Consider the following 72,089-nt stretch of genomic DNA (forward strand, 5'->3'; position numbering starts at 1 on the left):
TCATAGGACCTCCTAGGGCCACGTGTCGACCAAGCTGCAAGTTTAAGTCAAGGGCAAACTCTTTGAAACTCGCAGCTTAAGTCGCCGCAGTGGGACAGCCCCTTAAACTTGATAATTTCATTCAACGGGTCAACACAAAGGTGTTGGGGACACAGGTAGATCACTGGAGAATAATGACACCAAAGCAATCTTGGACATGATCACAGCAGTAACCTGGCCCCCAGCTTGTTTCTATTTGTAGAGCGAATAAATATATAATAAAGGGTAAACATTTGAAATTCTGAGCAGAGAACACAGATGCAGGTTGTTTACGTTCGTACTGAGAGACCTCGAGGCTGTTCTTCTAATCCTCTGAGTTTCACCAAAGCATGCCAATTGGAGATCATTATGGTCTTTGTCTGCAGATGCAAAATGCCTGGCAGTGAATTGAACACCTGATTTATAATACACCCTATTTTACATTGATACATAGATACACAGAAAATAGGTCATTCAGCCCTTCAGGCCAGCACCGCCATTCAATGTGATCTTGGCTGATTATTTACAATCAGTACCCCGTTCCTGCCTTCTCCCCATATCCCTTGATTCTGCTAGTCCTAAGAGCTCTATCTAACTCTCTTTTTAATGCATCAGTGAGTCGGCCTCCACTGCCTTCTGAGGCAGAGCATTCCACAAATTCACAACTCTCTGGGTGAAAAGGTTTTTTCTCATCTCAGTTCTAAATGGCCTACACGTTATTCTTCAACTGTGGCCCCTGGTTTTGGACTTCACCAACATCAGAAACATGTAGCATGTCCAATCCCTTAATAATTTTATATTTTTCTATGATCCACTCTCATCCTTCTAAATTCTAGTGCATACAAGCCCAGTCGTTCCATTCTTTCATCATATGACAGTCCCGCCATCCCGGAAATTAACCTTGTACCTACGCTGCACTCCCTCAATAGTAAGAACGTCCTTCCTCAAATTAATGAGATCAAAACTGCACACAATACTCCAGTGGTGGTCTCACCAAGGCCCTGTACAACTGCAGAAGGATCACCTAGCTTTGTGTCATCTGCAAATGTGCTAAAGTTACTTTTAATCCTTTCATCTAAATCATGAATATATTAGCAATGTTACAAAATTTTGAGATTTTAAAATTCAAGTCTTCAATTTATCCCATCAGATAAAGCATAAACGTGGTTTATTTTGACACCTAATTCACTTTCATATCAAGTATCAAATATCCTTTATTGTCATTCAGACTTTTCAGTCTGAACAAAACGATGTTGCCTTGCAGTCATAACATAGAATAAAATAACAAAACACACAATAAACACAGATTTAACATCCACCACAGAGAGTCCACCAGGCACCTCCTCACTGTGATGGAAGGCAAAAAGTCTTAAAGTCCTTGTCTCTTCCCTCCTTGTTCTCCCTCTGCGCTGAGGCGATCCAGGCTTCCGATGTTGTGACCCCGCCGGCTGATGGTAAGCAAGTCCCGCGGCAAATTCCGAGCTCCGCGAACGGGCCGGTTCAAACTCCGCGGCCTGGGGTGGTGGAAGCTGCTGAAGCTGCCGCCCTCCAGTCCAGCGGATGAAGCTGTTGTTGCGGGAGCTCTGGAAAAACAGGTCACCAACCTGTGACCTGCGAGCTCCCGACGATGTTGTCCACTGGGCCCGCGGCCGAGCCTCAGATGCTCCGAAGTCGGGTCACCGCCGCCGCCACAGCCCCGAAGTCGGGTCAGTATTAAAAAAGTTATGGCCATTTTCATACTCGGAAATTTCCATCTTGTTCCCTATTGCTTTTCCATTGACTTAACACAAAAGTTGTGACCGAGGACAATCAAAAGTCCATAACTTTCTTAAAAATTAAGAGAATTGAATGACATTTTCAGTTATTATACATTGAAGCATTCTGAAACAAATATAAAATATCTTACTTGGATGACCAGAAATTAAAGCATATAATTAATTAATTACCTAATTGTAGCTAATTACAAAATTGACCGTTGTGATGGAAATAGTAATAAACACCCAGACTGCTTTGAAAATTCAAAAATGTAATATTCTCACGATCAGAACATTAATATTATTGTATTATATGCTGTAAGTCTGTAACAATTAGGTAAATAAATTACAATTTCTAGCAATAGACCAAATCTTTATGGAGAAGATCAGTTGCTAGCTGGTACATTGGCATATCATAATCAGTAGCATCATCATGCTCCTCAGATTGTAACGAATAAGCAACTCGTACACCTTGTTTTTCCTCAACTTTTCAATTTTGGCATTGTAAACTGCAAGTTTTTGCTCTTCAAACCACACATGACATGCCTTTCTGCCCACTACTTTCCCATTAAGAATGTCCTGTAGATTCCATTTCTTAAGAAAAGGATAATTATTAAAAATAGCATAAGTATCCAAATAACAAACTTATCCCATTCACACAAGAATTCACAATATAACATGATTTTTAAATCTCACTGTCATGAACATATGCCAAATGGAAGGAATTTAATGTTTAATTCCCATAAATTAATCTAGAAACATCCACTCAATATAATAAAAATTACTATTTATTTGCACAATACATGGGACTAAGATATTTAGTATAAAAATATTCACTATGGATAGACAATAACACAAAATATAGACGATTTAGATGCTCTTATGACATGATGGTCCAAAAAAAAAGAGCATTTTAATCATCTTGCTTCTGGAACGCGATCGATTGGACGTTGCATTTGCGGTGAATTTGAAACCCATATCGGCAGGAAAGACACTGCCTTATCGTATGGGGCCCAAATAACATGTTCGCAACGTAAAATTAGATTAAAGCCATCCCAAGAAGCAAGATTATATGTAAAATATACGACTTGACCCTTTGTTTTTCCCGTTCTTGCGATCCGTCACATTGTAGGAGTTGAGGGCGTTAGAAGTCGCTTTTTATTTTAATTCAATTATTAAATTGTCTAGCGATTTAAAAAAAAAAAAAATCGGGAACGGAAGTCTGATCGATTTTTCTTCAGCAGCTAGCAGCCCAAGGAAATCCTCTTCCGACAGGCAGTACAAAACTGGATTTTAATCCCGCCCCCCCACACCCTCCTCAAAGGCGCCAAAGTGGCAGAACTGCAGCGCCGCTGAAGGTAAGTTTTGTATCATGGCTAAATATATATTATGAATAGCTGTGGTCCCAGCGCAGAGCACTGTGGCACCCTGCTCGTCACTACCTGCCAATTTGAAAGGGAACAGTTAATTCCTACTCTTTGTTTCCTGTCTGTCAACCAATTTTCTATTCATGTCAATACCCAACCCTCAATACCATGTGATCTAATTTTGGCCACTAATCTCCCTTGTGGGATCTCATCAAAGGCTTTCTGAAAGTCCAGATACACTACATCCACTGGCTCTCCCTTATCCATTTTCTATTCCATTAATTCCTTTTGGCCGAACTGTTCCTGTGGCAGATTGCTTTTCTGGTAATGAAAGTTATCATGAAATAAATCATGATCACCATGACCATATTGAATGGCGGTGCAGGCACGAAGGGCCGAATGGCCTACTCCTGCACCTATTTTCTATGTCTATGTTTCTATGTTAAAATTCCTCCCAATAATTTACTATGGTCTCACTTTTTGAATGAGTGCATGAATGAATGAATAAGTTTATTGGCCAAGTATGCACACATACATGGAATTTGCCTTGGTGCTCCACTTGCAAGTAACAACATAATATACAGTAAACAATTAAGAATAAAACATAAAACATTAAAACATTTGCATGGAGAATAGCAGTCTCAAATATACACTAGGAAACTTCAAACTTCAAATATAGTTGCTTTCAGCTTTCTTGACCATTCGCTTGCGTCCTTGTGTCTATGCTCAAAGTTTAAATCAAAATGATAAATGTTTCCTCAAATCTGACACCAAAACACACTGGCATTTGCAGGGATTCCCTATTAAAACACACCAGGTCCTGGAACACATTCTTCAAGTTTTTAAGTTGATGGGAAAATTACAGGAATCTATTGTACATCTCAGAAACATACTGTAGTTACTTCTCAAGGAATATCATCATAGTTCCAGAGTGACTTGCAAACCAAGAGATTTCTGCATTATCAGAGCTTTAAAAGACAATATTAAAAGTCAAATTTAACTGGATGAAATCTTCATTAGGTATCTTGGAAAGTAGTGCTCATGCATTATCCACACAATGTTTCCAACTATGCCCAGTCACCTCTTGAAACCCGTGCTGTCGTCGCCGATGAACTGGAATCTGACAACTTGCATTCATTTTCCAGACACACTTTATTTACTTGTACACAAGGAGAGCAGCACAGACCCAGTTACCGTATTATATAATTCTACTTGGAAGGGTCAACTTTTGGCGCTTGACAGATTTTGATCCTTGAAATCGTGGGCATGCTCTAATTTCTTATCACCAATCGCAATACATTCTTAAAACCACTTATATCTCATAAATGCTATTCAATCCTTTATTTATATTTAATTTTATTAAGAATACCTAAGCACCTTGTGCTATACATCAAAGGTTGCCTATCAGGAACCTTATGCTGTACAGCTACCTTAACCTTTGTCATACTGGTGTTTCCACATTCCCCTACTCCAATGAACTGTAAGCAGATTTCCCACAGGTTGTGGTCTCTTTAGAGAGTGGCAATGAACCTGCTTCTTTATGTGTCTCTTCTGCCTCTACTGTCCCGGACACGTGCATGTGGGTAGGGGGTGGGAGATTGCAACCTTCACGTGGTCCATCCTGCTTCGACGAATGCAATCAACCTGGTGTGCACAATCAAATAAGATCAAATAGAACAAGTTGTCCTACAACTTTAGGCTGTGCACGCCATACGCAAGAAGAAGAAGAAGCATGTGGCTAGTTCAGGCATGGTCTCAGCACCCCTCAGCACCAGTCAGAATATAATCCCTTTTACTGTAAAGAGAGTCAGGATTCTAAGGCCCAAGGTCAAATTTACCAAGATATAATAATTCTGTTTTAAAGAAGGGTGAAACTGAGCATGTGTAAATTACACCTTCTGCAGTCTACTTCAGTAGGATCCTGTTCTCTGTTGTAAAAAGGGCAAATGGGGTGACATTTGGCTGTGCTTACTGTTCTGTGTTTTCCAGAGGTGAATGGTCTGTGAGTGTTGTAAAACCATTTGGGAAGAAGGAAACTCCTTTGGTGATTGCTATGGTAAAAGGAGTATCAAAAGGAAAGTCTGTATATAAGTGGATGGATCTTTGTTCGTTGAACAATCTGCTAGATTGTTCCAAGTATTTGGTGCTCTTGAATAAAGTCTTGATTGTCTCACCCGATCTTTGTGTTGTGTTTTAAAGTTTTCTTTAACAAAACGGGCAGAGTGTCATGAACAAACAGGTAAGTGCGTTGTTGCTATTTTTGGCATTTGCACAAATACAAAGTAGAATTGATAAACATAGAAACATAGAAAATAGGTGCAGCAGTAGACCATTCGGCCCTTCGAGCCTGCACCGCCATTCAATATGATCATGGCTGATCATCCAACTCAGTATCCTGTACCTGCTTTCTCTCCATACCCCCTGATCCCTTTAGCCACAAGGGCCACATCTAACTCCCTCTTAAATATAGCCAATGAACTGGCCCCAACTACATTCTATGGCAGAGAATTCCAGAGATTCACCACTCTCTGTGTAAAAAATGTTTTTCTCATCTCAGTCCTAAAAGATTTCCCCTTTATCCTTAAACTGTGACCCCTTGTTCTGGACTTCCCCAACATCGGGAACAATCTTCCTGCATCTAGCCTGTCCAACCCCTTAAGAATTTTGTAAGTTTCTATAAGATCCCCCCTCAATCTTCTAAATTCTAGCGAGTCCTCGGTTTTTGTTTATGTGGTTGATAAACAAAATGAAATGCATAACCCATTCAAGGTCTTAAGGTGCACAAAATATACGATATCTATAATAGACTGTATTATCTGTAATCTGTAATATCTGTAATTGGCAAGAAGCATTTCACTACACCTATGAACCTTTGAACCTTTGACACCACTTTCAAGAGATTTGTAGCATATTTGCGATCAAATGCAACAGGGACCCCATGGCTGAAGTAAAATAAATAATTACATATCAAAATATAATTGCTAGTTGTATTGAAAAGACAGGGCTGATCTAATCCAAGTCATAAAATGATTCAATAGGATATAATACTCTTCTCAGTCCTTGGTCAAGTGAAAACATGTTTTATACCTTTGGCATTCCGTGCAGCATCAGATCCTAGAATGAAAATATCCTTTATTGTCATTCAGATCCCACGGTCTGAACGAAACCTCTTGCCTGCAGTCATACATACAACAATAAACAACAATAAACACAAACCAACATCCACCACATGAGTCCTCCAAGCACCTCCTCACTGTGGTGGAGGCAAAAATCTTAGGGCTGCAGTCTCCTCCCTCCTCTTCTCCCTCTGCGCCGAGGCGACACCCCACCGGGCGATGGCACAAACAGTCCCGCGGCTCACCGAACCCCGCAAATGTCATGTAAATGAAAGTAGTCATGTTCAGTATCCTTTGTATGCAATGACTGCTTGAAGTCTTCGATTCATGGACATCACCAATTGCTGGGTGTCTTCTCTGGTGATGCTCTGCCAGGCCTGTGTTAAGGGCCTGTCCCACGGTGATTTTTTTCGGCGACTGCTGGCATCATTGACTGACGTATCAGGTCACCGAAAAATACGTGGCGTGATCCGGCGTGACACGGCATGATGACGTATGACGCGGCGGTGATGCGGCATGATGATGTATGACGTGGCGGTGACGCAGCATGATGATGTATGACGTGGCGGTGACGCAGCATGATGATGTATGACGTGGCGGTGATGCGTGTGATGATGTATGACGCGGCGGTGATGCGTGTGATGATGTATGACGCGCGGTGTTTTTTCAAGTGTCGCAACATTTTTTTTGTTGACGCTGGATTTTGGAATGTTCAAAATCTTTTGGCGACACTGATATGACGCCGGTAAAATCACCAAATGGGACAGGTCCTTCACAGCCATCTTTAGCTTATGCTTGTTTTAAGGGGCTAGTCTCCTTCAGTTTTTTCTGCAGCATATAAAACGCATGCTCCATTGGGATCAGATGGTGTGATTGACTTGGCTACTCAAGAATTGGCCATTTTTTAGCTTTGATAAACTCCTTTGTTGCTTTAGTAGTTTGTTTGGGATCATTGTCTTGCTGTAGAATCAACCGCCGGCCAATGTGTTTTGAGACACTTGTTTGAACTTGAGAAGATAGGATGTGTCTATACACTTCAGAATTCATTATGCTACCACCATCAGCAGTTGTATCATCAATAAAGATAAGAAAGCCAGTACCTTCAGCAGCCATAACACCCCCACCATCGTGTTTCACAGATGAGGTGGTATGCTTTGGATATGGGGCAGTCCCTTCTCTCCTCTGTACTTTGCTCTTGCCATCACTCTGATATAAGTTAATCTTGGTCTCATCAGACCGCAAGACATTTTTCCAGAACTGTGGTTGCTCTTTTAAGTACTTCTTGGCAAACTGTAACCTGGCCATCCTATTTTTGCGGGTAACCAGTGGATTGCATCTTGCATTGTAGCCTCTGTATTTCTGTTCATGAAGTCTTCTATGGACTGTGGTCATTGACAAATCCACATCTGACTCCTGAAGAGTGTTTCCGATCTGTCAGATGATGTTTGGGGATTTTTCTTTATTATTGAGAGACTTCTTCTGTCATCAGCTGTGGAGGCCTTACTTGGCCTGCCATCCCTTTGAGAGTAGTGAGCTCACCAGTGCTCTCTTTCTTCTTAATGATGTTGCAAACAGTTGATTTTGGCAAGCCTAATGTTTAGCTAATGTCACTAAAGGGATTTTTAGGCTATTTTTCAGTGGACTGCCGGCGACTGTCAAGTTCGTGGCACTCGCCTGGAAAACCGGGATCTGGAACGGCGACTATCAGTGGAACACACACACATCGCAAAGGCGGGTTCCAGGGCAAGCGTGGGGAGCGCTGTCTGAAATTCACATGGAGCTAAGCCAAGTTGATACGGACACACACCGCGATGAACAGGAGGATTAAGACGGCTAGCACAGTGTATAGTAAGTCCTTTAAAAGAGGGGGGAGGAGAAGGGGGGAGAAGGGGGGAGAAGAGGGGAAAAGAGGGAGAAGGGGGGGAGAAGGAGTGGGGATACTTTTAAGAAGCCAAAAAACTTTTAATAAGCTGGAGATACACCAGTGAAGTTCGTCGAGCATTTAACATTACCAGTCGGTTCTATTTGGTTCTGAAAACTTAGCAAAGGCGATTAAATAAAACTACCTACGACTAGCTCGACTACCTACAATGACATGGCGACCCCACTACAACTGCACCTACGACTACAAAAGTAGCGATTTTCTCCATGGTGCCCAATTTCTGGTTGCAGAAATGTTTTCAACATGTTGAAAAATTTGCGGCGACCATACTGAGGTCGCGACTAGTTCCCAGAATGCTTGAGCTCCTCGCGACCATGAAGGAGACTCACCAGAGACCACCAGCAAACATGTGGCGAGCTCAGAGTCTCCTGCACTCGCCTAAAAAGTCGCCTAAGTGGGACAGGCCCTTAACAGTTTTATTCTTGTTTCTCAGTCTCATAATGACTTATTTGTCTTTTATTGGCACAACTTTGGTCCTCATGTTGATAAACAGCAAAAAAAGTTTCCGAGGGTGTTGGAAGGACTGGAGGAAAGAATAGGTGCTGATTCCTCTTATACCTGCAATAAGCATGCAATTAAACACAGCTGAGCCATTACCAACACCCGTGAAGCATGTGTCCTAAACATTATTGTGCCCTGAAATGAGGGGACTATGTATAAACACAGCTGTAAATTCTACATGGTAAAACTTAAATGTAAAAAAATGGCCTTTAATAAAATCTGCCAATGTGCACTTTAACCACATGTGATTTTTTCTATTACAAATCTCAAATTGTGGAGTACAGATACAAATAAATAAATGACAGATCTTTGTCCCAAACATTATGGAGGCCACTGTGCTTAACGCTTCAATTCCCAATGCAGCAGAGTACGCAGAGATACCGAGAGATGTTAGAACACAGCAAACAAATTTATTCAATCCACACTACCTACATTAAACATTCATTTATATTTACACGTAGTCACATACCACATACACATACTCTATATGCTTGGATATGTGCCTGAATGGATTGAAAAGGTTCAGAGGGATATGGGCCAAATGTTGGCTCAGGCAGGTAACTTGTTCGTCATGGATGAATTGAGCCAAAGGGCCTGTTTCCATGCTCCATGTGTGGTATGGACAATAATAAACCTAAACCAAACCGATATATTATAAAGAATCATCATCCCTCACTTCCTCTTGTACTTCATCCTTCCTTTTATAAAGCCCCAAATCCCAAGTGTTTGTTAATCATTCCTCTCTCTGCCCTGCCATTTTGAATACACCGTGCACATATAACTCCATATTTTGTGTACTTGCACAGCTTTTAAAATGTTGCCTTTCTGTTTGTGTTGCATTATCTCAGCCCTCCTGTTATAATATAACACCTCATTTTCCAGCAATAAATGTCACCTGCCACTGATTTACCTTTCTACCAGTTTGTCTACATCCCATTGACGACACTTGAAGTGGAGATTTGGATATTGTGCCCTGAATACTCACGTCAAAGTCAAAAAAACATATACACACTAATGGCGATAATTTCAACTAAAATATCAGGGGAACTTTATGGGTGGTGCGGCAGGAGAGTTGCTGCCTTATGGCGATTTTTCAGGTGACTGCCGCAGTTGCCCAATGAGCCAATGAAAATGCCCGGTCAGCAAAGGCGATTAACTAAAACTGCCTACGACTACCTCGACTACCTAGAACTACATGGCGACCCCACTACAAATGCACCTACGACTACAGGATTATCAACATGTTGAAAAATCTGCGGCGACACTACTGAGGCTGCGACTAGTTCCCAGAATGCGGGAACTCCTCGCGACCATGAAGGAGTCTCACCAGAGATCACCAGCGAACATATGGTGACCATGAGGCGAGCGCAGAGTCTCCTGCACTTGCCTAAAAAGTCGCCTAAGTGGGACAGGCCCATTACTGCGCCAGAGATCCAGACTACTGGTCTTCTGTGTATGGAATTTATACGTTCCCCCCGTAACCATGTGGGTTTTCCCCTGGTGCTCTAGTTTCCTCTCACATTCCAAAGACGTTTGTCGATTAATTGGCTTCGGTAAATTGTAAATTGTCCCTTATATATATGAAAGTGCTGTCGTATGGAGATCGCTGGTCGGTGCGGACTTGATTGGCCGAAGGACCTGTTCCGCGCTGTATCACTAAACTGAACAAGACTAAACTCCCTCTTCCAGTCCGTGTCCATACTTAGACTCTCATCATCACTAAATCTTTGCTGTGAATCCTCACACTGACATTTTCCCAGTAATATAATTGCACCAACTCAAAAGAGTGGGCGTTGTCCTTCATCAGTAAGATGATCGAGAAGCAGGAGGTGGAATTGGGAGTTCCTTTGGTATTTTTGCCAAAGTTCCACCCTAACTGCAATGATTACCTGCTCTTTCACTTAAATATATTTTCTGTTTGCCAACTATAGAGTAAATCTTTACATGGGACTCTGATTGAGCCAGCTAATTAATTGTTAAAATAATGCATTCTGTGGCACTTATTGTGTTCATCCATGCAATTTTTGTGAAGGGTAAATGGGTCGAATCTTGCTGGCTGCGGCCAGAAGATCCTTAGTGAGTCCAAGACTTGTTGGCAGCTTCAGAAGGCTGAATCACTCACCTTATTCTGTAACCCCCTAGGAATCCAACGATGGTTGGTCATGCAGAAAACTGTCACATCAGCTAATGCAATAAAATATCAAAGAATACCTCACATGTTGCTGCTGTAGGATGAACAGTTTGGACCTTACAAGACTCAACCTGTGTAAATTGCTCGTTGGAAGCTTCCCTCACATCTAGTTTCAGTCAGGGGCGGGGGTTGGCCATGTCGGGAGAGGGGGGACCATGTTGGGGTGGGGGGGGGGGGGGCGGTGGCCATGTTGGGGGTGAAGTCCTTTGTGGAGGGTAGAGGGTAAGGTTTAGGCTCCAGAGCATAAGGCAATGAAGGGGACAGCTGAATAATGCATGCTCTGTGTATTCATTCCTTTGTAGTGCAGTTGAGATGGCGGCTAGGACAGTGGTATGCTCCTCGTACAGGATGTAGAAGGTCAGGGACACTTTCTACAGGATGGAGGAAGTGTCCAGCTGCAGCTCCTTACAGGTTGCATTAAGGAATTGGAGCAGTAGCTAAATTATCGCAGGGCCATCTGGGAGACTGAGTTACAGTGAGGTGGCCACCAAAGTAGATAGGTGACCTATGGAAACGTAAGTTTTTTTCCATTTCCTCCTGTGGCAGATAATTCTACAGATTCACAACTCTCTGGTGAAGAAATTTGTCTTCATCTCAGTCCTAAATGGCCTACGTCTTATTCTTAAACTGTGACCCCTGGTTGTGGACTCCCCCAACATCGGAAACATTTTTCCTGCCTGTCCAATCCCTTAAGAATGTTGTATGTTTCTATAAGATCCCCTCTTATCCTTATAAATCTTAGTGAATATAAGCTCAGTCGTTCCATTCTTTATGAAGGCCCCACAAAGGAGAGGGCAAAGCTTGACCTGCTTTTTGGAAATTGGGAAGGGCAAGTGACTGAAGTGTCTGTGAGTGAGCCTTTTGAGACCGGTGCCCACAGTTCTATTAGCTTTAAAATAATTATGGATGAAGGCAGGGCGTGCCCACGTTAAATTTCTGAACTGGGGCAGCGCCAACTTTGATTGTATTTGCCAAGAGCTTGCAAATGTTGTCAAAACAAAGAACTGCAGATGTTGTTTAATACACAAAAGGACACAAAATGGTGGACAATGCAGCAGGTCAGGCAGAATATTTGGAGAACATGGATAGGTGATGTTTTGGGTCGAGACCCTTCTTCAGACAGCAAAAGATGATTGGAGTAGGTTATTTGCAAGGAAAGAGATGTCCAGAAAGTGGAATGCATTTAAGAGTGTGATGTTGAGAGTTCTATGCATGGATGTTCCTGTTAGAGTGAAGGGCAAGGCAGGTGGGAGGAAGGAAGCCTGGGTGATGTGTGAAATTGGTCAGGTAGAGGCAGCTAGAATCAAGAGTATCTCCGAAGGAGTTTGGGGGACTGAGAACCAAACTGACGAAGGAAATCAAGAAGGGTAAAAGGGGTCTATCAATGTAACTCCCATTGGCCTCTGTTTGGCCCATATCCCTCTATCACTTCCTATCCATGTACCTGTCTAAATATATTTTAAAAATGTTGTGACTATACCTACCTCTACCACCTTCTCTCAGCTCGTTTCATGAACAAGCTCTTTGACCCACCGAGTCTATGCCGACAATCGACTCATGGAGAGTGACCGGAACCTCCGGGAACCTCATGGAAACCTTGTGATTCCAGAGGTTTCCTTTCAGGTTTCCTAAGTGGGACAGGGGCACTAATGATGAGAGGGTAGCTTCTACCTCATCTATGTGAGTGCTCTGGGCTGCTATTACAAGGTCGTTAGCGTAAATCTTCCAGCGGCAGATTGTTTTTCTGGTAATGGAAGTTAAAATTACTCCCAATAATTTAATATGGTCTTACTTTTTTGCAGGGAGAATATGCAGTCTCAAATATAGACAAGGCAACTTCAAATATAGTTACTTTTGACTTTCTTGACCATTCGCTTGCGTCCTTGTGTCTGTGCCAAAGGTTTAAATCAAAACGATAAACGTTTCCTCAAATCTGACACCCAAACACACTGGCATTTGCAGGGATTCCCTATTAACACACACCAGGTCTTGAAATATGTTCTTCCAGTTTTTAAGTTGGGAAATTTACGGGAATCTATTGCATATTCTCCCTACATTTCAGAAACATACTGTAGTTACTTCTCCTGAATGTCATAATTGTTCCAGAGTGACTTGCAAACTAAGAGAATTCTGCATTATCAGAGCTTTATGAGGCAATATTAAAAGCCAAATTTAACTAGATGAAATTTTCAATAGATATCTTAGAAAGTAGTGCTCATGCATTATCCACACAATGTTTCCAACTATGCCCAGTCGTCGAGGATGAACTGGAATCTGACAACTTGCATTCATTTTCCAGACACACTTTATTTACTTGTGCACAAGGAGAGCAGCACAGACCAAGTTACCGTACTACTATAAAATTCTGCTTGGAAGGGTCAACTTTTGACTTGACATATTTTAACCCTTGAAAATGTGCACGTGCTCTAATTTCTTATCACCAATCACAATGCATTCTTAAAACCACTTATTTCTCAAATAAATGCCATTCAATTCTTTATTTATATTTAATTTTAGTAAGGATACCTAAGCACCTTGTGCTGTATGTCAAAGGATGCCTATCAGGAACCTTATGCTGTACAGCTATCTTAACTTTTGTCATACTGGTGTTTCCACATTCCCCTACTCCAATGAACTAAGCAGATTTCCCACAGGTTGTGGTCTCTTTAGAGAGTGGCAATGAACCTGCTTCTTTATGTGTCTCTTCTGCCTCTCCTGCCTCCGACATGTGCATGTGGCCAATTCAGACATGGTCGCAGCATCCCTCAGCGCCAGCCAGAAGATAATCCCTTCTTTTACTGTGGAGAGTCAGGATTCTAAGGCCCAAGGACAAATTTACCAAGATATTTGGCTGCATAATTTAATCTTGTTTGGACCATCCCAGAAAATAAGACCAGGAACCTAAACAAGCATGTAAACTGATAAAGACAAATTGTAAAGCTTCAAGAAGACAGGTAAAAAGGGGATGGGTAGAGTGCCTAGAAATACATAAAGTCCTCGATGTTTTATAATAATTCTGTTATAAAGAAGAGTAAAGGGCCTGTCCACTTGGATGACCTAATCCACGAGTTTAGAAGGCAATAGACGAGTTGAAAAAAATGTCAAGGTCGTGTTGACTCGCCGAAGTAAAAGTCCTCCTATGACCTCCTATAGCTTTGTCTACGACCTCCGACGACTATGTCTACGACCTCCTACGATCCCCCTCGACCTCAGTCTTCCACACCTAAGACCAACTACCACTAGCTACGAGTGGAAAATGATCACATGATAAAATTATGTCATGTTTGCATTTTTTTCTCAGGCCAGTTACCGACCTACGACTACCTACGACTATCTGCGACTACCATCACGACCTACTACGACCTACCTATGAGTAAAAAGTTTCAATTTTTTCCATGCCGACCTTTTTTTTTACTCGTGGACATTTTTTATCAGGCTTGTAAAAACGCCGCAACCTACTTGAGGCCATGAGTGCGCGGAGACCACTCACGAGCATGAGGAAGAGTTACGAAAACTTCCTATGACCTCGTGGCGACCATGCTGCGAGTATGAGTCAAGGGCAAACTCGGCAGAGGTCGCCAATTAGGTCATGGAAGTGGGACGGGCTTAAAACTGAGCACGTGTAAATTACACCTTCTGCTGTCTACTTCAGTCAGATCCTGTTCTCTGTTGTAAAACAGGCAAATGGGAGGTGAGATTTGTAAAACCATTTGGGAAGAAGGAAAGGGGTGGGAGATTGCAACCTTCATATGGTCCGCCCTGTTTCGACGAATGCAATCAACCTGCCGTGCACAATCAAGTAAGATCAAATAGAACAAGTTGTCCTACAACTTTAGGCTGTGTACGCCATACACAAGAAGAAGAAGGAAGAAGGAAAATGCTAAGGTGATTTCTATGGTAAACGGAACATCAAAAGGAAAGTCTGTATTTTAGGAGTAGATCTTTGTCGGTTGAACAATCAGTTAGATTGTTCCAAGTGATCACTGTATTTAGCGATCTTGAATAAAGTCTTGATTGTCTCGCCCGATCTTTGTGTTGTGTTTTAAAGTATTTAAAAAACAGGCAGAGTGACATGAACAAACAGATAAGTGCATTGTTTCCATTTTTGGTATCTGCGCAAATGCAAAGTAGAATTGATAAGTCCTTGGTTTTTGTTTATGTGGTTGATAAACAAAATGAAATGTGTAACCCATTCAAGGTCTTAAGGTGCACAAAATATACAGTATCTGTAATAGACACTTCACTTTCAAGAGATTTGTAGCATATTTGTGATAAAAATGCAACAGGTACTGTATGGCTGAAGGAAAATAAATAATTACATGTCAAAATATGATTGCTAGTTGTATTGAAAAAACAGGGCTGATTTTATCCATCATAAAGTGATTCAATATGATATAATACTATTCCTCGGTCAAGTAAAATATTTCATACCTTTGGCATTCTGTACAACATCAGATCCTGACACTCAATCTGAGCTGTGGAGTTTAGTGAGCACTTTCAAGCCATTTCATGTGTTGGCAACTCCAACTGATCCTGAAATTTACTCTAACACCATTAAGCTGGAAAAACTGTGCCTTTACAAAGTTTTATATAAAACTTTGATCAGGATAATGAAATAATAACTGAAGAAACAATTGTTTGAAGACACACCTTGGTGATTCTGGTGTGTGATAAATAGTATGATAAATGGTGCGACATGTTGGCAAGCTCATAGAAGGTGGGCGGCGCGAATTTCGTCAGCAGCGGCCTCTGCAGTCCATCTGCGTTTTTATTATTTTATGTCTATGTATTTATGTAGTTTTTGTTATTTTTTGTTGGGGTATGTGTGTGGGGGGGGTGGGGGTGGTGTGGGGGGGAGGGGGTAACTTTTAAATCTCTCCCTGCACGGGAGACCCGACCTTTTCTTTGTCGGGTCTCCGTTGTCGTTGGAGCTGGAACGAGGAGCGGCCTCCAACAGGAAGACCGGGGGCTGTGGTGCCGACTACTCACCTCACCGTCGCGGAGCTGGCCGAGTCCAGAGCGGGTGGAGCGGTGGTGGACGCTGCTGCGGCCCGACCTCCGGAGCTTCGGTGGCTGCAACTGCGGGTCTGGCGGACAGTGACACTGGGAGCCCGCGGGTCCCTGGAGGGAGACCGCTTTTCAGGGCTTCCGCAACGGCGACTTCTCCCGCCCGAGTTGCGGGGTTGAAGAGCTCCTGGAGCGGGGCCTTACAGCACCGCCCCGCGCGGCTTGGAATGGCCGCGGGACTGCGAGCGCACGCCGGGGGCTCTAACATCAAGAACCCGGTGTGCGACCTTGCATCACCCGGCGTGGCTTTAATGGCCGCGGGACAATCGCCATCGCCCGCTGGGGGCTTTGACTTTGACTCTGACATCGGGGGGGGGGGGGGGGGGGGGGGAGTGCAGGGGAGAGATAAGTTTTTTTGGCCTTCCATCACAGCAATGTGATGGATGTTTATGTAAATTATGTTGTGTCTTGGGTCTATTTGTTTGTAATGTATGGCTGCAGAAACGGCATTTCTTTTGGACCTCAAGGGGTCCAAATGACAATAAATTGAATTGTATTGTATTGTATTGTATTGTAAAAGCTGTGGTTGCCAATATGCTTCGCACGCTCATAATTAATGCTTTAATTCCCAATGCAGCAGAGTAAGCAGCAAAACACATAGAGGGATTGGGCCAAATGTTGGTTCAGGCAGGTAACTTGGTCGGCATGGATGAATTGACACAAAGAGCCTGTTTCCATTCTCCATGTGTGTTATATCTGATCTGTTTGCAGAGCATGCAAATAAAGCTTCTTATTGTACTTTGGAACATGCACAATAATAAACCTAAACCAAACCGATATTTTATAAAGATTCATCATCCCTGACTTCCTCTTGTACTTCATCCTTTCTTTTATAAAGCCCCAAATCCCAAGTGCTTGGTTATTCATGCCTCTCTCTGCCCTGCCATTTTGAATCCACCATGCACATATAACTCCATATTTTGTGTGCTTGCACAGCTTTTGAAATGTTGCCCTTCTGTTTGTGTTGCATAATCTCAGCCCTCCTGTTAAAATATAACACCTCATATTTTCCAGCAATAAATGTCACCTGCCACTGAACTATCTTTCTACCAGTTTGTCCACATCCCATTGACGTCTAATATTTGGTGGAAATTTGGATATTGTGCCCTGAATACTCACATCAAAGTAAAAAAAACATATACACACTAATGGCGATCATTTCAACTAAAACATCAGGGGGACTTTATGGGTGGTGCGGCGGGAGTGATGCTGCCTTACCGCGCCTGAGACTGGTCTTGTGTGTATGGAGTTTATACGTTCCCCCGTAACCACGTGGGATTTTTCTGGTGCTCTGCTTTCCTCTCACATTCCAAAGATGTTTGTGGGTTAATTGGCTTCGTTAAATTTCTAAATTGTCCCTTATGCACATGATAGTGCTGGTGTACGGAGATTGCTGGTTGGTGCGGATTTGTTGGGCTGAAGGGCGTGTTTCCGCGCTGTATCTCTAAACTGAACAAGACTAAACTCACTGTTCCAGTCCATGTCTATACTTAGATAATGGAAGACTTTCATTATCATGAAACCTTTGCTGTTGACCATTCATGCTGTGATCCCTCTCACTGACATTATCCCTGTAATATAATTGCACCAACTCGAAAGAGTGGGCGTTGTCCTTCATCAGTAAGATGATCGAGAATCAGGAGGTGGAATTGGGAGTTCCTTTGGTATTTTTGCCAAAGTTCCACCCTCAACTGCATGGATTACCTGCTCTTTCATGTCAATATATTTTCTGTTTGCCAACTATAGAGTAAATCTTTACATGGGACTCTGATTGAGCCAGCTAATTAATTGTTAAAATAATGCATTCTGTGGCACTTATTGTGTTCATCCATGCATTTTTTTGTGAAGGGTAAATGGGTCGAATCTTGCTGGCTGCGGCCAGAAGATCCTTTGTGAGTCCAAGACTTGTTGGCAGCTTCAGAAGGCTGAATCACTCACCTTATTCGTATCTCCCAGGGAATCCAATGATGACTCCGGTCATGCAGAAAACTGTCACATCAGCTAATGCAATACAATATCAAAGAATACCTCACATGTTGCTACTGTAGAATGAACAGTTTGGACCTTACAAGACTCAACCTGTGTAAATTGCTCGTTCTAAGCTTTCCCCCCCCATCTAGTTTCAGTCAAAAACCACACAATCATAGCCTATAAGCTGCAAATCCTGTTTGTCAAGTTTCTGAATCACACACCCTTAATTTGCAAGAATTCTACTTGACCATATCACTTTTGTGTATCTTGCTTTTGCGCTCCATTTATCTTAGTATAATTCAATGGACCACAATTTACAATTTGGTAACACTGCATGTGAGAAAAACCATTGGTAATTCTATTTTGTACACTTCTGGTTTACCTTTGATTTACCTAAGACAAGCAGCCAACGTATCCATAATCAAAAATGTCCCACCGCCAGTCATTCCTTCTTCTCTATGCTCCTAACTTGCAGAAGGTAAAGAGGCTTACAGGTTGCATTAAGGAACTGGAGCAGTAGCTAAATTATCGCAGGGCCATCTGGGAGACTGAGTTACAGTGAGGTGGCCACCAAAGTAGATAGGTGACCTATGGAAACGTAAGTTTTTTTCCATTTCCTCCTGTGGCAGATAATTCTACAGATTCACAACTCTCTGGTGAAGAAATTTGTCTTCATCTCAGTCCTAAATGGCCTACGTCTTATTCTTAAACTGTGACCCCTGGTTGTGGACTCCCCCAACATCGGAAACATTTTTCCTGCCTGTCCAATCCCTTAAGAATGTTGTATGTTTCTATAAGATCCACTCTTATCCTTATAAATCTTAGTGAATATAAGCTCAGTCGTTCCATTCTTTATGAAGGCCCCACAAAGGAGAGGGCAAAGCTTGACCTACTTTTTGAAAATTGGGAAGGGCAAGTGACTGAAGTGTCTGTGAGTGAGCCTTTTGAGACCGGTGCCCACAGTTCTATTAGCTTTAAAATAATTATGGATGAAGGCAGGGCGTGCCCACGTTAAATTTCTGAACTGGGGCAGCGCCAACTTTGATTGTATTTGCCAAGAGCTTGCAAAAGTTGTCAAAACAAAGAACTGCAGATGTTGTTTAATACACAAAAGGACACAAAATGGTGGACAATGCAGCAGGTCAGGCAGAATATTTGGAGAACATGGATAGGTGATGTTTTGGGTCGAGACCCTTCTTCAGACAGCAAAAGATGATTGGAGTAGGTTATTTGCAAGGAAAGAGATGTCCAGAAAGTGGAATGCATTTAAGAGTGTGATGTTGAGAGTTCTATGCATGGATGTTCCTGTTAGAGTGAAGGGCAAGGCAGGTGGGAGGAAGGAAGCCTGGGTGATGTGTGAAATTGGTCAGGTAGAGGCAGCTAGAATCAAGAGTATCTCCGAAGGAGTTTGGGGGACTGAGAACCAAACTGACGAAGAAGTTTTGTACACTTCTGGTTTACCTTTGATTTACCTCAGACAAGCAGCCAACGTATCCATAATCAAAAATGTCCCACCCCCAGTCATTTCTTCTTCTCTATGCTCCTAACTTGCAGAAGGTAAAGAGGCTTGAAAACGTGCACTACAGACAGCTTCTTCCCTTCTATTATCAGGCTTCTAAACAATCTTTCCATAAGCTGGAATACTGTTATCTATCCCATTGAGAACATTGGACTTTGTCTATGAAACTGATGAATTACAATGGGAACTTGTGCACTCTTCACCTTTGCTCTACCCATTGTCCTTGAGGTTGGCTTGATTGTAGCAATGTATGGTGTATCTGATCTGTTTGCAGAGTATGCAAAACAAAGTTTTTCACTGTACCTCCATACATCTGAGAATAATAAATCTAAAGTTACCTGAAGTTACCTAAATATTAGTATCATCTGGATTGTTTGCAATAATTCCATGAAATAACACGAAGACAATGTTATTGTGTTTAATATGGAACCATTATCATCAAAGACATGCAACCTCATTGGCCTTTCGAACAACAAGTATCAACACATTTCAACATTGAGTTGAGGATTTCATTTCTCAACGCTTTTGTGGATGAATCCAGATTCGTTGGAGACAAAGTTATATCTATTCTGGAAGGGACCCTGCGAGATAAGAGCTACCTGCATTTGTGAAGGCAATGTCTAATTAGGAGTAGTGTGCATGCAAAATTTGCCTTTTATACATTGGAAAAGCATTTAGTGATATCACATTTGGACTATTGTATGCAGTTCTGGTCCAATAGTTATAAGAAAGATGCCATTAGCTGCAAAGGATGCAGAAACGATTCATAATGATGTTACTGGGACTGAAGAGCATGAATTATAAGGAGAGACTGGATAGGCTGGGGCTTTTTCCCTGAAGTGTGTGAGGCTTTACTGTCCTTCCAATTAATTTTACTGATTGTACGCCTCCTTGTCACCTTCCCCTCAGCTAACAATGAACCATTCTGTTTCCTTATCATCGGCTGCCTTGATCTGTCGTTTTCACACCTTACCATTCCATATCTCTAGACTCCCTCTCCCTTGACATTCAGTCTAAAGAAAGGTCTTGACCTGAAACCCGGTGGTGGGGAGATGCTGCCTGTCCCACTGAGTTACTCCAGCATTTTGCGTCTATCTTCGATGTAAACCAGCATCTGCAGTTCCTTCCTACACACATCATTTAACAATTTGAGTCTTATAATTTATGTTTTGTGGTTCTCTAGCAACGTAAATATTTATTGCCAATCCTACTTGCACTGAGAAAGTCAGTGGTCAGCTTCTTATTTGAACTTACTGAGAGGATTCTGGTGAAAGCCTCATGGTTTAGATTAGATGTAAGGAAGTTCCATGATTTTGACCAATTTAAAAAAGAAAGTATAAAATTCTAATCTGCAATGATCATGACTTGGATATTGCTTGCATGCACCAGTTACCCTTGATCTTCCAGGTTGCATAGACCACAGCCTTGGTGCAAGTGCCTGAATTCTCTCCAAGTGAGGAGAAGTAATTCTCTCTCTCAATGATTAATGAATCTTTATAATTCTCTACATAGACTTGCATGAATCACTTATGTATGTTCAAGGATGAGATATAAAGCAATCAGGGGTTGATGGGGATTTAACAGTACATGTTGAGGCCAAGGATCAGCTCAGTCAGCATTTTGTTGAACGGTGGAACCGGTTTGAGGAGTTGGGAAACTTACTCCTGCTCATATTTCTCTGGAGTTGCAACACTACATTCTGCACTCTGTTCATTTGCTCTTTTGCAACTCCAGATGTAATCGTATATAGTTGGATTGGAGTCATATATGGTGTGATCTGCAAAACAAAGGCTTTCACTGTGGCTCGGTACACATGGCAATAATAAACCAATAACAATACCAATACCATGACTTGCTACATAAAGGCATAAGCGGTTTCACTACACCAGGAGCTCTGAATGCAACTGAACACTGTGCAAGCATCTTCATTTCTGATCAGGTATTGAAATTGAATTACCCTTTTTGGGTGGTTGCGTAGCCATCCATTTACTCATTGAGTTCAGTCAAACAATTCAAATGAAATGACAGTGTGAGTGACAACATTCTATTTCGTAAAGCCACAGTCTGAGGAAGTAATCGGGTGGAGCCATGAGCTTGCTTGGAATATTGTGCAAAGAATTTGGAAACTGATTTGAAACCATTTACATAACGGTCTGGCACATGAAGAAAGCATTTATATTTCTTGTACACGGACATCCCCTTTTCAGTACCTCCCTCTGGGCGTGGTAATATTTAAGTGATGTTTAGGTATATATAGGGAGAAGCAGTCACTGCTTTCTTATCTGGAGAAGGTTTTCTCAGAGTGAGAGTGAAAGAAAGAAAGATCATTTTGCAGCAACAACATGGCAACTGGTGAGTCCAAATTTTTAATGCTGAAGGATTGCTCTATTTGAGTTCTCTTTGGAAAATTCAGTCACAACAAATGATTTATTTGTTCTGCTTTGTGTTTATACATGTAAGCAATGAGGAAGTCATAAGGTTGAGGAATGGTTGGCTCAGTGACTGAGGATCGTGCAAGTCTCATGGCTGTGTTGTCAGGAATACAAAGGCAATGTTAGCATTCATTTCCAGGGGACTAGAATATAAAAGTAAAGAAGTAATGTTGAGGCTTTATAAGGCACTGGTCAGGCCACATTCAGAATATTTTGGGAGCAGTTTGGGTCACATATCTGAGAAAGGATGTGCTGACGTTAGAGAGGGTCCAGAGGAGGTTTTAGATAACGATCCCGGGGATAACTGAGTTGAGGTATGCTGTGTGTCTGATGGCTCCAGACCTGTATTTGTGGAAGTTTAGAAGGAAAAGGAGGGGGTATCATTGAAACCTACTCATGGGCCGCGGAACTGGGGGGCTACAGCCCCCCCCATCCCTTTTTTGGCTAGACATTTTTCAATGTCTCCGGCTTTGGATGAGGCGCTGCTGTGCTCTGAGCAACCTGGTTGTGGGTGTTGGAGAGCCAGGGCGCAGGGAGGGATGGAAACAGAAGGAGCGGCGGGGGCAGATGCGGATGGGGAGTCGGGGTGGCGAGTCGCTCGCTGCAGCTCCAGCCTCAGTGCAAGAGTCCTGGGCCGCCGGAGGCATCGGAAGCTTTGTGCCGCTGCTGTGAGAATCTCCGCTCTGAATTCACCCTGGTGACCGGCATGGACCAGGCTGCGGCTCGGTGCATCCTGGAGGACAACCAGTGGCTGCTGGAAGTAGGTACCAAGCACTAGGTAGAAACGGTGGAAGATAGTGGCCTTCAAATGGGGGTGGTTGGAGAAAGCATCCTGCTTGCCTGCTAGATTTTCACTTACTGTAACTGCAGGAAAAAAAATTCCCGATGTTGGGGGAGTCCAGAACCAGGGGTCATAGTTTAAGAATAAGGGATAGGCCATTTAGGACTGAGATGAGGACAAACTTTCTTCACCCAGAGAGTTGTGAATCTGTGGAATTCTCTGCCAAAGAAGGCAGTGGAGGCCAATTCACTGGATGTTTTCAAGAGAGAATTACATTTAGCTCTTGGGGCTAGCGAAATCAAGGCATATGGGGGAAAAACAGAAAAGGGGTACCGATTTTAGATGAACAGCAATGATCACATTGAATGACAGTGCTGGTTAGAAGGGCCGAATGGCCTAGTCCTGCACCTATTTTCTATGTTTCTATGCTTGAGAATATGGCAATAAAATTCGACCACTTGATTTTGAAGCATTCATGCATGGTGGAGGTATAATGTAGTCATAGAATGATACAGTGTGAAAACAGGCCCTTCGGCCCAACTTGCCCCCACCCGCCCACCCTTTGTGTGGAAAAAGTTGCCCCTCAGATTCCTATGAAATCTTTTCCCCTTCACCTTAAATCTGGTCCTCGGTTCACCTACTCTGGGCAAGGAGAGAATTGGCTACATGAAATGTATATTTCTAATGCATTTTAGATTTCTCAAAAGTCTTACTTTAAAAAAAGTAATGACTACACAAACATATACCAAGTTCAAGTGAGTTTATTGTCATGTGTGCCTGTATAGGACAATGAAATTCTTGCTTTGCTTAATGTCATGGTTTGATGATTCTAACTTTAAATCAAAATGAAATATATGTCCAAAGGAGAACGCATACTTTCAAAATACTCAGATTTTTCCCCCCGAGCAAAACATAACTTGTATGACTTTGCAAAATCAGGAAATGTTATGATTATTTCTTGTCCCTTTTTCCAACTACAAAAAAAAATAGCACTTGGAATTCTAACACATTTAAACGTATTTTTGTCACATTTTCTGTACCGTGGAAGGCACTGGCGTTGATCCAGGGGGTTGGGGGATATTTCCCCCCACTTTTTGAGGTGGGTGAGGGCCTGTATTATTATCCCCCAGTTTTTGGAGGTTGAGCAATAACAAAAATAATAATCACCTGCTCCTATCTCTCATGTAGGCCCTGCATTATCTTAAAAATAATTCACAACAAAAAACATTGAAATCATACCTCTACAATGCACTAAAACATGATTTTAATACATCAAATTTCAAAATGTCTCGCCTCCCACACTCCCCCCCCCCCTCAACTCGGTTGCTCCACTCCCTTGCAGAGTACCCCTAAGTCCAGTGATCAGTGATCACTCACCCCCCCCCCCCCCCCCTCCCCCCTGCTACTGAATAATGAAAGGCCTAGATAGAGTGGATGTGGAGGGGATGTTCCAAAATGGGAGGATATAGAACTAGAGAACACAACCTCAGAATAAAAGGACGTAACTTTTGATTGAATATGAATAGCCAGAGGCTGGTGAATCTGTGGAATCCATTGCCACAGATGGCTGTGGACACAAGGCATTGGGTATTTCTAAAGTGGAGATTGATAGGTGCTTGATTAGTAAAGATGTCAAAGGTTACAAGGACAAGGCAGGAAAATGGAGTTGAAGGGGAATAATAGAACAGCCATGATTGAACAGTGGAGTAGACTCGATGGGCCAAATGAACTAATTCTGCTCCTCTCTCTTATGGTCTTATAGTCTTATGGTGTACTTCTGTTAGCATAGGGCTGTTTTTTGGGAACCTTCAACTTCTCTCACACTTTGGTATTATTTTGATTGTGTCTGCACATTGAGGGATTGAATATTAGCAATTGTTTTTATCTGAAATTTCTTGTGGATTTTTATGTTTTCCTGTGGTGATTTACATGTATTTTTAAATGTATTAAAATCAGGGGGTTGTTGGCTTCAGGGTGGCAACAAGTTCATAAGATCATGTGATAGGAGCAGAATTAGGCCATTCGGCCCATCGTCTATTTCGCCATTCAATCATGGCCGATCTATCTCTCCCTCCTAATCCCATTCCCCTGCCTTCTCCCCATAACCTCTGACACCTGTACTAATCACACAACTATCTATCTCTGCCTTAAATATGTCTACTGACTTTGCCTCCACAGCCTTCTGTGGCAAGATGGTGCAATAGTTTGTGCTGATGCCTCATTGCCTCAGGGACCTGGGTTTTAGCTTGACCATAGGTGCCATGTTTGTGGAATTTACATGTTCTCTCCGCAACAGTATAGGTTTCTCTAATTGGTTGCTTCGAAATGCTCCTCGAATTGTGCAGTCACAGAGAAACTAAAGACGACCTTGTAGTATGTTCCAGTATGTGTCCTCTTTTGCTCTTCCATCTGCATTCTTGAATCCTGGAACTGGTTTCATATTCCACATTTGCAAATTGTCATATGAAGACTGTGTGTTCTGTCTGGGCAAGTCACAATCCAAGTATAGCTAGGATTAATAGCTTATTGTCATGGTTGATGGTTGAATTTTAAAATGATCACCACCACCCTAAACTAAAACGTCGACAGACACATTCAGCACCTGTTGGAAGGGAGAGGAGAAATCTAGGTGAAGCATAAACCAGAAATGCAGGAAACTCGAAACACCTACCAAACCTTTAGGTGCAAATTTACACAGTGGGATATTCAGGACAATGGGAGAGAATTGGCTACATGAAGAATAAGTGGGAGAATGGAAAGAATTTCATCTAAATTTAAAAAAAAAAATTATTAAATACATTTCTTGATGCTCCTGAACACATCATCAGTGATGTAACCTGGGGTCATTTGGTGTTTTGGGTCTTTCACCATCAGGCACCCTCGCCCAGGCAACCCAGCCTTGGTTGAACAGACCACGACTTGTGTTCAGGTGGCATTCGCTCCTCCCCATAGACCTCCTCTCCACTTCCTCTGTGGTGTTGTTGATGGCTCCTCTCCTCTCCATTCCATTGATACCCAGTGCACTCAAGGCTTTGCAGAGCAATTGCCCTGCAAAACTTCTGCAGCCAACCTCGAAGGGCATACACATTGCCTTCCAGCCCTGCTTATGGCAGGGTGTGACCAGGTCTTGGTCATCTTCCTCTCGTGGGGCTCCTCCAGATGGTCCTCCCACAGCACTGTCAGTTCTAACAAGATTTTTTTAGTCGCCTCAGAGACCAGGAGGATGTCTGGCCTCAGGGTGGTCGTGGCAAAATGGGAAAGAGTTTCATTTAAATAAATAAGCTGAGGAAACCTGAAAATGTTAGGGTGAAGAAATGAACCGAATGGAAGCAAGAAAATATTTAGAAGAAACAGAATAATCGTTTTAAAAAAAGTGTTGTGTTAGTGGAACATAGATCATAGATCAGCACAGCACTGGAACTGGCCTTTGGCCCATAATGCCTGTGCTGAACATAATGCCAAGACCAGCTCATATTTGTCTGCACATTATCCATAATCTGTCCATTCCTTGCATATCCAGCTGGCTATCCAAAAGCCATTATCGTATCTGCCTCCATCACCCCATCTCAACAGTGTGTTCCAGGCATCCACCACCCTCTGTGTAAAAACTTGTCCCGCACATTTCCTTTAAACCTTGCCCCTCTCTCCTTAACATTTGTGTATGTTTTCCGTTTTGTGACCTTAAACACACTCAGGGCACCCACCGACCGGTAGGGAAGCACTGATTCAGGACTTACCTTGCCTGTACATCTGGCCGCCCGCAGCGGCGATTGCGGAGGTTTATGGTCCCGACCACGGGGAAAAATGGAGGAGGAATGACTAAACATTGTGCCTTGCACCACAGTAATGAACGCTGTGGTGGATGTTTTGTGTTAAATTTTTTATTGTGCATTGTATGTTCTTTTTTATTGTACCACTGCTGGCAAGTTCATTTCACTGCACTTCATCGTGTATGTGATGAATAAATCTGACTATTGACTATTGACTTAGTTGAATTGAAGTTGTTATCTTCCTTCAAGGCACTGTTTTCAAAGCATGTTGCAGGTGAATTAACCCAGCACGAAAAGTGTGATCAGACATGATTTAGATGTAGAGAGTTATTGATTCTCCCGGGAGTTTTCCTGAGATACCATGAACCCTAACTTAAAAATCTATGCCTGGGTGAACATCCAAGGCAGACACTTGATAGTAAATACAAATATTTAACAATATATTACAATGGATCATCAACAGAGTTATATCACAAGAGAAGAGGCTCTTTAGCCCATCAGGTCCACACTGACCATCAAGCATTTATTTCCCCTAATCCTACACTTAATCATAGTGTCATAGGGTTATACAACCAAGAAATAACCTTTGGTCCAACTCATCTAAGACAATCAAATTTTATAATTGAGCTTGTCACATTTGCCTGGCAGTTGGCACATGTCCTTCAAATCTTTCCTATCCATGTAACATTTTAAATGTCTTTTAAACGTCCACACTGTATCAGCCTCTTTCGCTACCTCTGGCAGCGTTCCAAATACACATCACACTTGGATGAAGAAATTGCCTCTTCAGGTAAGGTCAAAGGCTTAAATATCAAAACACATCCAGCTCTTGACAGTTCCAGCACATTAAGGGGCTGATGGTAATTTTTTTTACTCATTTTGTGTCGGCCGCTACTTCTTCTTCTCCTTCTGCACGTTGGCCCTCTTCACCTGATCTCATTACTGCATTGAAGACCAGTCGCTATGCAAGGCCTGGGAGAGGTCAGGCTCACTCTCATCCTCAGTCTATTTGTTGCTTAGTTTGTATAGAATAAGCCCAGTTATTTCAGTAGTCAGGCATGAATGGTGGTGGCAAAGACCGAAAGTGAGCATGGGAGGCTCACTGCCAATTTTGGCCCATTTCCTGATGCTCACATTCATTTTTCCTCCTCAGCTATCGTGGTTGACTATGCTAGAGTCACAGAGGCCACTAGCAGGGGAGCCCAGCAACATTTAATCTTTTAACAATGTTCTTTTTTGTTAATAGATGGCAAGCTTGCTTCAATTGGTGAGAAGTGCCAAGTTGACTTACAATGTGCAGCAAATAACAAGGCGCACAGAACCATTGAGATCAGCGAGAAGCGTCTGTTACTCAGAAGGGGACAAAGCTTCGATATTAACATGTTCTTCAAAGATGGATTCAATCCTCAAAAAGAACGGATAGAACTAGCTGTGACAAACGGTACTGAGCTAAGGACCTTAAAAGGGGCTGTAATGTTTTGATACAATGTGGGAAAAAAAAGTAAAAATTCAAGAGTGTTTTATTGTCATATGTCCCAGACAGAACAATGTTTTTCTTTGCAGCAGCACAACAGAATATGTCAACATAGTACTCTGTAAAGTATAATAAATGAGAAAAAAAAGTTCAGTGTTTACACATAAAAACAACCAATAATAGTGCAAAAAGACAAAGCCGATGCCCACAAGTCTGAAAAATTGTCTCAACCTGAAACATCATCCATTCCTTCTGTCCAGAGAAGCTGCCCGGGCTGCTGAATTACTCAAGCATTTTATGTCTGCCCACAAGGCTATGTCGGTCAGAGCTTATTTGGCAGTTGTAATGTTTAATAGCCTGATGTTCTCTTAAACTGTGAATGTTTTAAAGTAAATATATAAACATGATGCATTTACACGCATGTAAAGTTAAGCTTCTTCCCACTAAATTGCTCCCAATGTGGTCATGTCAATTGCTGCCTAATGACTGCTATAGGGGTGGACAGGGCCGGATTTAGATGAAGAGAGGCCCTCAGCTGTTCCACGTGAGGCCCCTCCCAATCCCCCACCCCCATGACTAGATGAAGATGGTCCACCATATTGACACCGATTTGCAGTCGAGCATGGCCAATGAGATAAGGGGCTGGAAAGTTGCGCTTTTTATTTATTTATTTATTGCCTGTGCTAGTGTCGAGTTATTGGCTTAAAACACTATTATTCTGAAATGGAGGGCAAGGAAAATTACTGAATGGTGGTTTAGAGACTACAGTGCATTGTGACAGCATATGAAAAAAAGGCCTATGACAGTGTCAAAAATATTATACACCTTGCAGGGCTCTCACTTAATTTTTTTCTCTGTTGTCAGCCAGGCAACCTGATATTTCCCCCCTCACCTTAAACCTATGGCCTCTGGTTCTCAATTCCACTACTCTGGGCACGAGACTCTGTGTATTTACCTGATCTATTCCTCTCACGATTTTGTACACTTCTATATGATCATCCCTCATCCTCCTGCGCTCCAAGGAATAGCTCCCTCGTCTGCCCAACCTCTCCCTATAGCTCAAGTGCTTGAGTCCTGGCAATATCCTCATAAATCTTCTCAATTTACCTATTGCATACTTTAATAAAATTGCATGATATTTACAAATTAATTTGATTTAGAAAATGTACATTGCTTTTGTTTAAACACAATCTGCAAATGACATATTGTTGATTTAACTGTGCTTGTCTTGTTTTAGGTCCAAATGATACCAAAACAGTGATTGGCTTTACAGAGGAATTAAATGAAAGAAGATGGAGTGCAGTAATTAAGTCTGTCACCAAAAATGAATTAAGCCTGACCATCACATCATCGCCAAGAGCCATCATTGGTCGCTACTCCTTCAGTCTGCAGCATGATTATGAGAACATATCCTACTTCCTTGGAAACTTTGTTCTACTCTTCAATCCATGGTGTGCAGGTACTACTCATTTAAAGCAACTGCATTTCCATAATTGCCAAGCTAATGAAGAGGATGCTGCAATGGACCCCTCAAAATTGAACATGAGTTTGTTTATTCTTTGTTGGTGATTGTTGAACTGATTTACAAGAATGATCCCAGGAATGAGTAGGTTAACCTATGATGAGCGTTTGTCAGCACGGGGCCTGTACTCGCTGGAGTTTAAAAGAATGAGGGGAGACCTCATTGAATACAGAATAGTGAAAAGGCTTGGATAATGGATGTGGGGAGGATGTTTCCGCTAGTGGGAGCTTCCAGGACTAGAGGTCATAACTTCAGAATTAAAGGACGTTCTTTTAGGAAGGAAATCATAAGAAATTTCATTAGTCAGAGAGTGGTGAATCTGGAATTCTTTGCCACAGAAAGCCGTGGAGACAGTAGGATATTTTTAAGGTGGAGTTAGATTCTAGATTAGTACAGGCGTCAGAGGGTATGAGGAGAAGGCAGGAGAATGGGGTTAGGAGGGGGAGATAGATCAGCCACTATTGAATGGTGGAGTAGACTTGATGAGCCAAATGGCCTAACTCTAACTCCTATCACATATGACCTTATGACCTTATGATGCCTAAGCCTCACTTTTAATTTATTACAAATAATATGAATGTCATCCAGTCTCCTTTATGTTTCAGCGGATGAAGTTTATCTCAACAGTGATGTTCAGCGAAAAGAATATGTGCTGAATGAAACTGGGACTATTTACTATGGTGGTAGTGACTACATTTGTGAAAGAGACTGGAACTTTGGACAGGTACATGAACATTAGGAGATATTTTATTACTTGTCTTTGCCAGGCATAGTTAAATTACATAGCAATTTTATATTTCTAATAGGTTGCATGGAAGGAACTCTATTTTAATGCAAAGGATGTTGTCGATGCTTATGTGACTGTTAAATTACTTCAATACATTAGAAGCACTGAATGTATTTATTCTGCATCAAATATTCTAAACCAGCTCAGGTCTGTTAATTCCCAGAAATATAGAAACTTTTTTAAATGATGATTTGGGTTGTTCCAGAATATTGAACAACTATCAAAGATTAACCTGTCAAAGATTTCATGATGTGCTGAGACTAAGCTATGTATAATCTTTTGTAGATATGGTGATTCATGCATTATGTCTCATGTCTGAATATTGACATTGTGATCACTTGAATTTTCTAGCCATGTGTGCAGAAACATTTTTTGCAAGAGAAAATCCGTTAAATAAATCACAGTGCAGAATGATGTGCATTTGAAAGGAGAGTGAATAGCAGGATACCCTCTGAGGTTGAAACATGAAGAGAAGATAGGTGACTCCAAAGTTGGGTTTAAAAGTCTGTATTTTAATTGAAGAGAAAAGTTTAAAGCAAGTTCATTTAGTTTGAAGTCTTGAAGAAGAATGGGTCACTTTTGGAATCAATGTCATAAGGCACAAGAAAGAGTATTGAGATAAGCTCAAACATTACACTGTTAATTACTGTATTTCCTGGTGTCTGAGATGCTATTTTTTACTCTAAAATAAGGCCCAAAAATGTACCCGTATCAAGGTTAGGCCGAGCAATGCCACTCTCGTAGTGACTGCACCACGGAACCTGCCACGCCATCGACCCTAGAACTTGTGTGAGGTGGAAAGTGGCTGTAAAAGGATAGTACTACTGGGGGGGGAGTTTGCGGTCAGGGAGGGAAGTAGTTCGTGTGGCTGAGAGCGGCCGTTGGGACTAGACAGCGGAACCGGACGCCACCTCAGCGCCTTCTGCCGACCGGTTCGCCGGCCAGCAATGGTGTCCTTCAGCACAGGCAAAACCGGTGGAGGTGGTGGTTGGCGGGCAGCTACTGGGCGGAAGGCTGGCTGCTCTGTCCCGTGCTCTCTCTCTTTTATTTTCCTTTTCAAAGAATTTATTCAGCAAAATTCATAATACAGCGTTCCAAAAGTACCTTCAAAAGTTACAATACATCAAGCAGTCATTATAGTACATTGCTCTAGACCCCACGTGGCCACCAATGTTCACGGAAGGTTTCCAGCATCCCTGTGGGAACCGCCTGTTCCCTTTCCAGGGACAAGCGAGCACGAACATAGGCAGCTGTCCCTGGTGTGACCATCGACCGCCCACTGCCTGGACCTGCGAATGGCCATATTCAAGTATCAAGTATCAAGTATATCTTTATTGTCATTTTCCTGAGTACTCACATACCCAGAGAAAACAAAAAAACGTTGCTCAACCAGTGTCCATTCAGTGTGCAGTAAAAAATAAATAGAAATAAAAATACATATATCGTCATGAACAAATTAAACACTCTACTCTCTACTAAACATCAACAGGCGTTCCGATCGGCAGCGGCACGACAGTGGCTCTGCTGCAGTGTGTCCAGGTTGGTGGTTGGTCAGGCCCAGGAGCAAACAAACATGCAGAACCCCCCCCCCCCCCCCCCCCCCCCCCCCAATTGGCCCTCCCCACTCCATGCCTTGTGTCCAAACACCAGGATCATGGGACTGAAATGCAACCAGAACTTGAGGAGCAGCCCCTTCAGATATTGGTATAGGGGCAGCAACCTCACCTGAATGGCTCAGCGCATTGAGGGACAGGCGAAGATGGAGGCTTCCCAGGCCTCATTGCCTCCTTGAAGGAGTTTCACATCTTCCTTTCTACTCACTAAACCAAACCCTTGATCCTGTCTCGCCAGCCTTTTTTTCCACAATTTAGCAACTCAAAATGGGGGTGAGTTTTCGACGCAGGTGCGCCTTCATTGCCAGGAAAAACGGTAATGAAGAAAAATGAAATTTGGTGGAATATGACAGCATTTGAGTGGTTTCAGGAGTGGAATTGTTGCTGTTTGAAACTGATACAAACTTTCATTTTTCTCAGTTTGAAGAAGATATTTTGGACATCTGCCTGAATCTATTGGATAATGCCCCCAAATATTTAAAAAACGCAAAACGCGCGAATCGAAGAAGATGTTCTTCTGTTTACATTTCTCGAACTGTGTCTGCCATGGTAAGCATTTAAATGTCAAGGATAAATGTAAAGTTTCCCCTATGCGCCATTGATAAAGTCATTTGGATGCGATGTGTTTAACCATGAAGATTCAGGATGTGTCTCACTATCTTAACAGATCTTGGACTGAAAAGCCATTTTGCACAACACTAAACCACAAATGTTGGGTCAAGGAAAAATGAATTTGCCCTGGGTTATCTTGTGATCAATAAATCATTCCTGTAGATGCCTTTGAGAAAATTAATGGTACATTAATTTGTTCATTTTAATTTTAAAGAAGTACCAATTTGGCCTAGGAACTGAAGAATACATGATATTGATAGAGAACCACAACAAATCAAGCTGAGGAAGGTAGGAGAGGGATAAAGGGAAACTTTCAATAAAGATAATGCTGAAAAGGTAACATTGAAAAGGTTCACTGAATAATAATATAACATTACTGGTGTAATCCAAAATTATAAGGTTCTCAAAACGATTCAACTGTGTTCTTCATCTGTGCAATTGGCTGTTGTTGAAAACTCTACATTCATTATCTCGGTTGTCTGCTGTGTTTTTATTACAAAGAAAGACATAGAAGGCAAGGAACAAATCATAGAGGGCTTTCAACCAAGTGCTGGTAAATGGGATTAGTATAGATTAGACTAAATGCAGACCTGTTGGTCCCAACTACACAGGCGCAGCTTATTTCCCCTCATCCCCCAGCACCTCATCCTCCTCTTCGTCACTCTCCCTCTTCATTCCCCTCTTCTCCTCCCCTCCCCAATCCCTCCCTCCCTCCCTCCCTCCCTCCCTCCCTCCCTCCCTCCCTCCCTCCCTCCCTCCCTCCCTCCCTCCCTCCCTCCCTCTCCCTCCCTATCCTTTCACCTACCCCCAGTCACTCCCTCCCTCCCTCCCTCCCTCCCTCCCTCCCTCCCTCCCTCCCTCCCTCCCTCCCTCCCTCCCTCCCTCCCTCCTCTCCTCTCCCTACCCTTCTCCTATCCCTCTATCCCCCACCTCACCCACTCCTTACCTCCGCTATTCTCCCCCCCCCCACTATCCCTCCTCACCACCTCCACTGCCCTTCTCCCCCTCTATTCCCCACTCTCTACCTCCCCCACCCCCCACCCCCCTCAGACATGAGACAGGAAAATACTGAAAAAAAGAGGAAGATAGATTTCACCGAGTATTTTGAAATTCGGCAAATCCCCACCACCGCCGCGGCCCCATCATCACGAGGCCTCACCAACGCGGTCTCGTTGCCTCCTGGAACCCCGGCCGGGGCCTCGCGTGTAGAAGCCCAGGTCGGACAAAGCGGCAGAGGGCACCCACGGCTGAGCACCATGGAGGCCGTGAAGTGGGCTCGATCGCTCAGGTGCTCGCCTGCCCGCCTGCTTGGCACCACGGAGGTGCCTGCAGGTGCAGCTCCAGCCGGTGGAGCATTAGTGATGCTCTCTCCGCTCCTTCAGCTTTATAGTCTCCTCGCCGGTTGAGGCAGGCACCGCCCATGACTGACAGCGGACCCGGCGAATCAGTGCTGTGATTGTGCAGGAAGGTGCATCGCCGACTGATAGGAGAGGAGACCAATGCACGCACGTGTGTTTTAAATTTTTTTTAAAACCTTAATGACTTTTAAAATATACCATCGATCGGAACAAAACTTGTTGCCTTTGTAGCACAGGAGAATGGTGAGTAAGGTGGCGAAAAATCATAGCGCAATCGTGTACCATTTTTGCACAAATAGAAAAAAGCGCAAAACCGGAAGAGCTTAATATCAGAGTTTTAGTTATGTATAGATGAATACTTGAAGGCTGACATGGTTATGGTAAGGTAAAGAGCCTGTTTCTGTGCAGTATGACTATGGCTTAATGGTAGTTAAATATTTTAAGTCAGATTTTAACTAGTGTTACACCTTGCATGCAATTAGATTCTGGTGTGGAAAATCAAATAATACATTTATTTATATTTTTTCATTGTGAGCTTAACTAACACATTTAGTTTTATCCCATGCTTTGGGTCTATAAAAAATAATATTGCTAGAAATCTGAGCATTTTTAATCTTCATATCTCTTTCTTGCATCTTGATGCTTCAGACATTTCTTGTGATTTCACAGTGGGTTCTTATCAATATCCCATTCCATTCCTGTATTTAGCTTTGTTCTCATATCCACACAATGATATCTGTACAATTTTAATTTCAGGTGAATAGCGCCCATGACCAAGGAGTTATCCAGGGTAGATGGAGTAGCCCATATACTGGTGGAGAGTATCCAGGCAAATGGAGTGGAAGTATTGCCATTCTTCGACAATGGCAAAAAAGTAATTTCAAACCAGTTCGCTACGGGCAGTGCTGGGTGTTTGCAGCAGTGACTTGCACAGGTAGAGAGACATTTTGTGTTTGATTTCACAAAGAAGTGGACAAAGATTAAATATGCATTAATCATGATATACATTACCAAAAATAAATATATTTCTCCATTGCTAAATACAAAAATGTTTTTAATTAATTTAGCGAGATAAATGCATTTCAATGGAAGAACAGCAGAATGATGGACCAATGCAAATGGTAGTGTACTTGGATTATTGCCAATCTCCCATTGAAGTAACTGCAGGAGCTGCGGACAGCATAATATACAGTAGACATTTAGGTTTATTTGTTTTGGGATCCTATAAATATATGTGGTGTGTGTAGACGGTGGTTCTACACACACCAATCGAAACCAGCAGAAAAGGGAAAGGGTGAAAATATCAGAAATAAAAAAATCCAATGCATTCACCATTGGTTCAGGTTAAATCGTGATAATCTGACAATGTCCGTAATATCAGCAAGTTTCAAGGATTTCAATTCAATTAACTTTATTTATCCGTTAGGAACTTTGGTTTCTGCAGCCATACAACAAAAAGAAACAATTTTACAAAACACACAACCAAACTCAATTCACACAGACATCCATCACAGTGAATCTCCTCCTCACTGTGATGTAAGACAAAGTCTTGTCTCTCTCCTGCCCTCCATCCTCTCCCGATGTTAAAGCCCCCGGTGGGTGATGGTAAGTCCCGCGGCCATTAAAGCCGCACCGGCGATGTAAGGCCCTGCTCCGTGTCTTAATGTTGGAGCCCCCGGCGGGCGATGGTAAGTCCCGCGGCCGTTGAAGCCTCGATGGGCGATGTCAGGCCCCCCACATATACACAGTTGAAAACAATATAAAAACTACAGCAAACTACACATTGAATGGGACAATATTTTAAAAAGGACAGATGGACTGCAGGGGCCGCTGCCACGATGTCCCACCATGACATAACATTTGAATGAATGATGGAAGAAAAACACTCATACATTGTAAATTAAGAGGAAAATAATGTTGAAACAACAATAAAAGTACAGTGGCTCAGCAGTAGAGTTGCTGCCTTACAGCGCCAGAGACCCAGGTTCAATCCTGACTATGGGTGCTGTCTGTATGGAGTTTGTATGTTCTCCCCGTGACCTGCGTGGGGTTTCCCCCAGGAGCACCGGTTTCCTACAACACTCCAAAGATGTAGAGTTTGTAGGTTAATTGGCTTGATAAAATTTAAATTGTCCCTATTGTGTGGAGGATAGTGCTAGTGTATGGGGATTGCTGGTCAGCGTGGACTCGGTCGGCCAAAGAACTTGTTTCCGTGCTGTATCTCTAAACTAAATTAAAACTAAAAAGCTGCAAAATAGCAAAGAAACTCAGTGTCATACATCCTCCAACGGCAAAGGCTTGTGGGGAACTACTTACGACAGCTTGGACTGGAGATCAATCAAAGTGCCCTGAGCTTGTGGGGCCTGGCATCATTCCGGAATCTCGGCCCAAAGAAAAGTTCAGTGACTTCGTGCACAGCAGCTGTTATCCTAAGTAATACCAAAATTATTTACCATTTCAAAAGATGAGCTTATCTTGGATATCCCTGTGAAGAAAGGTTTTTCTTGTCTCACTGCGATATGTCCTTGCAGTTGCATCACATGAGGATTAATTCTACCAAGTCAACAAAATTACTTTTCTAAGCACCTAATTTTTTTTAACTCAAGCTTGACACAGGGGCCTTTTGGCAGACAATTCCATTTTAGCTGAAAAGCTTATTTAACCCGGTACATTAAAATGCCACAGCACAAAATCAAGATACCCTCAAATAATTAATGCATTAGACCAACATGGTGCACGTGCTTTCAATAAAATGTGTCTGAACTTTGATACTCAGATTTTTCATATTAATGTGAATTAATTTATTATACTATATTTTTTGTCAGGTAAGGCACAGTTCATTTGAATTCATACTGAATTACAAGCCAGTTTTGTTTCAAATTTGCCTTTTTATTAAATCCTACAATGGTCATAATGTGTAGCTGAAACATTTAGTAAGGCTATCTATTGTGCACTTCAAAGTAAAATATTCATTTGCTCAACCAAGAAGATATTCTCTTACTGAGTGTAAATCAAGTGTATAGTAACCACTTTCTTCAGTTTTAAGGGCCTTGGGTATTGCTACCCGTGTAGTCACCAACTTTGACTCTGCTCATGATACTGATGCAAACCTGACCATTGATAACTACTATAATGTTGAAGGGGACAACATAGGAGGGTCATCTGATAGTATTTGGTAAGTTAAAACAGATATGAATATTGAGACCGAATAATGCTTTGTTATCATATGCCTTTGGGATAATATTACAGCACTATGGTGAAATCTAATTGTAGAAATGTTTACTGCAACAATCTCTAAAGCCATCTGAGAATGGGTGGATTGATGTCTTTCATGTTTACAAGGAATGCTTGGTAGCTGTTAATTAAATACAGTCAGAAAAAAACCCGAAGGGCAGGAAGAAATGAAATTAAAATTGAAGAAGCATTAGAGAGAACTACTTAAACATAATATTGGGTGCAACAAAGCATGCTCATTGAAGAAGGATTCTGAACCTAAATGCTGCCTACTCATGTCCTTCAGAGATGCTGTCTGTCCCGATGAGTCAATCAAGCTTGCTCTTTGCAAGACTCCAGCATCTGCTGTTCATTGTGCCTTTATTCATACCGATCACTTAAATTCATCAATGGCCAGTTGAGCCTGGTGTTGTGACAGCTCGAGCCAATAATAGCAATAGGTGTGAAGTTCAAGTTAAATATCTAAATGTATCACATAGTTTCTCAAACTGAGGTTCTTGGATAAGTGGTGATCATTAAATCACAATATTGTTGACCTATTAGCCAATATACTTTGTGATTGAATAATATGAAACATTTTTGCAAAGATATTCCTTTTAAAGACATTCCTGTGTGCCAGTATCTGTAAATGTGTCGTTAAGTGTGTTTCTCTATGCATTGGACTTCCAGGATAATTGAGATTTGTGAGAAGTGTTTTTTTAAGTGTATTAGTATTTGCATGGAATGTCTGGCAGTGTGTCACTGATTGCAGTCTGCTACCATGAACTGGCCTGTATTTATTCTGCTTCTGCAATGTAAGAGAGTTTTAAAACCTTGATTATTATTTTTTTCACCTAATTTTCAGTTATGTTTCTGTAATTTAAGACACATTATTGTTTTTATTTCAGGAATTTTCACGTTTGGAATGAGAGTTGGATGGCCCGAGATGATTTGGTCCCAGGATTTAATGGTTGGCAAGTTGTGGATGCAACACCACAGGAGGAAAGTGACGGTAATGACTGACTTAGAATTCAGGCATATTGTATGCATTACGAAAGGTGCAATGACAGAGTAGGAACATGGGGATGGGAGCAGGACCGCAAAACTCCTGCAGTCCATTCCACCATTCATACATCCAGATTCAGGAACAGCTTCTTCCCAGCTGTTATCAGGCAACTGAACCGCCCTACCACAACTAGAGAGCAGTCCTGAACTCATGGACTTCATTAACTTCACCACCAATTTCCATCCCGCGCTCAAATTCTCTTGTGCCATCTCCAACACTTCCCATCCCTTTAAAACTCCACCCCTGAACTTATTGGAGAACCTCCGACTATCTTTGACTGGACTTTACTGGCTTTATCTTGCTCTAAACATTATTCATGTTATCCCCTTTATCATGTATTTGTAAACTGTGAAGCTGTAAATGGCTCGATTGTGAACGTGTATTTTTTTCCACTGACTGGTGAACACACAACAAACGCTTTTCACTGTACTTCTGTGCACATGGCAATAAACTAAACTAAACATTCATTAGATCTCTGTTTATCTGGATCTATATGCATTTAAACTAATCTTTCATTCTCCTTCCCAACAAAAACTTTTAAATATTGATTTTGAACTATTCAGTTAGTCTAATCTCACTTGCTCCATATGTGAAGCAGCTACATGTTTTCAACACCCTTCACATGAAGAAATGCTCCAGATGTTTCTCTACAATGGTTTAACCACAGTTTTAAGGGAATACTCCCTAGCTGGGCTTCTTTCCAGAGGAAACATTATTCCATATTTAGCCTATTAATCCTTTAATCATCTTAAATATCTGATTTGGCTCATCATTAGTAACCTGTCCTCATGCTTTGAGGCTTTTGAGACGTGTCACTGGTGAAATGCATTTGCATGGGTGTCAGGGGTAATGGGGAGAAGGCAAGAGAATGGGTTTGAGAGGGAAAGATAGATCAGCTGTGATTTACAGTGGAGTAGACTTGAATGGCCTAATTCTGCTCCTAGAATGTATCAACATGAATTGAATTGATTATAAAGATGAAAATAGAATGCAATGGCCAAACACAGAGAGTAATTGAAATGTGAAAACGTGTTAAATGGTTAATCAAAGTCTTTGTAATTGGTCCCCAGGAATCCAAACACTGCCTGCTATGCGGCCATTTTGTTTAGAAGGTGAAGTCTCATGCATTGCTGTAAAATGTCATGAGGTTGCATTACCTGAAATGCAATTTGATTGCAATCTATTGCAAAAGTCCATCCTATCGCCTGTTATATCCAAAGCAGATAACGAATGGAATCCGGAGAGATCTTACTATCTGCGGTATCAGTTGAAGAAATCTGTCTCCAGAATATCATATTTATAGTTCCAACTTCAGCACATGTATAGTTCCCTATGCAAAATGCCCGCCAGTTGGCCTATTTCTGTATAATATGCAAACAAAGAAAGATGCCTTTCAGTTAACTGTTACATTTACATAACTATAATTTATTCAAATTCTAAATAATCTGTTTACATTTTAAGGTACTTACTGCTGTGGTCCTGCTTCAGTGAGAGCCATCAAAGAAGGAGATCTGGAATACAATTATGATGCTCCATTTGTTTTTGCTGAAGTGAATGCACAATGTGCAAATTGGCTGGTGTTTGCTGATGGAACAAAGATGAAGATGGATGTTGATGTTTTAAACGTTGGCCACTTTGTGAGCACCAAGAAGTGTGGAAAGGATGAACGTGAGGATATCACACACTTATACAAATATCCTGATGGTACGAAAAAATGAATAATAAGCACAAAGTAAAACAAGGGCCTCTCAAAACTTATAGAACTTTAGGGACAGCACGGTGGCACAGCGGTAGATTTGCTGCCTTACTGCGACAAAGACCCGGGTTCGATCCTGGCTATGAGTGCTGTCTGTATGGAGTTTGTATGTTCTCGCCATGACCTGCATGGGTTTTCTCTGAGATCTCCGGTTTCCACCCACACTCCAAAGACGTAAATGTTTGTAGGTTAATTGCCTTGGATAGTGTGTAGGATAGGGATAGTGTGCGGGTTTGCTGGTCAACATGGATTTGGTGTGCCAAAGGGCCTGTTTCAATGTTGTGGGTGTCTTTAAACTAACCTAAATTAAACTAGAACAGTGCTGCACAGAAACAGGCCCTTCAGCCCACAATGTCTAAGCCAAACATGATGCAAGATTAAACTGATCTCTTTTGCCTGCATGTGGTCCATATATCTCCATTACCTGTATATCCACGTGCCTCACCTAAAAGACTTTTAAATACCACTATCATATTTATTTATTTATTTATTTAAAAAAATATTTCAAAATATTAAGCTTTATTCAATTGATAAATATATACAATTCATGAACCGTGCGAAAGATTCATCCGACATTTTCGGAGACAATACAAATTGTTCAATACAATTTTTTCCTTTTTTTTCCTCCAAATTCCACCAAAACGGTCCCCCACCCGTGCCACTCATGTGGCCCCTGTCCAAGTAATAAATATATACAATGTGCGATAAATTCATCCGACATTTTCGTCGGCTATACAAATCGTTCAATACAGTTTATGCCTCTTTTACATTCCACAAAAATGTCCCCCACCCGTGCCACTCATGTGGCTCCCTGGCGTGGGATACCTTCCCTTAATTTGAGGGGCGTCTCCACCATACCGTGCCCCCCATGTCCCGCACCACTATCATATCTTTTTTTTTTTTATTTTATTTTTTTTAATTTCAAAATAGGCTTTATTCAATTGATAAATATATACAATTCATGAACCATTCGAACAAACAAAATTCATCCGACATTTTCGGAGTCTATACAAATTTTTTCAGCACAATTTTTTTACATTTGTCATATTCCACCAAACTGTCCCCCACCTGTGCCACTCTGTGGCCCCTGTCCAAGTAATAAATATACGATGTGAAAATATATACAGTGCGAAAATTCCATCTGACATTTTCGTCGGCTATACAGATTGTTCAATACCGTTTATGTCTTTTAAATTCCACAGAAATGTCCCCCACCCGTGCCACTCATGTGGCCCCCTGGCGTGGGATACCTTCCCTTAATTTAATTTGAGGGGCGTCTCCACCATACCGTGCCACCCATGTCCAGCAGCGGAAGGACCCTAGACTGTGGCCCACCCCCACCGAGCCTTGGCGTTGGCTGCACCAAGCTTCAGTGCGTCCCTTAGCACGTACTCCTGCAGTCTGCAGTGGGCCAGTCGGCAACATTCCCTGACGGACATCTCGCTCTGCTGGGTGGTGAGCAACCCTCGGGCAGACCAAAGAGCGTCTTTCACCGAGTTGATGACCCTCCAGCAGCACTCGATGTCAGCCTCTGAATGCGTCCCTGGGAACAGTCCGTAAATCACAGAGTCCTCAAATGCCTACTATTTTCTGTGTGCTTAAGCAAAGCAAGAATTTCATTGTCCTATACAGGGACACATGACAATAAACTCACTTGAACTTGAAGGAGCTGTTCGGGATAAATCGTTCCAGGGACCCTTTCATACTTCTCCAGACTCTTTTTGCAAATCCACACTCTGCAGAGGTGGGCAACCGTCTCCTCTCCATAGCAACCGTCCCGAGGGCAGCATGCGCTGGTAGTGAGGTAGTGAGATAGCACCACTATAATTTTTTTTTTTTTTTTTTTTTTTTTTTTTTAATTTCAAAATATACTTTATTCAATTGGTAAATATATACAATTTCTGAACCATTCAAACAAAATTCATCCGACATTTTCGGAGACTATACAAACTTTTTCCAGCACCACTATCATATCTTCCTCCACTTACACCTCTGACAGCAGGTTCTAGGCAACCACCACTCTCTGTTTAAAAGCCATGCTGCAGCCCCTCCACTTTTGGGCGAGACATGCTTCATAACCCGAAATTATCCTGCCCGCAGGCGTGTATTTCTCTTCTTCTGAGGACCTCCGACATCCAGAATCTCAGAACAAGCGCACAGTGAGTGGGGCAAAACCATGACCAGCCGTGGCAGAAACCGACTGCCCCCCCCTTCCGCACAACGGCCAATCACAGCGCGGTTCACAGTCGAGCTATGGGGCAGTGAACGAAGCGCTGTGATTAGCCGCCGAGTGGAATGGAGGGAAGGTGGAGGAAGAGAGAGAGAGTTGGCCCCGAGAGAGAAAGAGAGAGGGAGTCGGAGTGGGCCCGGAGAGAGAAAGTCGGTCCCGAGAGAGAGAGAGAGTCGGTCCCGAGAGAGAGAGAGAGAGTCGGCCCCGAGAGGGAGGGAGAGTGAGAGAGAGAGTCAGCCCTGAGAGAGAGAGAGAGAGAGAGAGAGAGAGAGAGAGAGAGGGGGGGAGTCGGCCCTGAGGGAGAAAGAGAGAGTCAGCCCAAGAGAGAGAGTCGGCCCCAAGAGAGCGAGTCGGCTCGGAGAGGGAGGGAGAGAGAGAGAGAGAGAGAGAGAGTCGTCCCAGAGAGAGAGAGAAAGGGGGTGGGATGGGAGATATATCCCCCCACTTTTTGAGGAAGGCCTCTATTCTTCCCCAGCTTTTGGAGGTAGAGCAACAACAACAAAATAATAATTGTGCCACCCTCTCCCCGCTCGGTGCACCGCTCCCTCACCGGGTACCCCCGAGGCCGTTCTGCGGCACCTGATCTGGCCAAGCTCATGTCCAGTACTAGGTTCAGTATGGTCACTCCTCGAGTTGGACTATCCACATACTGGATACATCTAACATGTTTTGCCCTGACTAAGCCTTTTGCACTGAGAGCGTTCCAGTACTCCAGTGCTCTGTTATTCATTTTCAAAGTGATGAATCTACACAAACCAATCTGGATTTAAAGTAATATAAACTTAGATGACAAAATTCACAGACAACGTTCTATTTGTTATGCCGATCATCTAATGAGATTCTGTCTATGGTTAGTTTTAAAGGTTTTGTGTGAATTTAAAAAAAGGGTCATAACACAAATGTTTAAAGTAGCACATGTAGTAAAAATGGATTAATTTAAATGAAAGTTTAAAACTGAGATAAGTATAAAATAGTTAAACCACAGTAAAGCATTTTTTGTTAGTTGACCGTGATCATAAAGTTATCTATATTCCTATGAATCTTTCATCTTGTATGTATATGTGTGTGCGTGTATGTATGTGTTTTTCTATCTTCATCAAAACGCTACGTGCTAGCGATCAAAATTTCAGAGACTATTAATTACATTTTTCCGCTCGACAAAATAAACTGTTTCCCTTCACATTTCATGCTGTATTTCAAAAGATACAGATTTAAAAATACCCCAACCCAGCTTTTAAACACCTTTCAACCTGCTTCCAAATGACTTTCAACCCGCTTCCAGTGATGTCACAATGCAAAGGGGGGGGCAGCGGGGGGGGGGGGGGGGGGGGCCAGCGGGGGGGGGGGGGGGGGGGAGGCGGCGAGGGTGGGGGTGAACGGGGCGGGGAGGGTGGCAGTAAGGTTGTAAAAAAGGAATTCAATTCCACTTACAGACCAGCTGCTTTTAAAGTTATTCAAGGTCATTCTCCATCTTCACTTCCCAGACAATAACTTAGAAACCATAGAGACTTCAATGCATATAGTTCTGAAATTTGCTCTGAGCTAGAGAAGGTCCAAAATTGGAAAGCCATAAAGTTATCCCTTCCATTCTGCAACCCAACATCAGCAGGGCTGGATATTGCCTTTAAGCCTGTGAATCAAACATTATTTCACCCTGTGCTGGGTATTATAGTTTAATATAAGAGCCCCTCCCACGCACTTCCCATCGCTGACTTATCTCGAAGAACTCGACAAGGGTATTGACCTCCCCCCTTCCTGTGCACCAATCACAATGGGCTCTCAAGCTGCCGAGTGCCACAACCCCTCTCCCTCTCCTCTTGCCTCCCCCGGATTTTTCATGATTAAAATTTCAAAAAAGTAAAGCGGGTTGCGCTGAGGGAATGGGTGAGTGCTGGAAAATTGCGTTGGGGGATCAGACCCAACGGGTCTGCACTTGGTCTAGTTTAATTCTAAAAATAAGAACATAGTGCAATGGTTCTTAACTGTGAGGACCACAGTGATCAAAATGTGAATCACAATTTAATTGGCAATGGTACTGGCTGTGTCAGAGCACAATTATGAAATTGAAGACAGTAAGCGTTTTTGTCCTGAAGACTGACACAGGTTTGTTTTGTTTAATTCCCAGGTTCCACTGAAGAAGCAGAAATTTTTAAAAAGGCAAAAATAGTAATAGCCGAGCCAGCACCGGAGAAGACATTAAAAGTATCTCTGAAAGTTAACCAGCCTATTTGCCTCGGACAGACAGTTTCAGTCTCCGTGGTCGTTTCCAACAAGTCTTCAGAGGAAAAAGTCTGTACGGTCAATTTTTGGGCTAAGAAAAAAATGTATCATGGAAATACAGACAAAGAAACTATCAAGAAATTTAAAAAAGAGATCACCATTCCTGCTGTGGAAGGTAACACAAGGTCTATTTAACAAAGTAATACCATTAGTCTTTTTAAGAAATGCTTGGATTAATTGCCAAATCATCAGTGATTTAGTTTGAGGGGATGGGTGGGTGCTGAATTATTTGAATGAAATTATAAATTGAACAGTAGACTGCCTGACCCAATGGCTATTTGGTTTCACATAAAATCATTCGAAAATGTGAAACTTCCTTATGGCTTTTGGAAACATTCACCACAACTTCACATTAGCTAGACATCTATTTCATGACCTCTTGAGATTATTGGCTCTAAAAATCTATAGTTAGATGTTGTTTCTATTGATATATTGTAAGATGACATATGATCATTAAGTATGTATCAATTGTTATTTCTTGATGTTTCATAGATAAGATCATTCCTTTGGAACTGAGCTACAAGGACTATGGAACATTTCCTGATATGTACTACCGGATGAGGCTGATAACTTATGTAACTGATAAATTACCTGAAAACAATGTAGCGACAATGAAAGACATTGGTCTGCTCAATCCTCCTCTCACAATTAAGGTATTAATCAGGAATTGTCCACTCATTCAATTGTTGTTGAGGAAATCAAAAATAATTTGATGTTTCTCCCCTTTATTTCCAAACCCAGGCCCAAATCAATGATGGTGTACTTTATCTTATGGAAACATAAATGCATGTCAAGAAATCAGAGAAAATAGCTTAATATTACACAAAAATGCAAAAAAAAAAAGTTAATATGGCATGAAATGGATTATCTGGTTTCCCATTGTTTTAAAGTGTGCAGACCAATAACAAAATAGCATGGACATCCAAGGATGGACTTCCTATGGAAAGGATAGGCAGGTGGGCAGAGGGTGTGCATTGCTCTGTTGGCATGGAATGGAATCCATTCCTTGGCAAGAATGACATAGGAGCAGAATATGTAGAATCCCTGTGGGTAGAGTTAAAAAAAACTGACAATAGTTATATACTGACCTCCAAGTATTAGCCAGGATGTGGGGTACAAATTACCCCAGGAGATTGGAAAGGAATGTAAGAACGGCAATGTTACAGTGGTCATGGGGATTTCAATACGCATGTAAATTGGGAAAATCAGGATGGTACTGGATCCCAAGAGAAGGAATTTGTAGAATGCTTACGAGATGGCCGTTGAGATCAGCTCCTGGTCGAACGCATCAGGGGAAAGGCTATCCCTTGCTGTTTGCTGTTGTGTAATGAACTAGATTTAATTAGAGAGTTGAAGGTGAAGGAACCTCTAGGAGGTAGTGATCATAATATGAAAGAACTTAACCTGCAGTTTGAGTGGGAGAAGCTAAAATTTGATGAATTAGTAACTAAAGTGTCATGAGGGAGAAACCCGCTAAAGTTGACGTGAAGGGAGAATAAGCGAGTTCGGTATTCCGACTGCGCATGCCCAGGTCATAGGTCACAAGCAAAAACATTCTCGGCAGCCATGCCGCTGCATGTACACAGACCTGCGCCTCATCTGCTGCCAGGCTCGATCCCGGGTCTCCGGCGCTGCAATCACTGCCGAACCACCACTGGCCCATCCTCATCCCCTCCCGAGTCGTCCCCCCCAGACCAGGGGCTGCCAGCGAAGTCAGGAGTCAGATGGGTGCGGCGTCCTCAGGCCCATAGCCAGCGTGGAGAAGCTGCGCTAAATCCAGCCCAACTCTGTATCTCGCCAGGTTAACCTACAGCCCTGCCTGGACTGATGTGAACGGCTGCCCAGGCTTACAGCCAGCGCGGAGAAAGAGCATTAACTCTACGTTTCCCGGCTGGTGTCCCATCAGTCCTGGCAGGACTGTCGGTTAATCCGGCGGGCCAGGAAGAGTTGAGCTGGATTTAGCGCTGCTTCTCCACGCTGGCTCTGGGCTTGTGGGTGCCGATCCCCTCTGATGCCCGACTTCTCTCGCCGCTGCCGGATGGGGGGGGAGCGGGGCACTTGGGAGGGGACAGCAATGGTCCAGTGGCGGTTCGGCAGCGATTGCAGCGCCGGAGACCCGGGATCGATCCTGGCTGCGGATGAGGCACACATCTGTGTCCATGCCGCGGCACGGCTGCTGAGAGTTTTTATCGCTTGTGACCTTTGATAAATCCCATGATTCCTTGCGTTTTTTGGAATACCAAACTCGATCATGACACAACCATGGCTTACAAAGGAAGTCAAAGACAGCATAAAAGCAAAAGGGAAGGCATATCATATGGCAAAGATTAGCTGGAAGCTAGAGGATTGGAAAGGTATTAAAAACCAACAGAAGGCAACTTAGAAAGCAATGAGGAGAAAGGATGAAATTTGAAGGTAAGCTAGACAATTATATAAAAGACGATATTCCATTTTTTCAGATATATAGAGAATAATTGAGAGGCAAGAGCGGACACTGAGCCGCTGCAAGTGATGCAGGGGAAATAGTAATGGGAAACAAAAAAATGGCAGTGACTGAATACGTGTTTGTGTCAGTCTTCACAGTGGTAGACTCCAGCAACATGCCAGAAATTCAGAAGAGTCAGGGGGCATTAGTGAGGGCAGTCTCTATTACTAAGAAGAACAAGCAGCTCGGGAAGCTGAAAGGTCCGAATGTGGATGTCACCTGGACCAGATGGACTACACCCCAGGTTTCTGAGATTGTGGAGGCATTAGTAGTGAACTTTCAAGAATCACTAGAGTAAGAAATTATAGGCTTGTTAGCCTGACTTCAGTGGCTGGCAAGATTTTAAAGTCCATCAGTAAAGTGCCTGTCCCACTATACGAGGTAATTCAAGAGCTCTCCCGAGTTTAAAAAAAATCAAACTCGTGATAAGTACGTAGAATGTACGTAGCGGCTATGTCGGAGATCGTGGATGTCTCGTAGCGGCTCGTAATGTTAACGGCAGGTACTCGGGAAACGTGGTAACTCGTGACGTTTTTTCAGCGCTGTGAAAAATGTCCACGAGAGCCCCGAGTACCTACGAACGGCTATTACCGTAATTCTCCGAGTTCGAATCAGGGGAAACTCGGGAGAACTCTTGAATTACCTCGTACAGTGGGACAGGCCCTTAAGGATGAGGTTTCGGGGTACTTAGAAGTGCATGATAAAATAGGCTGACATCAGCATGGTTTTTTGCAGGGGAGTTCTTGCCTGAGAAACCTGTTGGAATTATGTGAGGAGGTAACAAGCACGAAAGCCTTTGATAATGTGCCGTGTGTGACTGCTAAACAAGATAGGAGCCTATTGCATTAGAGGCAGCGTACTAGCATGGATAGAAGACAGGCAGAAGTGAAAGGGTGGGAATAAAGGGGGCTTTTCCTGTTTGGCAGCTGGTGAATAGTGGTGTTCTGCAGGAATCTGTGTTGGGTCTGTTACATTTCACGACATATGTTAATGTTCTGGATGATGGAATTGATAGATTTGTAGCCAGGGTTGCAGATGATGTGAAGATAGGTGGAGGGACAGGTAATATTGAGGAAGCAGGGATTTTGCAGAAGGATTTGGACAGACTGGGAGAATGGTATACAGCATAGCAAATTGTATGGTCATGCAAAGGCGGAAACTATTTTATGAGAGGATTCAGAAAACAGGAAACAGAAATGCAGGATTCCCAAAAGGTTAATTTGCAGGTTGAGTCAGTAGTAAGGAAGGCAAATGCAATTTAGCATTCCTATCAAGAGAACTAGGATATAAAAAGCAGAATGTAATACTGAGAGTTTATCAGGCACTGGTCAGAGTACATTTGGAATATTGTGAGCAGTTTTGTGCCCCATATCTGAGGAATGGTGTGCTGGCATTAAAATGGGTCCAGAGGAGGTTCACTAGAATGATCCTGGCAATGATTGTGTTAATGTATGAGGAGCGTTTGATGGCTTTGGGCCAGTATTCTCTGGGGTTTAGAACGATGAGGGGGGATCATTGATACTTATCGAATAATGAAAGACCTAGATATGGAGAGAATGTTTCCAATAGAGGGAGAGTCTAGTATCAGAGGGTAGTGAATCTGTGGAATTTAGTGCCACAGACAGAGGTGGAGGCCAAGCCATTGGGTATTTTTAAAGTGGAGATTGATGGGTTCTTGATTAGTAATGGTGTGAAAGGTTACATGGAGAGTATAGGAGAATGGGGTTGAGGGGGAAAATAGATCAACCATGATTGAATAGTGGAACAGACTTGATGGGCCAAATGGCCTAATACTGCACCTATGTCTTATGAATTTATGAACAGTGTGTATTGAGATCAAATATAGCTACAATTTAGGAGTAAGAAAAACATTTAGGCTCAACTTCTAGACCAAGAAAGAATCCTTTTTGTGGGAAATGTCCCTACTTTTTTTATATGGCGATGACCTATTTTCCCCAATAATTAATGGAAGTATGAGTGGTGTTAATGCATCAGATTGCCAGCCAGTCACAACCATCTTAATTTCCATGCTCTCAATTTTCCTCCCCATTTTCCATATGCTATTTTCCTCTGGCCTTGCAAGGAAAGTACAAAAGAGTTTAGGAAAGTCTGCAGCAGCATTGGAACGGGTGTAATTGTCCAGTCCAGTAGAATATTTGGTGAAAGACAGGAGGCACTATCTTGGATTTTTATACCATTCATTTTCAGTGGGAAGCCAGGCCTTCAATTGCAGAATCATGTTTTGCTTTGGCAAGTCAATTTAAAACTATAGTGCACCGCTCGATTGTGAGGAGGGACGGATTGACAATCCAAACTATTTCTAAGGATTACTTATGTACATACAGAGCCCTGAACTTCCTGAAATGTCCTTGCCCTATTCATTCTGATTGTCCACCAAGACAGGACTCCTCAATTGCAAAACAAAAACTTACTATAGTTTCCCAAAAGTCTTGCTGAGAAATTTGTTCAATGAATCTGTTCCAATTTAGACCTGGCATGGATTCAGCAAACCTCATTCATTTCAATGGTGGTGAATAGAAATATGAATAGAACAGGCAAGTTTCAGATAATTTGTAATTTTTGTTCCTATTGAATATGTTTTATAGTTATCACCGTTTTCAAGAACATTTAAAATCATAATAATTAATAACTTTAAAATAGTTATTTGTTTGATCAATTAATAATAGTCAAGGGGCACAATAATAAGCCCAACAGTCCATCAAGTCTGTGCCGACATTCCTTAGTGATTCAAGTACTTGTATGATGCTTCTTAAAGGCTATGAGAGTATTTGCCTCCTCCACCAATAATTTACATTTTTCGTGAATTGGAGGCATTCACAGATTTTGACTTTGTAATTAATTAGTGCACAATATACCATCATATGATTTGCTTCCATCCTGTCCAGCTCAAGGAGCTACATGTGTCTGTCCTCCCTGTTTCACCAACTTCTCTTCCTCATTGCATGAATGTGGACCCTGAAGTTGGCAACTGATCATTGAGGTCAGGCACTATGGCAACCCCCAGTAGTGCTCTGGCTTGATGGACCTTGGCTTTATAGCAAATTTAAAAAAGAATTTAAGCAAAGCATGACATGACAACCAAAACATATGACTTTGGATTTGTGCACCCACAGGGTAAGCCACCATTCATATCTACAAACCTTGCCACCTTCTAACATTAAGACTAATAATAATAATAATACATTTTATTTATGGGCGCCTTTCAAGAGTCTCAAGGACACCTTACAAAAATTGAGCATGTATAGGAAAAACATGTAAGGGGAATGAAATAAATAGTAGAGACATGACTAGTACACAAAGTAAAGACAGAATTCAATACAAAACACAGCATGAGGCAATTAATGCACAGATGAAAAGGGACGGGGACGTGGGGCTAAGGATAGGCAGAGGTGAAGAGATGGGTCTTGAGGCGGGACTGGAAGATGGGGAGGGACACGGAATTGCGGATCAGTTGGGGGAGGGAATTCCAGAGCCTGGGAGCTGCCCTGGAGAAGGCTCTGTCCCCAAAACTGCGGAGGTTGGACTTGTGGATGGAGAGGAGACCGGCTGATGTGGATCTGAGGGACCATGAGGGTTGGTAGGGGGAGAGGAGGTCAATGAGATATGTGGGGGCCAGATGGTGGAGGGCTTTGTAGGTGAGGACCAGGATTTTGTAGGTGATCCGGTGGGAGATGGGAAGCCAGTGAAGTTTTTTGAGGACTGGAGTGATGTGATGCCAGGATTTGGTGTGGGTGATGAGTCGGGCGGCTGCGTTCTGGACCAGTTGGAGTCGGTTGATGTAGGTGGAGCTGATGCCAAGGAGAAGTGAGTTGCAATAGTCCAGTCGGGAGGAGATGAAGGCTAGCTACAACCGTAACAACAAAATTCTAATAAATATGATTACTGTCTTTTGTGGCCAACATATGGTAATAATGTTTTTCAATGGTTAATAGCCAGCTATCCTTTTCTAACCTGCTCCTGATATCTGAATTAAAAGGGCAACATCTAAAACAACATGCATTGCTTTTATATATTGCTTTTGGTCCAATGATGTCCATTTTGTTGCAAATTGAGTCATGAGCAAACTACACCTGTGAAATAGTTTGACGAATAGTTATTTTGCAAAGGATGTGAAATATCACTTACAATCTTAAAAATTGATTTGCTCCATCAGATGATGAACTTTAATGCTTATGTGGGTGAAAAAGCACATGTCGAGATCAGCTTTACGAACCCTTTTGCTCTTCCACTGAAGAAATGTTCCATGAGCATTGAGGGAAACGGTCTGGTTGACGATCAAACAAGAGTAAAGTAAGTTTGCATTTTGAAGATGGTAGAAAAAAGGACATATGTGTAACATCTGGCTACTAATAAACATTGTATTAGATGTTAAAGTAATTGAGGATAACAGAAAGTGGATATCAAGTTTTGAGACTTCACATTTTTCGACTACAATAGTTGATTGTAAGATTCTAAAACGTGCTTTTATCCACTTAGCTGGATAGAAGCTCCGCAATACTAAACTTGGGTCTTTTCGTTAGCTACATGTCAACCTGATGACTCCAATTCACAGGGTACACTGTCACAAGCAATCCGTAGCAACACAGATGAGGAAATATGACAATAAGGGAATTAATGATGACTGTAGCATTTCTCCCTTCTTGCCTGCTGTGAGACTGAAATGATTCCCTGGATTACAAAAAGAAAGACAAAGTGTTGGAGTTATTCAGCGGGTCATGTAGTATCTGTGGATGACATGGATAGGTGACAAGTGTCAAGAGTGTTTTTTATTGTCCTATGTCTCGAAACAATGACATTCTTACTTGCAGCAGGCCAACAGATATGTAATCATAATACTGTGTAAGCACTACAATAGATACCATAGTATACTGTATGTACACACACAATAATAGTGCAAAGCCAAAATCAATCCCTCAAGTCTATATAGTTTGGAGCTTATTTGGAGGTGGTAGTGTTTAATAACCTGATGGGTGTAAGGAAGAAGCAACTCCTGGATCTGGATGTTTGAGTTTTCAGGCTCCTATACCTTCTTCTCGACGGCAGGAGTGAAACGATAGTGTGGCCAGGGTGGTGTTGGGTTTCTAATGAAGCTGGCTGCCTTTTTGAGACATTTGATGGTGGGGGGTCGGTACCCTTCAATAGTGTTCACCACTTTTTGAAATCTCCTTTGTTCCTGGTTGTTTGACTTGCTGAACCAGGCCGTGATGCAATCAGTCAATATGCTCTGCACTGTACACCTGTAGATGTACAAGTGAGTATTTGTTGGCATACCAAATCTCCTCAAACTTCCAAGGGAGTAGAGGTGTTGATAGATTTTCTCTGATTGTGTCAGGGCCCTTTTTTAGTGTCCCTGGTTCCCTCGCTCCGTTGTTTTATTTCCTCATGCCCTCTAAAGTTCTTCTAATGTTGCATTGGCATCGTAATGATGGTAACATTGCAGTTCTTGTTTTGCAAAAACAGATTACCTTTTGATTGCAGGAATTTAATGGGGACAGAGCAGGCGGGAATCCTGCCCTGTTGGAATTAGTCCGGAAAGACTATAATTGAGCAAACATCTTTAAAATGTTCTGAATACACTGTACTGTACCAACATAAGAATTTCCTTTCTCATCACTAATCCCTGGTTCAGTGATGAACCTAATAAAATATGATAAAATAAAAATTGGAACTTTTAACTGTGCGAAACTTTAGAGGTGCCTATTGGTATCAACATATTTCTGATTCTTGCATACACTAACTCCGTGCAATATAAAGAACGGACAACTAATACAATGGATGGTGCTGTCAAAAATATACTTGGATAAAGATGGATTGTTGCAATAGATGGAGAGACAGAGAGGAAATATGAGATTAAAGAGTTGCCAGTGCTTTTGCTTGATGTTTTTCATCCATAGTATTACTCATATAGAAAAAATTAAGAAGTGGTTATTAACAATGGTTGGCCATGCATATATTTACAGAAGGATTCATCTTGTTTTCCTTATCTTTCTTAGGTTTGACGATGTAAAGCCAAATGCTCTTGCAGAAGTGAGGTGTGACTTTACTCCAAAAAAGCCAGGGCAAAGAAAACTACTGGTAGATATTGACTGCGACTTAATGCAGAATGTGAAAGGATCTTTGAAGATTGATGTCCAAAAGAAGAAATAATGAAAAGATCTCAAAACCTTTTGTTTCATTATGTGAATTTCTGGGACATTCACATGTTAGTCAGTTTACATGTTTAAGTATATTGGCTACAATTACAATTTTTGATCAGCTTTGACTGCTTTGGTGAATGTTTATGGGAAGTTTGTATTGTCATGTTTATGGGAAGTTTGTATTGGAATTTGCTTGAAAGATGTCTAGCTTTCATATGGAGTATAGAGAGATTGGAGCAATATAAATAGTAGTTGAAAACACAAGGTCATTAGGTCATAAGTGATAGGAACAGAGTTAGGCTATTTGGCCCATCTTGTCCATTCCACCATTCAATCGTGGCTGAACCATCACTCCCTCCTAACCCCATTCTCCTGCCTTCTCCCCATAACCCCTGACACCCGTACTCATCCACAAACATGAAATCTAAGGTAGACAAAAATGCTGTAACATTGCCTATTTCCTTCGCTCCATAGATGCTGCCTCACCCGCTGAGTTTCTCCAGCATTTTTGTCTACCTTCGATTTTCCAGCATCTGCAGTTCCTTCTTAAACATGAATTTCTGAGTTCAGTTGATTCATCAAGTGGCCATAAAAGTTCAATTTAAAGTAGAGCAATGAGATGTTTTCCATACACACCTGAGCAGAATTATTTCTCGTATAACATCACAGATAATAACATGCCTATTATATTCATTGTTGCCAGTGGGATACTGCCGTGAGGTAATTTGTATCTTTGATTGAACCAGTTTTAGATTTTTGAAGGTGTGAAAGGAAATATTCTGTTTATACTCTTTGATATTTGACAATATCACAAGCTAGTAAAACATTTCTACTATGATAGCCAATATTATTCTTTGCTTTTCCTCTGCCTCTTCGCATACATTGCATATTTGATTCTGAAGTTCTTTAATTAAATGGTCTCCTGTGCCAGTATTTTTGAGCAATGACTTCCATTGGACTGAATGGTAGATGGAATTTGGCAATGTAGTACAGCAAATGGAATTCATCTTTGGTCCTTGGTTCTAAACATTTAATCAACCGATCGCAAGAGGCAATCTGCAAATGGGGCATCATCAGTTCATCATACAATGCCTTTGTGATTTCTGTAACTGAAATATGTTACAATTTGCATGAAATAATAAAGTTAATTTTGAAGTCTTTAGCACCTTGAACCATTTTTCTAATTTCTAGATGTTTATTCTGACCTTATACCCCATCAACAACAGTGATAGTCAAGTATTTTTGAGTAAACGCTTTGCTGCCTGTCAAATACTTCTACTCTGTGTCGTATGATTGAAGTGGCCACCGGGTAGCACCAGCAATGGCTGCCTCGCCAACAGTCTGTCTGTCCTTTCCTTCTTTGTGTTTTAATTGAATATATTAAATGTATGTCTTTAGTGTTCTTTAGCTTGTTTTATGTGGTGGGAGAGTTGGGGGAAGCTTTTGCTAATCTCTTACCTCGACGGAGATGCAATTTTTTCCGTATCGTATCTCCATCCGCACTGCGGCCCAACATCGTGGAGTTGGCGTCCTTTGCTAGGGACCGGTCTTGAGAGCTCCACCGTGGGGAGCCTGCGGACTTTAACATTTCAGAGCCCCAGATCCCTTTACCAGGGATCGACCTCGGAGCTCCAACCATGGGTGCTTGCGAGCATAACATCACGGAGCCCGCGGCCTCTGGTCAGAGACCGACATCGGGAACTCCAAACCGCGGGAGTTTTGACTGCCCTGATGCGGGAGAATAAAGAGGAAGAATATTGATCATTTTTGCCTTCCATTATAGTGAGAAATGTAGGGAATCCGCTTTGGTGGATGTTTATGTTAATTTTATGTAGTTGTGCATCTTGTGTTTTTGTATGGCTGTATGGCCATTCACATTAGCACTTAATTGGTACGTGACAATAAAACCTTTGAAATCTTTGAAGTTGACAACTAATAATTTGTCACATTACGGTTGGTGAGTCTGAGCTTAAGCCAAGAGTCAAGAGTGTTTTTTTGCCATATATCCCAGATAGAATGAAATTCTTACTAGCTGCAGCACACAGAATATGTAAACAGAAAGGTTGCAGATTCAAAATCATTCTGGTGACAAGAACAAATGTTCAATCTGAACTTCCAGTGTGGGTCTGAGGAAATACTGATAACAAAGAGCACAGAATATCGAAAAGTACAGCATGGGAAAAGACCCTTTGGCCCACAACGTATGTGCTGAACATAATGCCAAAATAATCTCATCTACCTACACATGATCCATAGTTCTCAATTCCTAGCACATCATGTGACTATCTAAAAGTCTCTTAAAAGCCACAATCGTAACTGCCCTTCACCACCATCCCCCGGCAATGGTTGGTGGAATACAGAAAAACGGGAGGTATTTTGGGAAGTCTAACATGGGCATTACTAACACAGTGAATAGTAGGGCTCTGGGGAATGTTGTGGAGCAGACGGATCTAGCAGTGCTGGTGAAATGTTTAGGAAAGAACTGCAGTTGCTGGTTTAAATCGAAGGTGGACACAGTGATGGAGTAACTCAGCGGGACAGGCAGCATCTCTGGAGAGAAGGAATGGGTAACGTTTCGGGTCGAGACCCTTCTTCAGCAGTGCAGGTACATGGTTCCATCCTCCCCCATCCGCATCCCAGCCCATGTTTAATGGAGTTTAATGCAAGTAAGTGCAAGGTGTTGCATTTTGGAAAGGCAAACCAGGGCTTGACCTTCACAGTGAATGGCAAGGCTCTGGGGCATGTTGTAGAGCAGGGAGATCTAGGAATGCAGGTATATGGTTCCTTAAACGTAGGTCCCAGGTAGTTAGGGTGGTCAATAAGGCTTTTGGCACAGTGAGTGTATCAAGTGTAGAGGTTGGGATGTGATATTACTGATGTACAAGACCACCTTTGGAATATTGTTTTCAGTTGTGGTCACCCTGCTCAGGGGCCGCAGAGCATTTTTGAAAGTGGGGGGGCTGAGCGATCATTGATCACTGGCCTTGGGGGGGGGGTGGGTGTGGAAGGGGGTCCCACAGTAGGGACTTTTTTAAATTTGATGTATTAAAATCATGTTTTCGTGCATGGTAGAAGTATGATTTCAATGTTTTTTGTTTGAAGTATTTTTAAGATAATGTAGAGCCTACATGAGAGATGCATGATATTATTATTTTTTGAGAGGTGATTATTATTTTTGTTATTGCTCTGGGTGATAATAATACAGGGCATCACCCACCTCAACCCCCCCCCCCCCCCCCCACAAAAGTGGGGGGATATATCCCCCACCTACCTGGGACAGCGATCACCGGGTATTAGGTATCAGGGGAACCGGTTACCGGGGGAACCGGGCGACAGGTCACTGAGGTACCAGTTACCGGGCACCCGGGCCCGCTCCATTTATTGCTGTGTTTCCGGGCGTGTAGATGGACGGGGTGATGGTGGGACTGCCCAGGGAGAGGGGCTCAGGGTCAGTGAGATGGGGTGGCACACATAGTACCCGATGACCTGAGGGAGGGCAGAGTCAGCACCGCCATTCAATGTGTTCATGGCTGATCATCTCCAATCAGTACCCCGTTCCTGTCTTCTCCCCATATCCCCTGACTCTGCTATTTCTAAGAGCCCTGTCTAACTCTCTCTTCAAAGTATCCAGAGAACCAGCCTCCACCACCCTCTGAGGCAGAGAATTCCAAAGACACAGAACTATCTGTGAGAAAAAGTCTCTGTTCTAAATGGCTTACCTCTTATTCTTAAACTGTGGCCCCTGGTTCTGAACTCCCAAAACATCGGGAACATGTTTCCTGCCTCTAGCGTGTCCAAACCCCTAATAATCTTACATGTTTCAATAAGATCCCCTCTTATCCTTCTAAACTCCAGAGTATACAAGCCCAGCTGCTCCATTCTCTCAGCATATGACAGTCCCGCCATCCCGCGAATTAATCTTGTAAACCTACGCTGTGCTCCCTCAATAGCAAGAATGTCCTTCCTCAAATTAGGGGACCAAAACTGCACACAATACTGCAGGTGTGATCTCACTAGGGCCCTATACACCTGCAAAAGGACCTCTTTGCTCCTATACTCAACTCCTCTTGTTATAAAGGCCAACATGCCATTCGCTTTCTTCACCGACCTGCAGTGGATACCAATTGGACAAGACAGCACACAGCAAATGTACAACATGATCAAATATGGAATGATCGAGATAAACTAGAAACCAGCTTAACAATTCGATCATCCCATTTAATGTAGACATGTGGAAAACTGTGTGATAAGGAATATCCATAAGCAATGTCAACTTGATCATTTTGTTCAAGGGGTCAACACAAAGGTGAAGGAATTGGGGACACTGATAGATCACTGAAGACTTCAAATGAATAATGACACCAAAGCCATCTTGGACATGATCACAGCAGTAACCTTGCTCCACCTTGTTTCTATTTGTAGAGAGAATAAATATATAATAAACGGTAAACATTTGAACTTCTGAGCAGAGAACACAGATGCAGGTTGTTTACGTTGTATTGGGAGACCTCGAGGCTGTTCTCCTAATCCTCTGGGTTTCACCAAAGTATGCCAATGGGAGGTCATTATAGTCTTTGTCTGCAGATGCAAAATGCCTGTCAGTGAATTGAACACCGATTTATAATACACCCTATTTTACATAGATACATAAATAAATAGAAAATAGGTCATTCGGCCCTTCGAGCCAGCACTGCCATTCAATGTGATCATGGCTGATCATTCACAATCAGTACCCCGTTCCTGCCTTCTCCCCATATCCCTTGATTCCGCTAGCCCTAAGAGCTCTATCTATCTCTCTTTTGAATACATCAGTGAGTCGGCCTCCACTGCCTTCTGAGGCAGAACATTCCACAAATTCACAACTTGCAAGTAACAACAGAACATACAGTAAACAATTAAGAATAAAACATAAAACATTAAAATATTTGCAGGGAGAATATGCACTCAAATATAGACTAGGAAACTGCAAATATAGTTGCTTTTGGCTTTCTTGACCATTTGCTTGCATCCTTGTGTCTATGCTCAAAGTTTAAATGAAAACGATAAACGTTTCCTCAAATCTGACAACAAAACGCACTGGCATTTGCAGGGATTCCCTATTAGCACACACCAAGTCCTGGAACACTTTCTTCCAGTTTTTAAGTTGATGGGAATATTACAGGAATCTATTGTACATTTCAGAACCATACTGTTGTTACTACTCCTGAATGCCATCATTGTTCCAGAGTGACTTGCAAACCAAACATTTCTGCATTATCAGAGCGTTATGAGACAATATTAAAAGTCAAATTTAACTGGATGAAATCTTCATTAGATATCTTGGAAAGTAGTGCTCATGCATTATCCACACAATGTTTCCAACTATGCCCAGTCACCTCTTGAAACCCGTGCTGTCGTCATGGATGAACTGGAATCTGATAACTTGCATTCATTTTCCAGACACACTTTATTTACTTGTACACAGGGAGAGCAGCACAGACCCAGTTACCGTACTACTCTAAAAATCTGCGTGGCAGGGTCAACTTTTGGCGCTTGACAGATTTTGATCCTTGAAATCGTGGGCATGCTCTAATTTCTTATCACCAATCGCAATACATTCTTAAAACCACTATTATCTCATAAATGCTATTCAAACTTTTATTTATATTTAATTTTAGTAAGGATACCTAAGCACCTTGTGCTATACGTCAAAGGATGCCTATCAGGAACCTTATGCTGTACAGCTATCTTAACTTTTGTCATACTGGTGTTTCCACAGTCCCCTACTCCAATGAACTGTAAGCAGATTTCCCACAGGTTGTGGTCTCTTTAGAGAGTGGCAATGAACCTGCTTCTTTATGTGTCTCTTCTGCCTCTCCTGCCTCTGACATGTGCATGTGGCCAGTTCAGGCATGGTCGCAGCATCCCTCAGCACCAGTGAGAAGATAATCCCTTCTTTTACTGTAAAGAGAGTCAGGATTCTAAGGCCCAAGGACAAATTCACCATGATATTTGGCTGCATAATCCAGTAGAATAAGACCAGGAGCCTAAGCAAGCATGTAAACTGATAAAGATAAATTGTAAAGCTTCAAGAAGACAGATAAAAAGGGATAGGGTGGGTAGAGTGCCTAGAAATACATAAAGTCCTCTAGATGTTTTATAATAATTCTGTGTTAAAGAAGGGTGACACTGAGCATGTGTAAATTACACGTTCTGCAGTCTACATCAGCCGGATCCTGTTCTCTGTTGTAATATGGGCAAATGGGAGGTGAATGGTCTGTGAGATTTGTAAAACCATCTGGGGAGAAGGAGACTCCTAAGGTGATTGCTATGGTAAACGGAACATCAAAAGGAAAGTCTGTATTTTAGTAGATGGATCTTTGTTTGTTGAACAATCTGCTATATTGTTCCAAGTATTTGGCGCTCTTGAATAAAGTCTTGATTGTCTTGCCCGCTCTTTATGTTATGTTTTAAAGTTGTGTTTTCTTTAACAAAACAGGCAGTGACATGAACAAACAGGTATGGGCGTTGTTGCTATTTTTGGTATCTGCATAAATGCAAAGTAGAATTGATAAGTCCTCGGTTTTTGCTTATGTTGTTGATAAACAAAATGAAATGCGTAACCCATTCAAGGCCATAAGGTGCACAAAATATACAGTGTCTGTAATAGACACTTCACTTTCAAGAGATTTGTAGCATATTAATTAATGTTCAAAAATGCACCAGGGATCTGTTTGCTGAAGTAAAATAGATAATTACATATCAAAATATGATTGCTAGTTGTATTGAAAAGACAGGGCTGATTTAATCCAAGTCATAAAATGATTCAATAGGATATAATACTATTCCTTGGTCAAATGAAAACATGTTTTATACCTTTGGCATTCCGTGCAGCATCAGATCCTGGCACTCAATCTGAGCTGTGGAGTTTAGTGAGCACTTCCAAGCCATTTCATCTGTTGGCAACTGCAACTTATCCTGATATGTATTCTAACACCATTAAGCTGGAGAAACTGTCCCTTGACAAAGTTGTATATAAAGCTTTGATCAGGATAATGAAATAATAACTGAAGAAACAATTATTTGAAGATCCACCTAGGTGATTCTGGAGCTTGATAAATACTGTAGTATGATAAAGGGTGTGATATGTTGGCAAGCTCAGAGAAGGGAAAGCTGTGTTTGTCAAAAGGCTTTGCACGCACATGATGTTTGGGACAAAAACCCATCATTTATTTATTTGCCTCTGTACTCCACAATTTGAGATATGTAATAGAAAAAATTACATGTGGTTAAAGTGCAGTCAGATTTTAATAATAGCTCCTGGTCTTATTCTATGGGATGGTCCAAACACTTTTATACCTTTTTTGTTTCACCATGTAGAAAATACAGCAGTGTTTATACATAGTCCCCCTATTTCAGGGCACCATAATGTTTGGGACACAGCAATGTCCTGTAAATGAAAGTAGTCATTTTTACTATTTTGTTGCATATCCTTTGCATGCAATGTCTGTTTGAAGTCTTCGATTCGTGGACCTCACCAGTTGCTGGGTGTCTTCTCCGGTGATGCTCGACCAGGCCTGTATTAAGGGCCTGTCCCAATTGGTGATTTTTTTTCGGCGACTGCCGACATCATTGATTGACGTTTCAGGTCACCGAAAAATATGCGGTGTGACACGGCATGATGATGTATGACGCGGCGGTGACGCAGCATGATGATGTATGACGCGGCGGTGACGCAGCATGATGATGTGTGACGTGGCGGTGATGCGTGTGATGATGTATGACGTGGCGGTGATGCGTGTGATGATGTATGACGTGGCGGTGATGCGTGTGATGATGTATGACGCGCGGTGTTTTTTCAAGTGTCGCAACATTTTATTTGTTGACGCTGGATTTTGGAATGTTCAAAATCTTTTGGCGACACTGATATGACGCCGGCAAAATCGCCAAATGGGACAGGCCCTTTACAGCTATCTTTAGCTTATGCTTGTTTTAAGGAGCTAGTCTCCTTCAGTTTTCTCTTCAGCATATAAAACGCATGCTCAATTGGGTTCAGATCGGGTGATTGACTTGGCTACTCAAGAATTTACAATTTTTTAGCTTTGATAAACTCCTTTGTTGCTTTAGCAGTATGTTTGGGATCATTGTCTTGCTGTAGAATGAACCACTGACCAATAAGATTTGAGGCATTTGTTTGAACTTGAGCAGATAGGATGTGTCTATACACTTCAGAATTCATTATGCTGCTACCATCAGCAGTTGAATCATCAATGAAGATAAGTAAGCCAGTACCTTCAGCAGCCAAAACACCCCCACCATCATGTTTCACAGATAAGATGATATGCTTTGAATAATGGGCAGTTCCTTCTCTCCTCTATACTTTGCTCTTACCATCATTCTCATATAAGTTAATCTTGGTCTCATCGGTCCACAAAACCATATACCAGTACTGTGATTGGTCTTTTAAGTTCTTCTTGTCAAACTGTAACCTGGCCATCCTATTTTTGGGGATAACCAGTGGTTTGCATTTTACATTGTAGCCTCTGTATCTCTGCTCATGAAGTCCTCTGCGGATAGTGGTCATTGACAAATCCACATCTTACTACTGAAGAGCATTTCTGATCTGTCGGATAGGTGTTTGGGTATTTTTCTTTATTATATAGAGAATTAATCTGTCATCAGCTGTGGAGGTCTTCCTTGGCCTGCCAGTCCCTTTGTGATTAGTAAGCTCACCAGTGCTCTCTTTCTTCTTAATGATGTTCCAAACAGTTGATTTTGGTAAGCCTAAGGTTTGGCTGATGCCTCTAACAGTTTTATTCTTGTTTCTCAGTCTCATAATGGCTTTTTTGACTTCCATTGGTCCTCATGTTAATAAACAGCAATAAAAGTTTCCAAAGGTGTTGGAAAGACTGGAGGAAAGACTAGGTGCTGATACCTCTTATACCTGCAATAAGGAGGCAATTAAACACACCTGAGCAATTACAAACACCCGTGAAGCCATGTGTCCTAAACATTATGGTGCCTGAAATGAGGGCACTATGTATAAACACAGCTGTAAATCCTACATGGTGATACAAAAATGTATAAAAATGACCTTTAATAGAATCTGCCAATGTGTACTTCAACCACATGTATTTTTTTCTATTATAAATCTCAAATTGTGGAGTACAGATGTAAATAAATAAATAAATGATGTATCTTTGTCCCAAACACTATGGAGGCCACTGTGCTTAACGCTTCAATTCCCAATGCAGCAGAGTACGCAGAGATACCGAGAGATGTTAGAACACAGCAAGCAAATTTATTCAATCCACTCTACCTACATTAAACATTCATTTATATTTACACGTAGTCACATACCACATACACATACTCTATATGCTTGGATATGTGCCTGAATGGATTGAAAAGGTTCAGAGGGATGTGGGCCAAATGTTGGCTCAGGCAGGTAACTTGTTCGTCATGGATGAATTGAGCCAAAGGGCCTGGTTCCATGCTCCATGTGTGGTATGGACAATAATAAACCTAAACCAAACCGATATATTATAAAGAATCATCATCCCTCACTTCCTCTTGTACTTCATCCTTCCTTTTATAAAGCCCCAAATCCCAAGTGTTTGTTAATCATTCCTCTCTCTGCCCTGCCATTTTGAATACACCGTGCACATATAACTCCATATTTTGTGTGCTTGCATAGTTTTTAAAATGTTGCCCCTCTGTTTGTGTTGCATTATCTCATCCCTCCTGTTATAATATAACACCTCATATTTTCCAGCAATAAATGTCACCTGCCACTGATCTTGTCCACATCCCATTGACGTCCAACACTTGAAGTGGAAATTTGGATATTGTGCCCTGAATACTCACGTCAAAGTCAAAAATACATATACACACTAATGGCGATCATTTTAACTAAAACAGCAGAGGAACTTTATGGGTGATGCGGCGGGATAGTTGCTGCATTACTGCACCAGAGATCCAGACTGCAGGTCTTAGGTGTATGCAGTTTATACGTTCCCCCCATAACCACGTGGGTTTTCCCATGGTGCTCTGGTTTCCTCTCACATTCCAAAGACATCTGTAGGGTAATTAGCTTTGGTAAATTGTAAATTGTCCCTTATGTATGTGATAGTTCTGGTGTAGGGAGAACGCTGGTTGGTCCACGCTGTATCACTAAACTGAACAAGACTAAACTCCCTTTTCCAGTCCGTGTCTATACTTAGATAATGGAAGACTCTCATCATCACTAAACCTTTGCTGTTGACCATTCATGTTGTGATCCCTCTCAGACATTATCCCAGTAATATAATTGCACCTACTCGAAAGAGTGTGCGTTGTCCTTCATCAGTAAGATGATCGAGAATCAGGAGGTGGATTGGGAGTTCCTTTGGTATTTTTGCCAAAGTAACATCCTAAACCGGATGGATTATCTGCTCTTTCATGTAAATATCTTTTCTGTTTGCCAACTATAGAGTAAATCTTTACATGGGACTCTGATTGAGCCAGCTAATTAATTGTTAAAATAATGCATTTTGTGGCACTTACTGCATTCATCCATGCAATTTTTGGAAAGGGTAAATGGGTCGAATCTTGCTGGCTGTGGCCAGAAGATCCTTTGTGAGTCCAGAACTTGTTGATAGCTTCAGAAGTCTGAATCACTCACATAATTACCTGGGAATCCAACGATGATTCCGGTCATGCAGAAAACTGTCACATCAGCAATAAATTATCAACGTATACAATACAATACAATTTATTGTCATTTGAGCCTCAGTGAGGCTCAAACGAAATTCTGTTTCCACAGGCATACAAACAAAGACAATTCCTAGACATACACACAATTTAGTTAGTTCAATCATTGGCTCCCAATTCTCATCCAATCACCCTCAACCTGTGGTCCCAGGCCCAACTAATTCCACTCTAGCCCTCCGGCAGGCACACAGGGAGATTGCTGGTGGGGGCAATAGTGGAGTTGGATTGGGAGGAAGTTTGAGCCTTGCATAAGACTAACCGATTCATTTACACAGTGTTGCTTTAATGTGGAGACACAAAAGACAGCAGATGCTGGGATCTTGAGCTAAAAAACAAATGTTATAGGAACTCAATGAGCCAGGCTGCACCTGTGGAAAGAAATGGACAGATGACTTTTTGGGCAAGATCCTGTCTTCAACCCTGAAACATCATCTGTCCACATCCTTCCATTGACATTGCCTGACCCGCTGAGTTCATCCATCACTTTGCTATTGCTGCTTTAATGTGTCTTTCGAGGCTCCATGCAGATGCATCTATTGCTTGTCAGACCTTTCTCCACCAGTCCGTCTCACTTCTTTATCCTTGTTATCTACTCTGTGCTCTTTCAGTTCAGATGAAGGGTCCTGATCAAGAAAATATTTTTTGTCCATTTCTTTCCACAGATGCTGCCTTATCTGCTGAGTTCCTCTCATGGATTGTTTAGCAATTCAGATTCCAGCAGTCCTTTATGTCTCCATTATCCATCTTTCTCTTTGGTTCATTTGCCATGTACCTTAAAATCGGATTTACTAGGTTATAACCTCCTCTGTAAACTTGCAGATGTTTTCTCCCCCTCTTCCTACTCGTTAGTTAGTTAACAAGCTAGCCAGTTAGCAGAATACCTGATAACAATCAAGCCATCTACAGTGTATAGACTCACCATGTAAAGCGACTTTGAGTCCTTGAAAAGCGCTATACAAATAAAATGTATTATTATTATTATAGACACATGATAAAGGGAATAATGTTCAGTGTAAGATAAAGCCCAGTAAAGTCCAATCAAAGATAGTCTGAGGGTCTTCAATGAGGTGGATAGTAGATCAGGACTGCTCTCTCGCTGTTGGTAGGATCGTACAGTTACTTGATAACAGCTGAGAAGGAACTGTCCCTGAATCTTGAGGTGTGCTTTTTCACACTTCCATACCTTTTGCCCGATAGGAGAGGGGAGAAGAGGGAGTGTCCAGGGTGCGACTCATCCTTGATTATGCTGCTGGCCCTGCCGAGACAGAGTGAGGTGTAAATGCAGTTAAAGGAAGGGAAGTTGATTTGTGTGATGGTCTGAGCTGCTACATCTGCTACTCAGTCTGGCTTTGGATTCATATTGTTGAAACACTGTGAAACTGAGAAAGTGGCCGAGCTATGAAAGGATTCCTGATCTAGCAAATCCAGATTACATCATCAGAAATCTTCATCTATGCCAAGGGCAGCAGAGTTTAGCCTGGTGACAGCAATAGTTAGACAGGTACTGAAATGCAGGCTAACAATGAGAAATGTATTATGGTTCATTTGTTGGTATGTCTGTTCCCACAACCACAGCTAGAAAACTGTCCACCATCTAGGCATTGTAGCGCTTTGTAGCGCATCACTATCATCAGGCAAAATCCAATGCCCTCAATGGGGTAGTGGTGAATCGAACAGTACCCTAGCATATTCAGAAGCCTGATGACAGAGGTGAAGCATCTGTTCCTAGTGGTATGCACTTTCAAGCTTCTGCACCTTCTGCCAGATGGGAGAAGAAACAATGACCAGCATGGGACAAGATTCTTAGCCACTTTTCCAAGGCAGCATTAAATGTAGATGGAGCCATAGGGGCAAGTCTGGTCTGTGTGAAGGATGGCTACATCTACAACTCTCTGCATTTCTAGCAGTCTTGGGCAGCGCTGTTCCTAAACCTCGTGTTGATGGAAAGCATACCCAACAGTATACTTTCTATGGTGCAACTGTAGAAATTTGTAAAAGTCATTGGATTCATTCTGACTGTTTTCAGCCTCCTCAGCAAGTAGAGGCATTGGTGTACCTTTTTGGCTGTTGCATTAATATGGTTGGTCCATGACAGATCATTACATGCCAAGAAAATTAAAGCTCTCAACCATTTCCATTTCCGCATCATTGACGCTAGGTCATGTACTCTACCATGTTTCCTGAAGTCGATAACTAGCTCCTTTATCTTGCTGACATTGAGGGAGATGCTATTGTTCTTGTTTTCTATCTCCTTCCTATACTCCCTTTCATCATTGTTCATGATTTGGCCCCTCTACAGTGGTGTTGGCTACAAACTGCCATACAGTGTTGAGTGTAAAGGGAGTATAGTAGGGGACTGAGAACCCATTCTTGCAGGGCATTAGTGTTGAGCGTTATCATGGAGGATGTGTTGCCACCTATCCTCATTGCGAGTAGTGGGTCAGAAAGTTGAGGGGGAAGCAAATCTGGAAATGTTTGGATAGGATCGTGATGCTATCCTGGCCAGATTGGAGAGGCTAGGACTCTAGAATTGGGTCAAGCCTTCAGGGCTGCTGGGATATTTGATCAATTTGAAAGTACTCTCTGTGGCACTGGGACAAGCTGCAGAGTGGTGTAAGTTTGTCTAGAGCCTGGGTCCAAGCTGCAGGAAGGGAATGGGAACTTCTGCAGACCGTGTCATTTAGGTGCAAAATGCATAGAATGGATTGGATGAATGCAAACCAGACATATACCTTGTAAATAATTGTAAATAATGTTGCAAAACTTTTCTTTACTGAAAGTTGATTAATGAGGTATTGAGCCTTGTCTGATTTTCTTGCAGATCAGGGTAAATGTTGCGATGTTAGCTACCAGAAGCCCTGTTTGAATACAATGTATTAGCCACTGTATTATTGGGTCAGGGAAATGTCTGTTATGTATGGGGTTAATCGATATCTGTAATTGGATTGTAAAGAGACCACCCCGATGTGGTTCTGCCCATCAAGGTCCGGGGACCAATAAAAGTCTGCTGCCACGAGGTCCTGCGTCGATCTTCTGGGAGAGCACTTAGGACTGCGTGACCTTCTGGAGTGAGATCTCAAGGTACCGGAGTTTGGAAATGTTTGGATGGGATCGTGGTGCTTCAGCTGCTTGTATGCTTCCAAGTTTCACTATAGCTGACACTGCACACTCTCAATGTAATTTGCACTACTCGGCTTGGAGTGGTAGTACATTTGAGCTCATGCTCGTGCATGCATAGAATATGCACAGAATGCAACCAGTTTTTCTGCAACACTGATTAATACTTACCCAGCTAATGGCACATGTTGTTAAACCGTGCCTGGGAAAGCAGGCATTTAACAGTAGGATTTATCTACTTATATAATTTGCACATGATTTGATGATTGGTTAGGAGTTGACTTGGTTGCTAGGAACTTGTGAGTTTTGAAGTTGGGAGGGTCATGTGCAGCTTCACACTGTTATTGGATACAAAATGCTGGAGTAACTCAGCAGGTCAGGCAGCATCTCTGGAGTGAAGGAATGGGTGACGTTTCGGGTCGAGACCCATCTTCAGACTCGACCCGAAACTTCACCCATTCCTTCTCCCCAGAGGTGCTACCTGACCCTCTGAGCTACTGCAGCACTTTGTGTCTACCTTCGATTTAAATCAGCATCTGCAACTCTCTCATACACTTACACTCTTCTTGTTGAGGTGAATGGGATTCCCTACTGTTTAAGAAATAAGCACATGGGTTGCAATCCTGCTGGCTCATAACATGACAGAGAGCAGGAGGAAAGGGTCGGATGGAGAGGACAATGTACCAGAAGAAGCTGCAGGAGGCAAGCACGGTCATTAGGAGAACACAGATGCAGTGATCCACAGATCAAGGAGTAATATGTAGAAATTTCTCAAAGGTGGTTCCACCCGCAATATGCCAACTGCTGTAAGCAGCGATACACTATCCTTGTGAGAATTACAATCAAAGTGATCTTCAGGCTGAAGAAGGGTACCAACCTAAGATGTTATCTACGCACGTTTTCCAGAGATGCTGACTGACCCGTTGAGTTACTTCAGCAATTTGTGTTGTTTTTGTAAGCCAGCATCTGAAGTTCCTTGTGTCTACAAGGTGCATGTGTTGTATCTGGGTACTTTCTTATAGTAGCAGCAGAAATCAACCATCTCTGATTTGCAGTGCATCACCGCTTTAGGTGTGAGGGAGAATAAAGGTGCCTAATGAGTGCAGTCCTGCAACACTCAGGAGGACTGTGACTGCAACGTGTGTTATAGACTAAATGCATGGCAGCAACTCTCCAGAGCTTCTTCAGCTAGTTTGTTGGCATTAAACAAGGAGTGGCTTGTTGGGCATTAGCCAAGTTCAGTTTCATTTGGAACAGCTGAACGCAGTTAGTATCTAGAAGCTGGGTTTGGAACAAGGGGGTATTATAGAGCATACAATAAGGCTACCTGTGCCCTATTGGATTCTTCCTGAACTGTTTATTGAGCTTGCTTTTCTTCAGGAAAAAGATAAGCGCGAGGTGACTCCAAGAATAGTGGAATATCTTAATTCAATCAGTGAGAGCACTTTGATTGTTTTTACAGATGGATCTAAAGATCCAGTTAGTGGGAGAGCTGGGTTTGGAGTGTATGTGGAGCAGCTTGGGTTGAAGATTGGCCGGCGCATTTCTGATGGAAGCTCTGTTCTCACGACTGAATTAATGGCAATTCAATGGGCTCTAAGGTAGATTGAGGAAGCCAGTTTTAGAGAAGTCATTATCTGTTCTGATTCTGCAGCTGCTCTTGAAACTTTAAGAGTAGGGAAATCTAAAGCTCGTCCTGACATTCTAAATGAAATCTTGAGTGTGTTTTCTAGAATTGGGTTTGCGTGTAACATCACTTTTTGCTGGGTTCCCGGGCATGCTGGGGTGAGGGGGAATGAGCAGGTGGACCTCATAGCAAAGGAGAGTTTAAGAAGAGAAATAGATATCCATGTATCATTGGGGAGAGTGGAACTGAGAGAAATAATTAAAGAGGGCTTAACAAAAGAATGGCAGAGAGGATGGGAAATGGAAGTCAGGGGTAGACACTACTTTTCTATACAATCTGAAGTTAGGAAATAGGTTTCTGTACATCTCTGTCCCGTAGGGACTCAGTTAAACTGTGTAGATTGAGGTTGGGACCCTGTGGGTTAAATTACTATTTGTGCATTGAGGGAAACATGTTTCTGGCGTGTGAATGTGGGAGTAATGAGACAGTTAAGCATGTTTTCCTAGAATGTAAAAAGTATAGGGTAGAAAGAAAAGTATTGTTTGTTAGACTGACAGGACTTGGAGTTGAGGCTTTTTCTGTTTTATCTCTGTTTGGACAGTGAGAAACATCAACTGATATCCAGGGCGGTTCTTCAATTCCTGCAAGTTACAGGACTGTATGTAAGAATTTAGTTCAAACTTTGACCTGTGGAGGGTAGTAATATGCTTAGCAGCGTCTACACTGCCGGAATCCTACAAGAAGAAGAAGGAGAAGTTAGTATCTAGGAGTGGCTGCTCCTCGTGGGGACATAAGAAGAAAGGCAGATGTTGGTGGAGCAACGTGTTGGGGGTGGCCATAACTGGGGGGTGGCCATGTCGAGAGATGGGAGACCATGTTGGGGGTGGGGTGGGGGGGGGGAGTGGAGGCTATGTTCGGGGTGAAGCCCTTTGTGGAGGATACAGGGTAAGGTATAGACTCCAGAGGCTAAGGCAAAGAAGGGGACAGCTGAATAATGCATGCTCTGTGTTTTCTTACCTTTGTAGTGCTATAGAGATGGCGGCTAGGGCAGTGGTATGCACCTTGTTCAGGATGTAGAAGGTCAGGGACACTGCCTCCATCCTGCAGAAAATGTGTCCAGCTGCAGCTCCTTACAGGTTGCATGAGGGAACTGGAGCAGTAGCTGAAGCAGCACCGCAGGCTCATCTGAGAGACTGAGGATGTTATAGACAAAAGTTATAGTGAGGCGGCCACAAAAGTAGATAGGTGACCACCGGAAAAGGAAGTATCGAGAATGCAGGAAATCCCATGTGCCATTCCTCTCAACAACAGGTAAGCCCATAGAGATACTGTTGTGGGGGGGGGGGGGGGGGTGACTGGTCAGGGGATGGCAGCAGCAATGGTTATGTCCGTCGTAGAAACATGGAAACATAGAAAATAGTTGCAGGAGTGGGCCATTAATCCCTTTTTTTATTTTTTATTTTATTTATTTATTTATTTATTTATTAGAAGTAGACATATTATAAAATGTAGTTACATATTATAGTAAAAAAAAACTTTTCATATACATCAGTCATACATTATTAAAATTTTCCATTATCAATTACTTCTACTTCTAGTATTTTTATTTTTTATAGAAAGCGAGAAAAAGAGAGGGTAGAAAGTTACAAATAAAAAAGAAAGCCTAAAAAAAAAAAAAAAAAAACACAACACAAAAACAAGGGAGGTGGAATGGGTTACCTGTAATACATCAATGGAGATAGGTTCGTAGGTTATAAAGTATAGCTTTTCATCTGTTCCTGAGTTCAAGTTTCAGCTGGGTCCTCGTGCTGTGCCAATCTATCCCTTCAGATAGTTAATGAATGGAGCCCAAATTTTATGGAAAAGATCTTGTTTGTCCATTAAGACAAGTCTAATTCTTTCTAAGTATAGGGTCTCCGACATTTCCGTAATCCACATATTAATTGTGGGGGTTGTAGGGCCTTTCCAAAATTTTAATATTAATTTTTTTCCGGTTATTATACTGTAATTGAGGAAATTTCTTTGGTTTGTTGTGAGTGTTAAGCTTTGTTCTGATATTCCAAGTATTAATTTTGTGTCTGGGTCCAGTTTTGTATTAATAACTTCTGAAGTTATTTCAAAAATATCTGTCCAGTAATGTTTAAGTTTTATACAGTTTGCAAACGTATGTGTTAAATTAGCCTCTAAATGTAGACATTTATCACAAATAGGAGAGATTTGTGGGAAGATTCTATTTAGTTTTATTTTAGAGAAGTGTAGTCTATGTAAGACCTTGAATTGTATTAAAGTATGTCTGGCATTTAATGAACATTGATGTATTTGTTGTAAACTTTCGTCCCACATATCTTTCGTGATAGGATGACCTATTTCATTTTCCCATTTGTATCTATATGGTTCGGTCGGTGGTACCTCGTTATTTAGTAGGGTGTTATAAATATAAGCTATTAGTTTTTCAGTATTAGGATGCTTGTTCAGACATTCATCAAGAATTTCTGATTCCCTAGTAACAATGGAATCGACTTTTTTGAAAAAAGTTTTTGGGATATATATCGGAATTAATTGAAGTAGGTACAGTAGTTGCGGTAAAAAAATCATTTTTATAGCATTAATTCTCCCAAGCATTGAAATGGGGAGTGTTTTCCAGTATTGAATATTCTTATGTAGTTTATTCAGTAAGGGTGGGAAATTTAGTTTAAATAAAGAGGTATATGTCTTAGTTACATAGATTCCTAAGTATTTAAATTTATCTTTAACTATTTTAAAAGGGGATTGTTGTATTGTATGTAAATTGAATTTTGTTATTAGCATGATTTCGCTTTTATTCCAATTGATTCTGTATCCCGAAAACTGACCAAATTGAGTTATTAGATTTAATAGGTTTGGAATACTAGTTTCTAATTTTGTAATATATATTAGTATATCATCTGCATATAAGGAGATTTTATTCCTTGTGTCTCTAGTATTGTATCCAAATATTCCTGGATGGTTTCTAACGCTTTCTGCTAGGGGTTCGATTGCAAGAGCAAATAATAGTGGGGATAGTGAGCATCCTTGTCTACAGCCTCTAGAGAGATTACATTTAGTTGATAACATTTTGTTTGTTAATATTCTAGCTGTTGGGTTAGAATATAACAATTTAACCCATGTACAGTACTTCTCTCCTAGTTGAAATTTTTCCATCACCGAGAATAAATATGGCCATTCTACCTGGTCAAATGCTTTTTCAGCATCTAACGAGATAATTGCTAGCTCTGCGTTAGGGATTCTATTGGAGTATATAATATTAAATAATCTTCTCAGATTAAAAAATGAATACCGTTTTGGGATAAACCCTGTTTGGTCGGGATGTATTAATTTGCTGATCACTAAGCTCAATCTATTAGATAGAATCTTAGTTAATATTTTCTGATCAGTATTTAAGAGGGCTATAGCTCTGTATGAACCTGGGTCTTCAAGATCCTTGTCCGTTTTTGGTATAAGTATGATTGTAGATTCATTTAGAGTTTCTGGGAGTTTCTGTTGAGTATATGCGTATTTGTACATTGGCTGTAGGCGTGGGGAAAGCAAATCATAATTTTTTTTTATAAAATTCCGAATTTAGACCATCGGGTCCTGCCGACTTTCCGTTTTT

At 41.9% G+C, this 72,089-nt stretch overlaps 1 protein-coding gene and 1 long non-coding RNA gene across 2 annotated transcripts; both read left to right on the forward strand.

Annotated features, from left to right (window-relative positions):
- Nucleotides 1-8,412: 8,412 nt before the first annotated feature.
- LOC116986093 lies at nt 8,413-10,077 on the forward strand. The gene is made up of 2 exons (XR_004415408.1): nt 8,413-8,471; nt 9,971-10,077. It is a non-coding gene; the product is annotated as an uncharacterized LOC116986093 (long non-coding RNA).
- An 11,603-nt stretch (nt 10,078-21,680) lies between these two features.
- On the forward strand, nt 21,681-53,270 carry LOC116986250 (protein-glutamine gamma-glutamyltransferase 2-like). Its single transcript, XM_033041608.1, has 13 exons — nt 21,681-21,798; nt 27,676-27,870; nt 29,141-29,362; nt 30,031-30,149; nt 32,246-32,374; nt 34,552-34,729; nt 36,835-36,970; nt 37,917-38,020; nt 39,536-39,778; nt 44,186-44,455; nt 44,833-44,993; nt 51,000-51,136; nt 52,840-53,270. Exons 1-13 carry the CDS (start codon nt 21,789-21,791, stop codon nt 52,991-52,993), a joined length of 2,058 nt encoding a protein of 685 aa, XP_032897499.1. The 5' UTR covers nt 21,681-21,788; the 3' UTR covers nt 52,994-53,270.
- Nucleotides 53,271-72,089: the final 18,819 nt, after the last annotated feature.

This window comes from Amblyraja radiata, chromosome 23, assembly GCF_010909765.2.
Source record: "Amblyraja radiata isolate CabotCenter1 chromosome 23, sAmbRad1.1.pri, whole genome shotgun sequence".
In the NCBI taxonomy this organism is placed as follows: domain Eukaryota; kingdom Metazoa; phylum Chordata; class Chondrichthyes; order Rajiformes; family Rajidae; genus Amblyraja; species Amblyraja radiata.

Coding starts and splice junctions, on each gene's coding strand:
- LOC116986250 (XM_033041608.1), top strand. Junction 34,730..36,834: donor TGCAGCAGTGACTTGCACAG/GTAGAGAGACAT, acceptor CACTTTCTTCAG/TTTTAAGGGCCTTGGGTATT. Junction 44,456..44,832: donor CACCATTCCTGCTGTGGAAG/GTAACACAAGGT, acceptor GATGTTTCATAG/ATAAGATCATTCCTTTGGAA.